The 60,311-nt window shown below is 38.7% G+C and overlaps 1 protein-coding gene across 1 annotated transcript; it reads right to left on the bottom strand.

Annotated features, from left to right (window-relative positions):
• Positions 1–16,297: 16,297 nt before the first annotated feature.
• On the bottom strand, positions 16,298–53,222 carry LOC113434544 (thyrotropin-releasing hormone receptor-like). The gene is made up of 4 exons (XM_026697784.2): positions 52,960–53,222; positions 49,825–50,687; positions 21,305–22,547; positions 16,298–20,452 (listed from the first exon to the last, which is right to left on the bottom strand). Exons 2-3 carry the CDS (start codon positions 50,632–50,634, stop codon positions 22,152–22,154), a joined length of 1,206 nt encoding a protein of 401 aa, XP_026553569.1. The 5' UTR covers positions 50,635–50,687; positions 52,960–53,222; the 3' UTR covers positions 16,298–20,452; positions 21,305–22,151.
• Between the last annotated feature and the right edge of the window lie 7,089 nt (positions 53,223–60,311).

The raw sequence follows: 60,311 nt of genomic DNA, 5'->3' as shown, positions 1-60,311 counted from the left end.
AGGTGGTAATCCATCCTTGTTGTCCTTGATCTCTCAGTGCCTTTTGATATCATTGTCCATAGCTTCTGAACAACCAAAGATCCACATACAAATACCCGCGAGAACCTCAGAAAACAAATATTGCACCTCTACGGGGAGGAAACCCACCATCTGACCAGGACTTATGAAAAACTTGAAGTCCAAAGAGCTTCCATTTTATGTGACCTTGCATTCTTATGCAACTGCCGAGATCAAAATTTAATTCCCACAAGCTTCCAATTGAAATTCCACACCAACACAGCAGCCACCAAACGCATCCTAAAAAGAACTGAATTGGCCCTAATTAGAAATGAACTTCACACAAAAAGGTTTCTCCTAGACCAAATCAACAAAGATCTCCTCGCACTCCACCTCAGACTCAGCAACAAGATTCACTCCCTACTTTGGGACAAATCCAAACAACTCGCTGTCTGGTGAGCCGAAACACAGACCACCCTCAAGACAGACACACACACCAACAAACTCAGGAAACTACAACAACGCCAGAAACCAACTCCTCCCCCCACACAGCCACACATGAAACAAACAGTGCACAACATCTCAGACAAGATCCTCACTGAAGCTGAAACCAAGGTCCTTTCAAAAGGATTCAACTTTGCTGTCGCTCCCAAACACATCCCCACAGAAACCATCATATGCGGAGTTGAAACCAGCCTGACCAAAACCAACCCTGATGATGCTAACAAAATCAGACTCGAAATCACCAACATCCTCTGCACTAGCAAACCACCTAAAAGCAACTTATCCAAAGAAGAACAAACTGCACTACTTAACCTGAAAGAAGACACCAGCATAATAATCCTACCAGCAGACAAGGGCAACGCGACAGTGGTTATGAACACATCTGACTACCAAACCAAGTTAACCAACCTACTCCAAGACCCCACATACAAACCCCTAAAGACAGACCCCACCACCTACCTAGAAAAAACTACCAAATCCAAAATAAAAGCCTCCCCCATCAGTGAAGAAATCCAGCAAAGAATCGTACCCAGAGAGAAATCATCCAGATGCCCTAAGCTTTATGGTCTCCCCAAGATACACAAAGAAGGAACCCCACTCAGACCAATAGTCAGCTCCATAGGCTCACCTCTACAAAACCTGGCCAAATTTCTCGCAAACAACTACAACCCTATGCAGAATCCATCAACTCACACGTAAGAAACTCATTCCAGTTCATCGAGATCATAAAGAAACAAAACTTACAACCCAGCGACCTACTAGTAAGCTTTGATGTCATATCCCTCTTCACCCAAGTGCCAATAAAAGAAGCCTTGACAGCCATCCAAAACAAATACAACCCCCAAGCACATCCTAGATCTGACCAACCACTGCCTATCCAATACATACTTCACCTACAATGGACAAAAATACAAACAAATAGAAGGAGCACCCATGGGATCACCCCTCTCACCTGTCATCGCAAACCTCTACATGGAACACTTTGAAACACAAGCTCTAGAAAAATACGACCACAAACCCAAACTCTGGCTCAGATACGTAGATGACACCTTCATAATCTGGCCACACGGGAAAGAAAAACTGAACAACTTCCTCACACACCTCAACAGCCTACACCCCAAAATACAATTCACCATGGAAACAGAAGCCAACAATCAACTTCCCTTCCTAGATGTCTTGGTATACAAAAGATCCAATGGCTCCCTAGGACACACCATCTACCAGAAGAAAACACATACAAACCGCTATCTACATGCACTCTCACACCACCACCCAGCACAGATCAATTCCGTGGCGAGACACTCATCTCCAGAACAAAATGCTTAGCCGATGAACAACACCAAAAAACCGAACTACACTCTCACCAACGTACTTACAGCCAATGGATTCCAAAGAAAGAAGATTACCCACCTAATCCAAAAAGAAACCCCAACCAAAATCCAAGACAGAGAACAAGAAAACGGCAAAGCCCTCCTCCCATATATAAAAGGCACTACAGACAAAATCAGCAAGATCCTCCAAAAACACAACATTAAAACAGCATTCTGCACAAACAGAAAAATATCCACCATCCTAAGAAACCCCAAAGACAAAATCGAATTAGAAAACCAAGGAGTATACGAAATCCCTGCACTGCCTGCCCTACCACATACATTGGACAAACTAACAGAAGAATAAGTGCACGCATTGAAGAACATAAGAACTCAATCAAAAAAGAAGAAACGACCTCTTCCCTGGTCCAACACCTCAAAGCCACAGGACATGAAATTGACTTTAAAAATACCAAAACCGAACACTTCAACAGCAGAATAATCAGAGAAGCCATAGAGATAGAAAAACGCCCACACAGCATGAACAAACGAGATGACACCTCCCGCCTTCCAGCCATTTGGAAACCCGCCCTCATGAACAGACGAGTACCTAACATGAAGAATGACACCAGACCCACATCCATGAGAGCCACACAAGATGCCACCACCACACTTCCATGTAGAAAACAGACTCACACCCACTCAGAAAATGAGACACGACCATGGACCAGAAGCTGCACTGCAGCTGCATCACTACCCACTTCAAACCCCTCCGAGCCATACATGAAGCAAACAGACACCCACTATGAAGATGCAGCATGACCATGAACTCGAAGCCAAACAGCAAGATCACAACTCACCAACTCAAATCCCCAGCAACTAAGACTAACCAGAGCACAACCAAGCCCCCACCTGAACAGAACACGCCTCCAACCAATCAGAACACGGCCAACCCCCAACCAATCAGAACACAGCCAAACCCCTACCAATGAGAACACACCCCACCCAATCAGAATACAGCCAAGCCCCACCCAATCAAGTCCCACCCCCACTAGCAGTTAAAAGGAAGAAGCAGCTGCAATCTCACATCACTCTGAGAAGCACAGAGCCGGAGACAGAAGCCTGAAGATGATGAATGAGACTTCATCGAAATGTTGCCTAGATTTTGTTGCTGTTTAGCAACTGTTTTTAGTTACCACTGGAAAGACCAGTGCTTTTACTATTCTGATTTTTGCAATCATTGAGATGTTCTTCTCTTTTATGTTCCTGTTTATACTGGTCATTCCTTCCCTATATTCCCTTATATTCCCTTGAGAGGAGCCTAAGAAAAATAATATAATTCCACCATCATTGCTTTACCAGAAATGCTAAGTTCACTAACCACGGAGGCTATCCTTATCATCGCCTTTTTTCATATATTGTATTTGCTGGCCATGTGCAGTATATACCTGACCTAGTGATTTAACCCAGGTTTTTCTTCACTTTCATTCTGAGCATTTCTACTTTTTCTTTATTTTAGTCCAACAAGTGATGTTACTAGCTCAATACTCGTGGTTTGCTACAAAACTATGTGGTCAGGCTTAGTGGGGAGGAAAATAAAGGGGAAAATTGTGCCTCTGCCTACTAGCATCCAACGGTATTCATCTGGCTAGCATTCTGTCAGTGTGTGAGAGAATTCAGGACTGTTTGGAAACTGAAATGTGGAAACTGAAACAGTATTTGCTGTGAGCAAGAAGGAGACAGCAAGGAGCCTGGACGTGGCTTAGTTCAACTGTTCTGTACTAAAGCTGGTTGCTGCTGTGAAACTGAAACTCCTCTCCTCTGCTTGTGTTTTGCATTTGGAACAGATTTCTTTTCAGGCGGGGAGGGGAATAGAATTCCTTAGTATCAGAGCGTGTTAATAATAATATACAAAATACTAATGCTCTGATGGTTATTTTGAAAAATCCTTTCTTAGTGAGCACCTAGAAGTCAAGAGGAACATACATGCCAAATTTCAAGTTTCTAGGCTTTATGGTTGTGGAGATTTTGTGATGATGTGTGAGTGGTATTTTGCTTTTATATCTATAAAAGATAAAGATTGGCTTGTGTAGGTAAACAAAGTTATAAGTTTGAGGTTGATCAAGATGATTTCACATAATTGGTTTGACTTAGACTATTTTTATGCTGTTTTTCAGGGGTGAGATTAACAGCAGAGACTCTTCAATAGATGGCAAAGGAGCATCGATGGCCATTGATTTTGAAAGTGTGCTTTCAATAGGAGTTGGGAGGCCTGGTGATGAGCAGAGCAAGTGACTCATCTTTGTTTTCCTACTAATCAAGGGGAGGAGATGGATGAGCAGCAAAAAGGCAGTCTGTGTCAAAACTCAATCTAAATGGAGGTATAGAGAAGGATTTGCTCTCAGTAGTATATCCATTGAGACTTTAGATTCCATTTCAGATCTGATGGAATCTCTTAGAAAGTGCTTAACCTGCATATATGCGCTCAGCCTGTCATGTACATGCTTATTTAAAGACCTTCTGTGGTAGCAGCTGAACATTCGAAGAACACACTTGAAACCAACTGCTTGGATGTGAGATGCCTGTGCCTAGCAATCTAATTTACAATATTAAGTGTTTGTTCATAGTGCCTTCTATATATTTTGGAAGGAAGGAGGCCTGTAACGGAGCAGTCCATCTTTACATCTAATACAGCCCCTATCTGTATTTTTGCTGGATGAGCAGACTGAAATGTGTAGAAAGCTGTATCAGCAGCTCTACAAAATAGAGGAATGTTCCTATGGCGAAGCCCCTGATGGATGCTGAATCTAAGAGCCAGCCTTGTACTTGATATATGCCTTGATATATATTGTACTTGGTAGTGCCAAGAATAAATTGCTATATGAGCTATAAGATAAGTGACATTTGTTGTGGGGTACTTTGTTCATTTGGAGAAGCGGGGATGCACATTCAAAGGAGTGTATAAGTGTGGTTCTCACAAAAGTTATAGCAGAAGAGATTCACTTGTTATTTTGCAATAGATACTCCATGAAGCATACAAGAGAAACTGCAGATATGTAGTAAGGAGATTCATGAATGGCAATTCAGTGGCTGGGTTCATATAGTATCTCATATCAAACAATGGTTGGTTTTAATCAATAAACTATGTTAATCATTGTGGACCAGTTTGCACATAATGCTAATATATAAACCATGGTTTATAAGCCCCAAAAGATTACTGCATACAGAACTGAAATCAAATACATATTTAGTGCATTGTGCAGTCCTGACATGCAATAATGCAATGAGATCAAGAGTTGGGAGGATTAAATGCTTAGACAGTTCTTAGACAATGAAATTGCTTTCATTGAGTTGTGCACCGTAGTAGTTCTAAATAGGCACAGAGATCTGGATTCTGTAAGCATAGCTGAGAGGTGTTTATTCTTCCAAGAAAAATCCCACCTATTATCAATATTTTTACAAGTAGAAAAGAAGCAATTTGATTGATGTCAGAAATCCCTAAGGACTTGAAAAAGAGCTACAGAAAATGCCACAGAAAAAGGACATTAAGTTAAAAATGGATATAACCAAACATAAAATGGGTCTAATAGAAAAAGAAGAATTAGCACAAAAAATTAGAGGTGCTAAACAGAACTACTTTGAAGATGCAGATAAACCATGATGCAAATAAACCATGTAGATGGTTACCATATAAATTGAGAAAGGAGAAAGAATCAAGGAAAATATTGCAATTAATAGATGACCAAGGCCAAGTTTGCTATGGTAGTAAAGAGAAGAAGGAAATCATTCGTGACTATTATGGGAAACTATACACACAAGAGAATATTGATGAGGAAAGAGTTAAACAGTATTTACAGAATGCTAATTTACCCCAGATACTAAAGAGATTAAAACAATGTTAGAAAGCAATATAATGATGATGGAGTTAACTGAAGCACTCAAGAAGCAAAATAATGGAAAGGCACCAGGCCCAGATGGACTTCCGGCAGAATTTTACAAAACATTACAAGAATCATTGAACTTTCCATTGCTAGAAGTTATGAATGAAGTTATGTTAAAAAAGAGGATACCTAAATCGTGATCAGAAGCTTATATCACACTTGTTCCAAAAGAGGAGACCGATCCATTACAAATCAAGAACTATAGACCTATTTCCCTACTAAACGCAGATTATAAAATCTTTGCTTCAATATTGGCAGAAAGACTTAAAAAATATTTAAATAATTTTATCCATCCTGATCAAAATGGATTTCTGCCAAAAAGACAAATTAAAGACAATATGAGAGTAATCTTGGACACTTTGGAGTACTACGAGGCACATCCTGAAAAACAAATGGCTCTGATATTTCTTGATGCACAGAAGGCATTTGATAATGTGAATTGGAGATTCATGTTATTACTGCTAGAACAGATGGGCTTTGCTAGAAAATTTATTCAAGCAATAGAAGCTATATATCATAAGCAGACAACAAAGGTAATGATAGAGGGAGAACTGACAGATTCTATTGATATAAGAAAAGGAACAAGGCAAGGGTGCCCACTATCAACTCTGTTGTTTGTGTTAACTTTGGAACTGCTAAATAGAAATATTAGAGATGAAAAGAATATAAAAGGGATGAAAATTAAAAAAGAAGAATTTAAGTTGCAAGCATTTGCAGATGATCTGGTTTTTATCTTAGAAGACCCACTAGAAACAGCATCAAAACTGATAGAAAAGATAGAGACATATGGAAAGGTGGCTGGTTTGAAAATAAATAAAGATAAGACAAAGATCTTGACAAAGAATATGCTATCAAGACAAAAGGAAGAACCGGCAGACCTATGGAAAATTCAGGTCATGAATAAGATCAAGTACTTGGGGATATACTTGACAGCAAGATGCAGTACACTTAAAAGAGAATAATTATATCAAACTTAAGCAGCAGATAGTGCTAGATTTGGCGAAATGGGAAAATTTACAACTGTCATTAATAGGGAGAATATCAACAATCAAGATGAATATATTACCCAGAATTTTATATTTGTTTCAAACAATTCCAATTAGGCTTGGAAAAGACTACTTTGAAGATTTAAATAAAATTGTGTTGAAATATATATGGCAAGGTAAGAAAGCGAGAATAAAGTTAAAACTTTTGCAAGATGCTAGAATAAGAGGAGGATTTGGTTTGCTTAATTGGGAGTTGTATTACCAAGCTACAAATTTGATGTGGGTTAAGGAATGGATAACATTAAGAAATACTAGATTGTTGACATTAGAAGGACATGATCTGTTGTTGGGGTGGCATGCTTTTTTATGGTATAAACGAACTAAAACACAGGGGTATTTTAGAAGACATTATATATGGGAGTCTCTGTGGTTAAACTGGGAGAAGATTAAAAGACAATGTTATTTGAAAATTCCAGTCTGGCTATCGACTATTGAAGCATTTTCTTATCCTATAATATACAAAAAGTGATAAACAGTTAGATATGGTGAAATATTGAATGAAAAGGGTGAACTTAAATCTATACAAAAACTAGAGGAACAAGGTATAAAGATGAATTGGTTTTCATATGCGCAAATACATTCAAGGTATGATAAAGATTTTAAAACAGAAGGTTTCTGTTATGTCCTGAGAACTCTAGGAGTTCTCACTCAGGTCCATTCACTTTGAGTGGGTGTTCTCCCCCTTTCCTCATTGGCTGGTTCCCCCCAGCAGCCGGCTATAAAAGCAGGCTGCGGGGTCCAACCAGTTGCTGATTGCTGCGAGCCAGTTCCAGGCGTGGCAAGCACGATCAGCCCTTTATTGTATAATAAAGTATCGTTGCACTCATGCTCTGGTTCAGCCTCTCCTTTCCCAAACTTAACACTGGCGACGAGGATGGGATGGCTACCAGAAGCACCATGCAACCGCTGAGTCACTAGCCGCCGATCTGCAGCCAGAGAGAGCGATCGGTCGGCGATAGAGAGCAACGCTGATCCGCATGCCAGAGAGAGCGGTCAGCAAACAAAAAGAGCAAACAAAAGAGCAACGCTGATCCGCTGACAGAGAAAGCGGCCAGCAAGCGATAAGTAGCGACGCTGATCCGCAGCCAGAGAGAGCGGTCAGAATCGATAGTTAGAAGCGTCTGTAGCCGCTTGTTAGCCAAGCTACAGGGAAAGTGAAGCGCTGCGAGCCGCAGCCGCTCAGTATTAGGCGCGAAATTCAAACGGCTGCCATTTGAATTTCAACCCTAAGGGCACAGCACAGCGCTGTAGCCAAGTCACTGACACCCACACAGGCGCGAATCCAAATGCCGCCAACGGCTAACAGCCAAACGTGGTTAACCCAGAGAGAAAGAGAGGACTGCGAAAAGCCTCTCCGGAGCTGAAATCACTTGCCTGCCACAGGCACTAAAACATTGTCTGCTGCCCCAGAGAGATTTTTTCCACAGGAAGTTCTACCGGTCCCAGCACCATGAATTCCAATCCAGTCTTCCCAGCATTCAAACCAGATGAGGAGAAGTGGGAATCATATAAGAACCGCTTTAATCATTATATCGATGCAATTGGCCTGGCGGATGCTGGAGAACATCGGAAAAAATCGTATTTCCTGATCTACTGTGGAGCCACCGTTTTCGATACTGCCACGGCCCTCGTGGCCCCTCGTGAGTTGAAAAACGTTCCGTGGTCTGAGTTACTTGAAATCCTCACTAACCACTATTCTCCCAGGCCCTCACAGATTGCCAGGAGATTCACCTTCCGTATGAGGAAGCAAGCGGACAAGGAGACCATCAATCAGTATATGGCCGCCCTCAGAACAGCAGCACTGCATTGTGGGTTTGGAACCTACCTGGAGGACATGCTCCTCGATCAATTAGTCTGCGGGGTCAAGGACCTCCACCTGCAAAGGTGCCTTCTCGCAAAACGAGACCTCAACCTCGCACAAGCAGTCGAGGAGGCCTTGGCAGCTGAGCTGGCAGCACACTCAGCCACCGAAATCCATGGCCCTAGTGCCAAGCTGACATCGCTTCCAGTCCACTCCGAGGAGGTGGTAGCAGAGGAAACCATCAGTGATGAAAACGACGTCCACCGCCTCTCCAACAACAGACGACCGCAGGTAGGAGCCAAACAAGAAAACATCGGTCCACCCAAGCACATCACCCTGTGCCTAGCCTGCGGGGGATCTCATCAGAGGGCCACCTGCAAGTTTAAAGGAGCTACCTGCAATAACGGTCATAAAAGGGGACACATCGCGAGAGTCTGCCAAGCCCCTCAAAGCTCAGCACAAAGGCACCCCCCCTCGCACTCGGGACCACAGAGGCAAGTATTGAACTGTCGCACGCACCACCATGCCAAGCACACTTGCCACACTGTTAGTAAAATTTCTTTATCTGTTTCCTTAGAAGGTAAACCGTGCCGTATGGAGGTTGACACTGGGTCAGCGCTCTCAATTATCTCGTGGAACACCCTCAAGAGGCTCCAACCTAGCCTGTCCACTAGCCGGCTCCAGAGATGCCAGTTCAGCCTGAAGGACTACCAGGGGAAGACCATTCCTGTAATCGGCAGAGGCAAGTTCCTTGTCAGTTTTAAAGCTTTTAAAGGTCACCTACCTCTAGTGGTAGTTAACGGCAATCTCCCCACCTTATTGGGGCTCGATTGGTTTCCCCATCTCGGCCTAGGGCTAACAGGAGTCCATGCTGTCTCAACCTCAGACACTGACTCCTTATTCGCTGATTACGCAGATGTGTTCAGCGAAGAGCTGGGGTGTTATAACGGTACCCCATCTCATTCTCAGTTGACCCCCAGGCGGTCCCAATCAGGCTAAAACCGCGTAGGGTCCCATTCGCTATTCGGCCAAAACTAGATGCGGAATTGGATAAACTGTTAAAACAAGGGGTCATTGAGCCAACAGATTTCGCCAAATGGGAGACGCCCATTGTCACACCCTCAAAAAGACGGTAGCCTGAGAATTTGCTCGGACTACAAGGCGACAATCAATAAGTTTCTACAAGTTAGCGCTTATCCTGTGCCTGTCATTCAGCATCTATTACACACATTCGAACCAGGCAGCATTTTTGCTAAATTAGACATGTCTCAAGCATATCAGCAGTTCCCTGTTGATAACCAAACAGCGGAACTCCAGACAATTGTCACTCACAGGGTGCCTTCCGATGCAAGCGTCTCCAATTTGGCGTAAGTGTTGCCCCAGGTATTTTTCAATCCCTCATGGAGCGGATTTTACAGGGCCTCCTGGTGTAGTACCCTACTTGACGACATCTTAGTCTCGGCCAGGGACAGACCCCAACTCTTCCAGAGAGTTCGAGCAGTGTTAGAGAGGTTCAGACAGCATGGCCTCAAGTTGAAAAAGAAAAATGTGCCATTGCCACTAGACAGGTGGACTTTCTGGGTTATAAAATTGACGCCTCTGGCATTCACCCCCTGGAGTCCAAGGTTAAGGCAGTCCACGAGGCACCCACTCCAACCTCCAAAACAGAACTTCAGGCGTTCTTGGGGCTATTGAACTTTTACGCATCCTTCTTGCCCCATAAAGCATCAGTAGCCGAACCCCTACACAGATTACTGGATAAAAAGTCACCATGGCACTGGGGGCACAAAGAAGACCATGCTTTTCACACCGTCAAATCACTACTCACGTCAGAGGCGGTACTTATTCAATTCGACCCTAACCTCCCTTTAGTGCTGGCAGCAGACGCATCCCCTTTTGGAATTGGGGCGGTACTAAGTCACAGGCTTCCCAATGGCGCCGAGGCCCCCATCGCCTTTTTCTCAAGGACGCTCTCTGCAACGGAGCACAATTACAGCCAGATCGATAAGGAAGCCCTAGCAGCTGTTGCAGCCGTGAAAAAATTTCACGAATTTCTCTTTGGCCATTTTTTCGAGCTGGTCACGGACCACAAGCCCCTCCTGGGCCTACTAGCCGGGGACAAACAGACCCCTCAAGTCCTCTCCCCTAGGATGACAAGGTGGACCCTCTTCCTAGCAGCCTACTCCTACAGACTTATACACCGCCCGGGTAAAACACTGTCCCACACTGACGCTCTCAGTCGCTGCCCCTTGCCGGCTCCGGCTGAAGACCCTGCTCCTGTCCACGCTATTTTCGAGATCACCCAGTTGGACCTACCCATCACTGCCCTTGACATTGCTGCTAAAACCAAGGCAGATCAAACGCTCGCCCAGGTGCTCGAGGGGGTGAGGAGGGGGTGGCCGGGTGGAAATGTTGAAAACAAATTCACACCTTTCAAGACTCGCATGCAGGAGTTATCAAGTTTGCAGGGCTGTCTACTATGGGGCATTCGAGTGGTCATCCCGGCCTCACTGCGTACCCGAGTTCTGGAGGCGTTGCACGAGGGACACCCTGGCATCGTGAGAATGAAGGCATTAGCACGCAGCTACGTGTGGTGGCCGGGTCTCGACGAGGACATTGTCAATTGGGTAAGTTCCTGCAGCATTTGCTAGGAATCCCGTCCTGCTCCCCGCATTGCCACCCCTACCAGATGGGAAAGCGCCAGCGCCCCTTGGTCCAGAATTCACATCGACCTGGCCGGCCCCTTGCATGGGAAGACATTCCTAGTGGTCGTGGACGCCTATTCCAAATGGATTGACGTAGCACAGCTATCCACGACCACCACACTAGCAATCACCAATGTGTTAACACGCCTGTTCGTAACGCACGGGCTACCCGACTCCATTGTCTCCGACAATGGCCCACAGTTCGCATCGACCGAGTTCAGCCGTTTCGCTGCCAACCTGGGTATCCGCCACATTTTCACAGCCCCATTTCATCCTGCCAGTAACGGATTGGCTGAAAGGGCCGTCAGGACCACTAAAGAAGCCCTGGCTAGGTTCAGCAAGGATGACTGGCACCACAAACTCTCGCGGTTCCTGATGAGCCAACACTCAACTCCTTGTTCAGTCACCAATAAGTCCCCAGCTGAGCTCCTGATGGGCAGGCGTCTGAGGACTGTATTGGACAGACTTCACCCACAATACTGCCTGACTCTCCCTCGCTTCCACATCGGGGTTAGACATTTTATCTTACAGGAGCCAGTTTTCGCGAGGAACTTCGCTGGAGACCCCCTGTGGATCCCGGGCGAGATCGTAGCTATCACCGGGCTGCGGTCGTATCGGGTCAGACTGGAGGATGGCCGCGTCTGGAGAAGGCACATAGACCAACTGCGTAGGCGCCTCAGCACCCTCGCCAGCAGGGACCCAGAGTCACAAGATGAAGGGAGGCCTCATCCTCAGCCCCACATCCACATCATGCCCGGCGACCAGTTCTCACCTACAACCGGTCCCGAAAGCCCGAACACGGACAGCAGCACCCAGACGGTTGACCAGCCCGATCCAGTCTATGGGAGCACATCCCCAGCGACCAACCCTACAAGCCCCGGGCATACCCGAACCGAGGGGCACACTGGTGACACTTTGCCGACTCTGCCTTCCCAGGCAGACCCCGAACGGACAGACAGCGTTCCAGAGCTGCGCCCGTTCGGCGCCAACATAAACCTCCTGCCTACCTCAAAGACTATGCGTGTTCGCATCTGGGGGGAAGGGGTGTTATGTCCTGAGAACTCTAGGAGTTCTCACTCAGGTCCATTCACTTTGAGTGGGCGTTCTCCCCCTTTCCTCATTGGCTGGTTCCCCCCAGCAGCCGGCTAACCAGTTGCTGATTGCTGCGAGCCAGTTCCAGGCGTGGCAAGCACGATCAGCCCTTTATTGTATAATAAAGTATCGTTGCACTCATGCTCTGGTTCAGCCTCTCCTTTCCCAAACTTAACAGTTTCTATGATAAACTGACTGATTTAGATAAGATTTTGACAGGTACTGATGAAAAGATGATTAAAAAATTGTATGGATATTTATTAGAAATTAAACTAGAAGAAGAACAAGTTAAAGAAACTATGATTGCTTGGGGGAAGAATTTTGGATATGGGATTGATCTAGAGAAATGGCAAAAATTGTGGTCTCAAAATTATAAAATGACAATGTCAACAGCACATAAAGAAAATTTGTATAAGATGTTTTACAGGTGGCATTTTCCCCTGACAAGAATAGCAAGAATGTTCAAGAACAAATCTGAAAAATCTTGGAAATGTCATCTGGCTCATATTACCATATGTGGTAGACTTGTGCGGATGCTAAAAAATACTGGACTAAAATCCACACGTGGTTGGAAAAAATGACAAAAAGACATATAGATTTGAAACCAGATATATTTTTATTGGGAATTTTACCTGTAATATATAATAAAGACTTGAAATACCTGATTGTAAATGTATTAACAGCGGCTAGGATTGTATTTGCTAAAAACTGGAAAAATGAGAAAATACCATCACAGGAGGAAATCATTAAGAAAATATTGGAATGTGCTGAAATGAGTAGATTGACATTTGCAAGTAGAGAACAAGATGATAAACAATTTTATAAAATTTGGGATCTATTCTATCAATGGTAAGACAATAAAATATAGTAATGAAATATGTAGACTTTTAGAAAATATTAAATATATAAAGATGTATTCTTTTCTTATTATATCTACAAAATGATTCTAGGATAGATCTGGGATGATAATATGAATTGTCATAAAACAAATTAAGTAAAATATTATCATTTTGTAAAACATGAATGAATAAAAGTATAGTCAAATGATTGATTAATAATGATATTAATGTATTTAATATTTGATTGAAAATACAAGATTATATACAATGTAATTATAATTGAAGACAATGAAATGGAAGCACAAAACAATTTGTAAACCAACCGGCACACTGTATGTACATATATGGAAGATGACTTGATGTTTTCATGTTTTGTTTGTTTATGTTTGTTTTAAAAACCAATAAAAAAATTTTTTAAAAAAGAAATCCCTGCAAATTACCAGAGAGCCATTAAAAGTTTTTAATGGATGCCCATCTACCAGATCAGGGGTGTCAAACTCAAGGCCTGTGGGCCAGATCTGCCCAGTGGGGTGCTTAAATCAGGCCCACAGTGCTGGCCTGGAAATAGCAAGGGACTGGCCCGCAGTGCTTCTGGCAGCCAGAATGGGGTGCGGAGGGGATGGCCTGGATGGCCTCCTGCAGCCAGCCAAAATGGCTGCAGCTCCCCCCCGCCTTGCCCAGGATGCTGCAGGAATGCTGCAGGGTATGGGGAGGAGGGGCTCGCGTGCCCCCCAATGCCCTGTTTTGGCCGGCAGGGTGCTGCAGGAGGCATCCGTCTGTCTCCTCCCACCAGCCTGCAGAGGAGAACTACAATGCTGATCTGGCCCTCAAAGAAATCCAGTTTTATACCCTTGTATTAGAGGACCTCTGAATGGTGAACAAGGATATAAAGATACTACAATTATCAAATAAAACCAACGTAAAGGAAGAAAATAATAACACAAGAAAAAGATGAGGCTCCAGATTTTTTAAAAGAAAACACCCTCTTCAATCATAAGGTCACACAGAAGGCTGATCCCAAGGTAAATTTAACATCCTAGTCCCAGTGGCATAAAAGACCACCACTTTCCTGAAGGCCAGTATTGTTGGACCATCTTGGGGGGAAGCTGCTCTATAAGACAAATACAAAACTCAGGTCTCCTACATGTGCTCTCGGAGACAATGGTTGAAAATAGACCAGAGGCAGCTATATGTTATATCAGCCAGCCATAAGGAGGTGGCCTGTGGTCCATGAGGTGGCTTCAGCTAAGTTTAGGGAGCCCCGGTGTTCTCCTCTCCTGTGGGCAGAGTTAGCCTGCAATACTGCATTCTAAACAATGTGCCACAGGGGCTTATATGATTATTTGGATGGTTTTTAATTTTGTACTATAAACGTTTTATTGAATTGTTTACCATAAGGTTGTATTGTTAATCATTTCAAATTTTGGGGCAGGTTGTGGCAGGTATGAATCAAATGTATAATTAATGTGATGCTATCATACCTCTCCTATCAATGAATGAATCATTAGATAACAGCAGAGAATTAGACTTCTATGATGCCACTTATTTTCCTTAATATTTTTAAGATTTTAAAAAAATAAACATTAACTTTCAAACAGCTTTTTAAAATATTACAGTGACTGTTGTAGTCCTCTGGGCAATAATGAATAATAACAGACATAATTAATTAATTATCAAGAGTTCTAGCTTTTTGTTTAATTCATTTAATTATATTTTATGCATTCATTTAAAAGAAGGTTGCTCTGAAAAGGTCATTAAAAGCAAATACTGGAAACTCTCCTATGCTTATATTAACCACATTAATTCCTTTTTTAATTCTGAAAGCACCCAGTATCTCAAATAGACCACTGTCCAAATATTTAAAACTTTGTAACCACAGATGGTCACTAGCTTCCAGCATCAGAGTACGAATCTCCAAAATGAAAAATTGTATTAGCCCCAAGCTTTTAGTACCCTTTGCCTATTTACATTTAAATAGCTATTTTTCCTTAGCTTTTCTCAAAAAAGTAATGTTGTGTATTTATCATCCTTAGATCTGTTTGGCAGATTTCCAACATGACTATTGCATACCTACTATAAATTTGATGTTCAAAGTGGATTTAGCATCCCATCAGGTGGATGTCCAGTTCACATTAACAGAGCTATGCATAAATAATGTTTGAGTATAACCAGTCTATTCCAGCTTCTCTAAGGAAATAAAGCTATTCCAGAAATTAGCTTTCCCATGGCTTTACATTAAAACAGTAAGGAATGCAGTAAAGTTAATATGAGCCTTTTCTTTGCAGTCAGTAAAGTCAGAGACATCTGCAGCGAGGGAGATGGGGAGTTTTAAAAAGCCCCCCCTCCTTCCTTCTCTTTCTTTCTTTCTTTCTTTCTTTCTTTCTTTCTTTCTTTCTTTCTTTCTTTCTTTCTTTCTTTCTTTCTTTCTTTCTTTCTTTCTTTCTTCTCTCTCTCTCTATTTCTTCTCTTTCTCTCTCTCTCCTTTCTTTTTCTCTTTTGGTGCATCTCAGCAGCAGCATGAGCAAGAACATAGTGAGGGTCACAGGGTGGCAAGAGCCATAAAAGCATAGATGGGGGGGAGGGGGGGAAGATGGATGAGGGCAGTTGCCAAGGGCCCAAACTTTTATCACATGACCACAAGGGTGCTGCAATGGCCATAAGTCTGGGTATATTCTTGAACACCATCATGACTTCGAATGGTCACTGAACAAATCATCATAAATTGATGGGGGTTTTGTATTATTTTATCTCTTGCAAATTTATTCACTGGTTAGTACTTCTTCGTAAAGTGTTCCTAGCCAATCAAGAGTCAGATGTGGAATTGTTTTTGTTTTCAGTAAGTATAATGTTTCTCAACAGGCAACCACAAACATGACTTTCACATAAATCTCCTCATAGTTGTGGAAATGATGCAAATGTCCACAATACTTCTCTCTTTTACCCAAAATGTATTGTATTTCTGTTACAATTACACAACCGTGTCTTTAGATGGACAAAGCTGCAAACAAAATGTTCTTATACATGAAGCTACCTGTCTAGTAGATTCAGTATTTTAGCCTGTCGCCTCCATCAATTTTAAAAGTTGAGGAAATGTTTTTTAATAAATGTGTTTTGCAAGAAAACACATTAGTCCAGCATAGCTATTTTCACTCTGAAATTGGTAAAATTAAGCAATATACCTGTTAAGGCATACAGTATCTGCATAATTGTCTCTGATTGCTAAGCAAGGCAGTTCTTAAGTAAATTGTGCCCCATTCTATGACCTTTTTTAACCATGGAGATTACATGGCCCCAGGACACTGCAACTGTCTTAAATTAATGCCAGTTGTCAAGCAGATGTATTTTGTTTACATGACTGTGGGGATGCAGTGACAGTGGTAATCAAAGGATTGATTGTAAATCATTGTGATCAAGAGCCATTGTAACTTCAAAGTCACTAAACAAATCACTATAAGTCAAACACTACCTATATTTGGTTTTTTAGAGGAATAAAATGGAGTAGCAGTTGAACGGCAAGCTGCAGAAATGTCTTTTCTGCTTTTGGAAGACAGCTATTTTATAGACATATCATTTTAATGTGCCCAGCAGTTCTCAGGCATTCTAGTCATCTCAGTTAATTCCACTGTACTTGAACATGTTTTGCACTGGCTGTTGAATTGTACTATTTTGCCTATTCATAAATTCCAAATCAGAGATAACATGGACTGGGCCAAAATCAATCCAGCACTTTGCCTGGTGCTACTGGTCCTGGTCATAACCCCTGCGGCTTCAACAAGTGTTTTAGCCATGCATTTCCCTCCCATATTCAATAACTGGTGAAGTATCCAATTAAAAGATAACTTCAAATCAATGAACATAAATTTCATAATAACATGAAGTGACATGCCCAAGTTGTTACTGTGGTTATTTAAAAATTTATTTTGCTTTAGTGGCTACCAAGAACTATTAAGAAAAATTACACAATCTATAATTTTGTTTTCCTTAGTGATATAAATTACATAGGTGCTGGGCCAAAAAAATTCATACAGCTATAAATAGAACATCACATTTCAAACATGCACAATGGTTAGGTAAGAATTGCCAGATGCAAGCCATATTTATACTACTCAATGTGAAAGTATGAGAATGACTCAAAACAGGAAAAGGGTATCTAGTTGCCTTCAGCTAAATCAGCATGTCTCGGATTGATACTGTTAACCCAAAAGTTTCGAAGTCTTCATTAGTCTCCTTTTTAAAAAGGCTTATTTATTTATATTCTATCTTTATTTTTCTAAATAATTCAAAACAACAAACATCACAAATACTCCGTCCTCCTCCCATTTTTCACAAAACAACCCCACAACCTGTGAAGTAACAAGACAATGATTTGCCCAAAGTCACCCAGTTGGCTTTCATGCCTAAAGCAAGACTAGAACTCAGTGTCTTGGTTTCTAGTCTAGTGCCTTAATTGTTGGACCAAATTAGTTCTCATAATAAGCAGATGCAGACAAACACAGTGTGATTTTTCTGTGAGTAGCTCAATTGAAATCTGTTTGATTTAGTCAGCTCTGATTTAATTCCCATTGGTTTTTAAAACAATCAGTTATCAAATCTAATATTTTCAATGTGCTCTGTTACATAATGATTTTCTACTTTTGGGGGGGAGCGGGGATGAATGACTTATAATTTAGTGCAGCTTGGCTTAAAGACTTACTTCTTCTCCACGTGATTTCCTTCCTTTTCTTCAGCTTGTCAATAGAGTGCAAGAAATCTCCATAAATGGGCACAAATGTGCAAATCAGTTCAAAATCCCAGATGGCTGTACATATAAAAAGAATTGCAGGCAATTGCTTTTTCCCCCCCTTGCTTCTCAATAGAACTCTAGACTACTTCAGAGATAGTTTTAGGACTTGGATTCTCAAGATTGTGTCAATGGTGTCAATGTGCTTCCAGATAATTTTCTGACGTCTGTCTGTCTGTTTACATTAAGAAATGGGTAGCTGGCATATTGTAAAGCATCAAGCTAAAGTACCACCTTTATTTCCTGAATACTCTGGACTCCCAAACCATGAAATACGATGAACAGGTGAAGCCCATTTCACTGATCCAGAAGGCAGAGCTGTAAAGGTTCACATCAGTTGCAGTCATTGAAGTAAGGAGTAAATACTGCTCAGCCTGTTCACCTCTTACCCCAGCATGCCAAGATTGTTACTCTATATGAGCTATTTACAGAATGAAGGTCAGGGCAATGCCCTTTATCCACTACTAGAAAATGCTAGTGGAGAAGAAGAAAGCAGCAGGAGCCACATCACAAGCAATGAGAAGGAAGCCAAATTATGCTCTTTCTTGGGAAAAATGGGAAAGGATTCCAGCTGCAAATCATAACAAAAGCAAAAAAGCACCTACTAGAAAGAAATGAGACTCTCACTAGGTGACTTTCTCTAGGGGAAAGAATTTCCATCATCTTTCATGGTAGGGAATGACCCCTTGAAGAACAGAAGTAGGACTTGGGAGTGGAAGAAGATGGATTCTACTAACTGTAAAACACATTGTTATTGTAAATAAATTTTATAATACTCTGTTGTAAATAATAGACTATAGGTTAGTGTGAAAGCTTCTTTCTGTACTTTTTTCCCAAATAACCCAATGTTGACCCACTGGTTGTGACAGGAATTATTACTATTGTATTTTTATTGCACTTTTGTCATATATAACTCAAGGTACCAAACATGTCCACCTCCTATTTTCTCTACAATAATAGACCTATATAATAATACAGAGACAGAGAGACAGAAAGAGAGACAGAGATAGGGACTAAAGTCACCCAGTTTTTCATGTTTAAAGCAGAACTCACAATCTTCTGGTTTCTAAACCAATACCTTAACCAAACTGCCATTGTTATTGTTGTTGCTAGACATATGCAAGTGTGTGGACCCAGAAAGAAATTACTATTAGTGCTCCTTTCCAGATTGCTGAAATGAGAAGGTATTTCAATATCTTAATAAGTTTAACTGATAAAAACTTGTAGGTATTCAGCAGAAATCATTACTTTCAAGCAAATTTCAGACCCCATTTGTAATTGGTCTGTTTGACATACATAGCACATCACTATTTCTGGTTCAGAACTGTAGAGAATTTATGTAAAATAGTTGCCATCATACGCATCCAGCTTGCAAAGAGAAGATGAATAATGTTACAGGAATATGGTGCAATTAGTATTCAGCTGAGATACAATAAATACTTTTTAAAAATCACGATAGCATCACTAAATGTAGAGGTCATGCAAAACTATCTGTCCAATTACCACCACTAAGTCAAAATCTTAAAGCACTTTTAATGTGCTTTACAGGAATGTATTATTATTATTGTTCTTCATATCACTATCAGACAAAAAGAAGTACTGGCAGATAAATCACTGAAGATCATTAGAGCTAGTAATGGTAAAATTACAGGTCACAGTAACAGAGTTGTTACAGACTGTTTTTTCAGATATCTTCAGTTTTCAAATACAATAAAGTCTACTGCCACTAATTGCTTGGAAATATAGAAAATAGTTAGAGATGGATAGTGCGATGAACTTATTATAGCTAAGGATCTTCAAGTCACAAGAAAACCTTTAGTCATATTACAACCAGTCCTTCACCATCCACAAGGTAAAGTAGAGACATTAAAACTACATTTTGAAATTTACCACAGGAACATTATTGTTTATGTTTAAGTTCTAGAGTGACTCCCATCGATGCCAAATTGTAGCTTAGAACTAATGATAGGTTAATGGTCTTCGAAACAAACATGAACCTTCACTGGTCTGATTTCCAAGATACCTGTGCATCAGATGTAAAATAGGCCACAATTCCATTGATACACATCAGACAATGCAGACTTTCCTAGAACTACATATTAAATTAGATATTCAGAAGGGATGTTCAGCCAAACAGGAACAGCATCTGATACCCCAAACCTATATTATTAAACTACTGGTATACAGCTATTTGGATCTGAAGTGAAAAAGGTGTCTATGATCCAGTATTTATTTGCTATTCTTTAGCTGAGTGAGGCCAGGAAAATAGATGTTTGAGTTGCAGTGACCTTGAGGGCCCTATCAGCATCTCTTTTGCTGAAGTACACTTTTTCCCGTCACTTTGGATCCAGATAACTTCACATCACAAATTAATAGAAACACTGTGAAGAAGAATGGGCCATAGTTGGAATTCCAGAAATGTAGCAGTTCTTGCATTCTGGAAGAGAAAAAAAATCACAAACAAGGTCAAGCAAAATCAATTTATCAAAATCTAAACTGGAACTGAGTTTGTACCACCAAAGGAGTATGACATTTATTGCTGAATGTTTATACTGTTTATACTGTTAGAGGTACATCTATGGAAATGAAAATATTAATCTTCTTTATTATGCTCTTGAGGATTTCTGTAGTTTATATGAAGGGGAAAATATAGTAGAATGTGATTATAGTTAATGATTAAGAAAAGGAATAGAACAGAAGCAAGAATTATTTTAGGAATTCTACCAAGAAAATCAAATTAAGGTTTCTGCTATAATTGAACAAAGTTAATGTTGTTCAACTAACCTTCTTAGGCTCTTTTGTAAAGAAAAACAGAGCCACAGTTAATTTGAAAGCTCTGAAATGTCTAAATAGTGCTGCTCATCCAATGAATATTTAAATATATGTTAGCTTGTGGGGAGGGGGAATAACACAGGTATAACCAGATCAACACATGGGACAATATTTCAGTTATTTCCAGCACCTTGTAATATATTATTCGTGTTATATATGCAGTGGCTGGGCTTTTCTATTAGAGTATTTCCTAATCTGGATTCTCAGAGTTTTGGACATCAAGTTTTCAGATTTCCCAACCTGCTTACACTTCACTTTTACCTATTAAAATTAATAATATACTTTAAAATGCCTCCTCACATTCATAATAAACTAGACAGTAAACAATTAGCTAAGTGGTAAAACACATATTGACATGCAAAATATTGTAGATCCAATTCTCAATATTTCCTGGGATAATCTCTATCCTGAAGAATTGGAGAACAAGTGTCAATGCAGAAGTATCAAATTAGATTACCTTAATTCCATTGAATGAAAAGGCAGCATCTTTCCACTGATTCTGTTTTAACAGCAAGGAAGCCTGTCCCCCTATCTCTAGAGCATGTCCTGTAAAAGCAGCCGTAGTAGCCAACAGACATCATGGAAAGTCCTAGAAAGGCTCCATATGCCGAATTTCACTTGAGCCAGCAAGATACTGTACATAATTTAATGTTTAAACTAGTGCATGAAACTTAGAGAGTCATTTCAGAAGATTTAGACTTATTCATGGAAATTTTCTTTGTCTCCATTTCTTCTGCAAGAATATCTGTCACTTTCATTAGTGAGATATTTCCCTACTTCAACCAGATTTTAGAATAGACAAGGGACATTTGAAGCTCATAGATCCAATCTAGTCCAATTATTTCCATAAGGCCCCAAAGAAAGATAGAGAGGTTTCTTTGTCTAGCCTTTCATCCCATAAATGCCTCTCTTCCTGATCCAGGAGAAAAGTTTTAAATGAAGGAGCTTCTCATTCCAGATCTTCTTTTTCTAAAAGCATGGAGAACAGTAAGTTTGCGTTGGTGGGAATACAATGGACAGAGTGTATCCAGTGGATTGCACACGTGACTATTCTGAGAAAGTATTGTTCAGACAAGGCTACTTGACACCAAGTGAGAGATTTCATTGTACCACAACAAATTTTAGCCACAACTAATATGTGACACAGGTGAGCTCAGGTTAGCATTAAAATACAGATAATGTAGATAACTTTATGAAAATATTACACCCAAACGCAGAAAAAAAGAATATTAGATCTTTAGCATGCTGATCAGATAATTCCTAAAATGATCCACATTGATGGTTTCTGCAACCAAAGACAGTGATTATGTGCCATGTTTACTTGGAAAGATTAACTTTTTCCTGACTATTGGAGGGCAGCCATTGAGATCTTCTTGTTCTGTTACATTGTGATCCGAACTGTCATGAGAATAGTCTTTCATTGTGCTGTAGAAGACAGGGGTGTTAAACTGTGTAGCAATTTCAGTTCTCTTCTGCTCGCATTTGCATAACTTTCGGAAGGCAGCTCTAAATTTTTGGGACATCAAGTTATAAATGACTGGATTGATAGCACTGTTCAGGTAAATACAGAGTCTGCAGAAGAGAACAAACCAGCTGTTCAGGTAAGGAGGGTCCATGAAAGAGTTGACTACCACTAAGGTACGGTACGGCATCCACAGAAGGGCAAAGAGAATCACCACCACAGCCAGCATCTTGGTCACCTTTGAGTTATAAAGAGACAAAGAAAGCGACTTTACTTCTTTGCTAGCAGTTTCAGGATTCTAATTATAGTGGAGGGGAAAAACACACCCACAAAAATGCACACATGGATATAACATTAACAAAGTAGCTACAATATTTAAACAAGACTAGAAATTGTGACTGAATAAATATTTGACTACCATTCTGGAGATCAGAGCTCTATCATTTAAAAAAGAGAGAAAATTCTTTTCTTCCAAACTATCATAGCTGTTCTTTAGAAGGAGTAACATTAGATTTACCCACCAGACCTAATGAAAATGGCATGTGCAGCAGCAGGTGTGAAGCCTTCTATTTCACCTGCTGAATAAGGGAATATATGTTCAATCAATCAATCAATCAATTCTTTTTGGGCCAAGTGTGATTGGACAACAAGAAATTTGTCTTTGCTGAATATGCACTCAGTGTACATTAAAGAAAACATACATTTGTCAAGAATCATAAGGTACAACACTTAATGATATTCATAGGGTACAAATAAGCAATCAAATCATACTAGGAAACAATATAAATTGTAAGGATACAAGCAACAAAGTTACAGTCATACAGTCATAAGTAGGAAGAGATAGGTGATAGGAACAACAAGAAGATTAATAGTAATGCAGACTTAGTAAATAGCTTGACAGTATTGAGGAAATTATTTGTTTAGCAAAGTGATGGCATTCGGGGAAAAAACTGCTCTTGTGTCTAGTTGTTCTGGTGTGCAGTGCTCTGTAGTGTTGTTCTGAGGGAAGGAGTTGAAACAATTTATGTCCAGGATGTGAGGGATCTGTAAATATTTTCACAGCCCTCTTTTTGGCTCATGCAGTATACAGGTCCTCAATGGAAGGCAGATTGGTATTAATTGTCTTTTCTGCAGTTCTAATTATCCTTTGAAGTCTTGCATAGATGGGCACTAACATTTTCCTCCAATAATTTAGAGATTGATTTACTGGGTATGGCAATGGGGAAAGCCGATCAATGGGATGGGCATTAAATTTTAGCAAAAACTGGCATGGGAGAATGGTTTGCCTGTCAAACTATTCCAAGCAATAAGGGAATTGTGCTCAGATTGCTCTTGAGATTATTATTAAACATCTGTTGCTTCAGTTCCAGTGAGGCCTTCTTGAAGATCAGTGTGGTTAAATATTGAACTGATTTTATATTTGAAACTATGCTATGCTAATATGTAATTATGCTGCAAGGTCAGGAAAGCTAGGAAGCTATTAATAAAGACTAATTTGTCCAAAATTGAGGTAGCTGAGTTACAAGACTCGATAGAGCTTATTCCAGTTTCCAAGTACAATAAAGTATTGGAAAGACACCAAGAGACTCACAACAAAATTCTTTAAAATGTAGAGTGTATTACTGCTAAAAAGATTGATTCATAGGGATTATGAATCTGCACTGTGTTTAGCAGATGGCTAATTACATTTCACCTAAAGATATTCATTGCAGCCAGTGTATAATTGCTACCATTAAAATTTCAAAATGGAATTTGCAAATCTGTGGGCTCTGAGAGAAATTATTCTTAGTGTTTCTTTTCACATTGTCAGCCACTGAAATGAAATGCTCAGATATTTCAATATCTTAATATGTTTACTAGAAAACCCATTAATGGATAACTTGTTGAGTGATGGTAGGTGATTATTTTTTTGAGAAAACTTCTTCTTTCCTTTCCTCTTAATTAATTATTAATCATTTCTCTTTATAATAAAAGGAAAAGGCTTTGGGTTCGATCAGAGGGTCTTTTGTATTATAGGCAGGGTAACTGTATAAATGGGGGGGGGGGTGGGGAAACCAAAAGAAGTTGTTGAGTAAATTGGGTTGGCATTAAAATCAGGGATAAAACTCAAGAAATTGTGCCTTCCCAACACTGTTTGGTACTTTATGGAAGATCTTAAGGAGAATTGGAGTAATTTCTACAGAGATTACTCCAGGCTTGCATGTGGCTCTGTAACCTCAATTTTTAACAAATATCACTAGCGGCCTTTGGATGGGAATTCAAACAGGAACAGATTAGCAGTGTCACAAACAAATCTGCACAAAACATTACTGAATAATATCATGAGCAAGGAAAGAAGGCAGAGATCAGTGGAGACCCATTAACATTGATGACTAACATCAACATCTCATAGGCATTTGCAGGAGGGCAAAGGTCAAATTTGCTTAGTGACATTAATTCCAGACATTCATATATTTCTGTGTGATGATGTAATATAAGTATAAAATAAAATGATGCAATTAGAATTTGAATCATGATTCACAACACATCCACTTTGGTATCAGTTTGGTTAGAAATAGATGCATACATCCCTCCCTCGTGTGATTGGTCAGAACTCATTGGCAAAGAGAATAAGCACTTTCTGGAACTGCCTAATGATAGAAAGGATGTTAGATTGGACATTATTTCTGTGGTCTTGTGTTCACTACTTCCACATATATGAAGCAGTGATGAAGATTGCACACAAATATGTTTTAGAGTAGATAAAATGCTTCTTTATCTACTCTAAAACATACTTGGGTGCAATCTTCATCACTACTTCATATGAGGTAGAAGGTGATGAACACAAGACTACAGGAATTTCCTCCCAGTCAGGGAAAAAGAACAATTGGCACATCAGAAGAAGCAGTACAAAGGCCTTTCTGATCACAACTTTCACCTGAGCATTGAATAGGAGTTGTGAGCCCTGGGGAAAAAAACCCAGATTGCACACCACCCTTAAAAGGAGAAATGCAAATTCAGAAATGGAACATCCCCAAATCTAGATAGCCCAAATACTTAAAAATCATTTGGTTTTGGTAGGATTGAGTAAGATATGTTTACTCCCATCCAAACTTGCACAACTCCCAGGCATTGGGAAAGAACTTCAATGGGCTCTCTTGTCTGGCTCAGAATAAAAATATATACTTGGATATCATTAGCTTACTGATGATACTGAACACCAAACTGGCAGATATCCTCACCCAGTGGTTTGATGTAGATGCTGAAAAGGAGGGGAGAGAGAGAGTAGAACCCTAAAGCAACCCAGAAAGGAGAGTCTGTGCAATGACATATCCCCCCAATCTTGATTGGAATGAGTTACAGAGAAAGGAAGAGAACCACTATAGAACAGTGCCTCTAAACTCCATGCTACAGAGCTGGTTCAGAAGCTATGGACAATGATATCAAAAGGCACTGAGAGATCAAGGACGACAAGGATGGATTACCAGCTCTGTCCCAGTTCTGATAAAGGTCATCTGCAACCAAGGACAGCACAACCAAAACTGCCTCAGTGCTATATCCTGGCCTGCAACCTAACTGAAATGGGGCTAGATAATCCTTCAGGATTCTCATGTATTGTGGACTTCTCAACAACCTTTCCCAGGGACAGAAAACTGTAGACTGGTCAATAGCGATTGAAAATTGTTCAAGCCAAGGAGGGCCTATTGAAGAAGAGACACACCACTACCACTTTTTAGGCAGGAAGTAGCTCCCTGTCCTTCAATGAGCCTGAAACCAATACACCAATAAAACAAAATATAAACTGATATATTTTTATTGAGATATACTACAGCTAGTGAAAGTTAAAGCCATTGCTTAAAGTAAAATCAGATCAAATCAGACTTGCTTCTCTCTGAATATCATAATATAAAAGAGGTATATTTAAACAGTACTAATAACTCAATTGTGCAGATTAAATGTAAACCTTGACTATGTATCAGAATGGTCAATCAAATGGCAACTTCAAATCTCAACAAATAAATGCTCTGTCTTACATATTGGCAGAAAGAAAATAAGAAAATAAAATACAAGCTAAATAGTCAAGATCTTGTTGAGGATCCAAACTTTGTCAAGGACCTTGGAGTACTCATCTCAAATGATCTAAGTGCTAGAGCCCACTGTAACTAGATAGCCAAAAAGGCATTAAGAGTTGTTAATCTAATCCTACGTAGCTTCTTCTCTGGTAATATCACACTGTTAACTAGAGCATATAAAACATTTGCTAGACCTATACAGCTCATCAGTCTGGAACCCATACCATGTATCTGATATTAACACAATTGAAAAAGTCAAGAAATATTTCACAAGAAGAGTTCTCTGCTCCTCTACTCATTGCAGAATACCTTATGCCACCAGATTCGAAATTCTAGACTTAGAAAATCTAGAACTACACCGCCTTCAGTCCGATCTAAATATAGTATATAAAATCATATATTGCAATGTCCTACCTGCAATTGAATACTTCAGCTTCAATCATAACAATACAAGAGCACACAATAGATACAAACTCAAGGTTAACTGCACCAAACTTGACTGCAGAAAATACAACTTCAGGAACAAAGTGGTCAATGTTCAGAATACTCTCGCTGACTCTGTGGTTTCTTCCCCAAACCCCAAAAACTTTAACCTTAGGCTGTCTACTATTGACCTTGCCCCCTTCCTAAGAGGCCTGTAGGGGGCATGCATAAATGCACCAAAGTGCCTACCGTCCCTGTCCTTTTTTTTTTTTTCTTATAAGAATCTATCTCATGTATTCAAAACTATATTTATTCTTATACCTGTATCTTGTAAGCGATCGACAAATTAAATAAATGTAAATGTAAGTCCTGATAATAGAATTTCTTATTATTTCTTCTTCTTAGTTTTATAGTTTCAAAATGTATCTAAGAAATTCTATAGTTTTTCTTTATCAAATTGGGTTTGCTATAAACCAAGCTACGTTTCATGGTTTTAATTGGCCATCCTAATAAAGTGGAATTACAGTGTTTTATCATCACCTCTCAGACTTCAAAGTAGGTTTTCACTATGATTTATTGTCTATCAGACCTTTCAGTGAAATAAAGGTGCCTGCCAACTGCATGTTTCAGTTGATTAGAGAGGCCAATAAGTTTGTTTTATGCAACTCTTCCAAGCAACCCTCTCTAATCCAGAGTTGGCTCAGATCCAGGTTCTAACAGGTCTTACCATCCAGTTCTTTTGATCCCTTGTTCATGGAAACTTTAAAATGTCAAATTGAGTTCAAATGAAGTCTAAGCTATTCCAGTAGTCTTAGATTTCATTTCAACCACATCTTGCCCAGCCCTACTTGTGTCGCATATTTGACATTTACAAGTGACTAGTGGTGCTTCAGTCATACAGCTGAGTGAAAGAATGGGCAACCAGTCCACTGGAATCAGCAAGGCCAACGATTTTTGAACCTTTGTCTTGGGATGATGAGTGGGGGGATTTTAAAAAACCACCCAGATGCCCTAAACCTTCAAGAGGCTTAAGGTTGTTATTCCACTCCTTAGCTCCTTCATCCCAATTGTTGCTATTTTCCAGAACTTCAACCTCAGAAGTCAGAAGTTTAGTCTGACCCTCTCTACTGATAATATTATATGATTAGGCATCAATCTTGCAATCCTCAGACAGAATGTAAAGGCTACATTATAATAAAGTTAATTCTATATTAATAAATTATCACTGATAATGTTTAATAGTTTTGATACATTTTCAACTACTGGGATACATTAAACATATTGCATATTATGTTGCCACCCGCTCATTTCACTGAAGCCATTCAGAAGTATTTATAATAAATAAATGCATAAAATACAGGCTCACGCTTCAGCTAGAAAGAATCCTGAGTAGTATATTATATAAACTATGATATTTCTGCTTCGTACATTTTGGCAGACAAAAGCAGGGGTGGGATTAAACATTTTTAACAACTGGTTCTGTGGGCATGGCTTAGGTGGTGGACATGGCTTGGTGGTCATGTTATTGGCTGGGTATGGCCAACTCAATATCACTCACATCGAGGCACGCATCTCCTCGCCTAGCCTCTCATGACTGTGGTGATGCTGCAACAGTCGTAAGTGTGAAAAATGGTCATAAGTCACTTTTTTCAGTGCCATTGTAACTTTGAATGGTCACTCCACACAAGCAAAGTACCAACAAAGGAGGGGGAAAAAACTCCTGAGACAGGAAGTCTAGTCCTGCCAAGAATGCAATAAGGGTTAACTGAGAGGCAGTTTCTGTAAGCAACACCAGAATGTTTCCTTTCTGCCTTCCTTACAGGATTAGGCCAGTGATTTCTTCTAACAACCGGTTCTCCGAACTGCTTAGAATGTTAACAACCAGTTCTAGCGAATAGGTACAAACTGGTAGAATCCCACCCCTAGATAAAAGCAAGAACAAAATCTTATTCAATTCTCCTTTTTATTTTCGGAATCTCCTTGAATGAAATCTAAAGGTGTTCTATCTGTAGGGCATTCCAAATAATGAGACCTGAGTAGCCTAAGACTATAGACTGCCCTTATGAAGCCATGATTCAAATAGAGAATTTTGGTCTGTGTAGTATTAATTCCTCAATGCTGCAAGTCTGATATGCAGATTCCAAGACTTTGGCTTACTTTATTTTAGCAATGACTTTTTTTTAGAATTCACAGTGAAAATGGAAATCTCCATGATAGAAATGAAATGGCCTAGTCTCTGCATTGAACTAGTGCTTTGATAATAATAGATTATCTTGCTCCAGATTTTCAAGAAAACTATCTGAATATCCTGAATAGGTATCAGTACTGTTTAGCTCCTTCCATCTGCCTTAAACCGCTTAAGAAAAGAAGCTGAACTTAAATTAAGAACAGCATCTTGATTGCTCTTTGTGTATTTAGCTGGAAATCATTTTCACTGTGTTAATCAAATGTAATGCTTAATGTGTTTTCTTTTTAACTCCCTCAGTGATTTTTTTTCTGCCAAATATATTCACAGAGAGAGAGAGAGAGAGAGATTTTGCACTTAATTTGTCTGTCTGATGCACTGCCAGTATTTTTTGAACAAACTGAGGGCATCATTTTGAGTTAAACACATACAGTGGGGTACCATCACTGATTCATCTACTAGATTTTGTAGAGATAGCAATGACTAGGAATTTTTTAGTACCATGAAATTCATATTTTTAAAGGTGGGGGGATCCAGTTACTCTGAATAATATTTTACTTCCCAGACATAATGCTCCATCATTCTCAGAATACTAATGAAGTATTGATACGCATATTTTCAAATATTGCCCTGTATATTTTTAAAATAATTGCAGTAGAAACTTATGTTAGCAAACCAGGTCTGAATTCAAGTCTGGAAAGGTTTGAACTTAACCATTAAAAGATGTGTTTATTTCTGTAATTGCTGTCAAAATTTTCAACAAGATCACAATAAATCACTCACTAGGCTGATTTTGTGGGAAGCCAAGAATGAGGTGTAGAATAGACTGATAATCACAGTTTGCAAATTGTTTACAAAATGATCCTGTCTGTTCTGGGTATCTGTCTTCCTGCCTTGCTAGTTTCCTCCTTGACATTATATAGAATGAAACAAACTGTAAAATCCATAAAGTAATAATTTAGAAGTATACAAACTTCTGTACAATACTATAATAAAAAACCCTTTTTATGAGACAATGGAAAGGACTATAAAAAACTGCATTTGCCAACAGTAAAAGTTGACACCTGTGTTCTTTTCATTTCCAACCATTGTAGTAGGAAATAAATGTCAGGAAAACCTGTATCGCTGAGGATATATTGGATCCTCCCATCTTTTCATTTCGAGAAAAGGTCCCAGAATTTCATTTAGAATGACCCTCCAAATGACCTTGGATGAGGTTAATACTTGAAAATCCTGGAATTCCAACATTTTTGGGGCATCTAGCAGAGGAAGGCAATGATAGGTTAGGGGAAGGGACAATAATTTTGTATCATTTTCTTAAGGAGGATATCATTTAAAAACAGAACTCTATTTCCATTACATTCTTCGTATGTTACACAAGTACCGGTAATTCCATTTTTTTCTAAAGATAAAGTTAATCTATCATGCTTTCTTTCTGCCAGACCCATTCTAGATCTTGTCAATTGTTGAATTCCTATACAAATACAAATATAGTCTTTAATAAATCGTTTGAGGAACTTGCCTAACAAAGCTAACAATTGTGTAATTTCCTAGTCCTTTTTTCTGTTTTTCCAAGAGAGAAAAAATATTTGCACTTTTCCATTTTGTTTGGACTTTGCCAATTTTCCTGGAATTCTCAAATATTATAGTTAGCGGTTTGCAATCAACTCTTCTAGTTTACTCAATGCCCTAGGATAGCATTTATCTGGCCCTGGAGAGTTGAATTCACTTAAATTAATCTGAAAAAGTTTTTTTTTACTGTTTGGGACATTTTTTTTGCAAGCCTTATCTTATTCTGAGCTCTAGTTTTCCTCACAAACACTCCTAAAAATTCTGGAAATTGATTCTTGTTCATCTTTGATTATATACCTCTCTTTCCATTTCCTATATGGTCCCCTTTCAGGATTTTAAAGTGGTCTCTATGTATTCATACTTCAGATGTTTCCCATTCTTCCCCCTCCTAGGAATTGTTTGTGAGTAAGTCTTTGGTATCTCCTATTTGCAAAATTTTCCAACTTTTCTATTTCAGAGTATTGAGCTGTTGGATCTGAATTATCTTCTACTTCAGCTCACAAAACCCACTCTTTTGAAGTTCAGTACATTTCTCATTTTCTCTCTTTCCCCCTTTTTCATTAACATCAACAATTCAATGATAATGTAGCAAATTTCCCCCAAGATTCTGCTCATCTTCACTTCTTCAATCAATTCCTCTTGATCAATGAGGACTGGGTCCAGAATAGGAGATCCCCTTATTCCTTCTTCCACTTTCTAACAAATATAATTGTCTACCAGAGAGGACAACAATTTGTTGTACTTCCATTTGAATGCTCAAATATTATTTGAAGCATAGGACTAGCAAAAGTTAGACCTTTATGCATAGTAGAATACTGTCAATACATATCTACGCACACTTAAAATATTCAGATAATTCAACTGTGCTTACTGCCAGATAGAGAATAGCAGATTTAACTTTGAAAACAATATTTGTTTTAAATGGTGGGGAAACATTAAAAAAACTGACTTTCTTGCTTGCCAGAAGGGTGCTTGTTGAGCAAAATATAATGTTGCAAAGAACAGATATTAGACGAATGATGTTTTAAATGAAAATTGGAAGGAAATATTCTTTATCACTTTATATGTAACATTTTGGATACCTTTTTAAAAAAATCATTATAATAATTGCTTTTAATTATTCTATCTCTCTAGATACAAAAGTAGATATAATGTTGTTCAATCATTCAGTTATTTCCAGCTCTTCATACATTGAGGCTCCTCTTTGTCCCTCTGTTGTCTCTGGGTTACTTTTAATTTCTTCTTATTGTTGACTTTTTCTTATATCATGAGCAGCTAAGAATCTATCTATGATTGCAGTGGGATATAATTGTAATAAATACATCAATAACCCAATGGACATCATTTTTTATGTGTCAGTATTTGCTTCACTGACTTTTTGTAATGTCATACTTATGTCATCAACAATAGAATTTAGCCACCTTGGCTTCTGCAGGTCACTTTTTCAACTACCTATGATTTTTCTAAGCTGGATAGTATTTCCAATGATCCCTGCTGCTGCATTTTGTAACAATATTACCTAAGCTTTAATTTCTTTATTAATGCTTACAATTAACAATTCTGCTTTTTAAGACATCAAGTATCCAGTTTTAGCCTTATTCACTCTTCCTCTTTGTATAGAGAGAACAGCAAATCTATTCCCACTTTTGCCATCTATTTTAATACTTCGTGTTTCCCCCTTCTTTTTCTGACCTTGCTGTCAAGGAGAGGCAATGTTTCAGCATCCAACTCAGGTAGGTCATGCAACAGTATTAGAGAATCAATTCTACTCAGCTTTCACTGCTGCTTGTCCTTCAGGGGTGTCTGTAGGGAGGGGTGTGTGTTAAAAGATGGTTGCCACCACTATCATCTCATCTTCTTTTAATGATCCCATAATCCCTTGCGGGGTGTCTGGGCAACTAAATGGAGCTTGCAGAGTGTTTGATGGCCGGATGCCCTTCCCATCACCAAAGTAGTTCAGCAGGTTTGATCTACCTAGGATCAAACTCACAGCCTCCTGATTGTGAGGTGAGAACTCCACCTCTAGGCCATTGTACCACTCCATGGTAGCCACCACTATGTAACCTAATATTTCCCCTTTCTTTTTAAAAAAGCACACATATATGTAAAAAGGGAAAAGATTCTGTCTGATATCCTAATATTTTTACACCTCTGTTATACCCTCACCCCTCCAAAAGCACATCAAATGTATTTTCTAAAAAAAATCATGAATAATATCAAACGTAGCTTTGCCTTCAACCATACAAGATGACAAAGAATAACAGACTGCCCTGTATGGAGAAAGAAAAGTTGGGTATTGTATTGTAATCATCAACCAGGAATTGATTTTGAAACCCTTTATTTGTTTGTAAAGATTGAAAGTATTCCAATGGTGACGCTCTGAAATAGCTTCTTGAAAATTTCATTCTCCTCCAGATATTGAGTAATTTTCTTTTTGAGCATTTGGAAAGTATTAGACAACCCATGACATATTGGGTCATCCTTTCAGAAATATTTCCTGATCAGATTTCTCAATGGTTTCAACAATGACTGAACTTCTAAGGGATTGACTTCACTGGATGCATTGTTGGGATACTTTCAGAAATTTATCTGCCTTGAAAAAAAAGCTTATGTTGAATTAAATAGCATAGTCAAACATCAGTACAGGAAATGTTTTGTGACATTTTTTTATTACATTATAAACTGTTTTATAAAATTTGCCAAATTTTAATTCCATGGGCATCATGAGTGTCAGATTTTGGACATTTTCTGTACCTTAGCTCATTTGAGATACCTTGGTTCAAAAATTGCTGCCTTTTGACATCCCTTTTTGCCCAGTTACAGGTTAAGAAACAAGAATTTTAGTCGTATATTGATTCCTCTTTCTCTATTGAACTGATTGCAGCAATGGGTTTCATTTTTTGCTTATTGATAATTGACAACATTGCTTCTCATTTCTTTGACAATGCTAAGAAGTTGAATAGGGTTAGGGAAATGACACAGTAATCAAATGAAAACTGCAAGAGGAAGAAGCATCATATCATACTTTTAGAGTGAGCTGTTTGAACTGATTCTCTGAACTTTCAGTATATTCAGAAGTAAAACAAAATAAAGCCAGTTCAGCTTTTGAGAGGAAGGTACACAATACTTTCTAATAAGAATGAAAGCAGTTTCAAAAAGGGAGAATTTCCAACTAATGTCTGCCAGATACATATATTGGAACAATTATTCTCAGAGATTCTGTTGCTCAGCTTTGAGGTCTGGGAATTGCAGCCAAATATATCTGCAGGATAGCAGGCTGCCAATAGCTGAAATATACACTGTTTTGTCTGGTACCATCTCATCCAGGAGTGTTGGCAGAACATCATCAAAAATGTCATGTTGCAGTCAAAGCTCTCCCTCTTTTAACAATGGGAGAAGATTTGATCAAACCACAGTGGCCATTACCTTGCTTGTTTATCTTCCTGTCTTTTAAAAAATGTCCCAAATTTCATAGATGAAAGAATATCTAAGTAACAATGACATTGATTGCTCAAAAAAGGGGATCAGAAAATGGGGAGACAGAGTTTCTAAACTGAAATTGGCAATTTTCAAAAGAGGATTCAAATAATGCTTCAAGCAGTTAATCTTACATGAAATGACAGCAATGTCTGCCACAGGTTTTCTTGGATTCTCATTGAAAATTACAGTCGTCTTTTTAAATCGCTGTAAAATGACAGATCTATATTTTAAGGCTTAGTAGAGGACAATCCCCTATTAGAACCATCTCCCTTTGCATAATGGTTTGTTCCAAGTGTAGTCCAAAGCAGATAGCAAATATAAGATGTGTGGAGTTCAGCTTTCAAAATTCCCCAGCCATCATTGGATTGAGAAACACTGGTCTAAAATTCAAGACTTGTTCAAAGAAAGGAGAGATACCCATCTACAGACTTATGACCACAACTGAATCAAAATTTCTGTTGTTAAGCGAGATAAATGTTAAATGAATTGTGCCTCATTTTACAACCTTTCTTGCCACAGTTGTTAAGTAATTCACTGCAGTTGTTCAGTTAGTAACACATTTTGTTAAGTGAATTTGCCTTCCACATGGACTTTGCTTGTCAGAAGTTTGCAAAAAGCGGTGACCTCAGGACACTGCACTGCCAAGCATCTGAATTTTGATCATGTGACCATGGGGATGCTGAAATGGCCATGTGAAAAGCAGTCATAAGTCACTTTTTTCAGTGGCTTCAAACTGTAACTTCAAACTGTCGCTAATCAAATGGTTGTAAGTCCAGGACTGTACATTTGCTGGCCAGCAGATTGAGAAACTACTCAAGCCATTCGGTCCAATTCTTCTTCACTAAAAGGAAGGATAGATCTTTCCTTGAAATAAAAAGAGTACCACCTATTTTTGATCATTTGTCCTTTAGCATAGATAGGATATTCTGGGCAAGAAATGTCTCACTCCTGTTAAGCATATTCCATACTAATTCCCCCCTGCACCCCCCCCCCACCCCTGAGACCGAGATGTCTATTTAAATGTGGAAATGAAAAATTGGAAGGAGGTCTGAGTCCAAAACATGGATTTCAGAATAAAGGATGGATTTTGGCAGTACTAGAAACAACATGCAAATCTTCATGCATTATATGAAAGGCTTGGAGTCACTAGCACAGGTACTTTATATTCATTTCTGATATAGCCTTATGCTATCATCAGTCATTGTTAGGAACTGCTTCATGTTTTCATTGTACCAGTTACTGAGCTGCAGAACAATCTTCTGCCCTCTTTCATGTGTCTTTTGGATGATATATTGTTAATTAAACTCTGTCCTTTAATGAGAGAGAGATTGTTTTCTTCCATCTCGTCATTCATGTCTTCAGACTTTCCCCTCACAGTGAGCCTCAAAGCAGCATCCAGAAGCAGGAATAAGAAATCAGTTTCTAAAATGGAAGGAAATATTCCCTAAAGTCTGTTTGCACAGTATTCCAAGCAAGCTTTGTCTGGCTTTAGGAAAAATGAGAAAATATTTGTCTTCACTAACCTTCATGAACATTAATATAGTCATTCTGGTATATCCTTGAAATATAAGCAAATCTCTCATTGTTGGAATAAGAAGCCATTGTTTTGCTTTATAATGCAGAATAAAGAGTGTAAGGATTGAAGGAAAGAGATTGAACAACTGGCTTGAGAAATGGAGGGAGACTGAGTCTCCACATATGAAGATTGGGCTCTGAAGGATGGATTGAGCTGAAAATTGCCTAAGCAACTACTATATGTCAACTTCCTACCCCCATACTAAGAATTTAAAAAGCTTAATTATATTCTCATCTTAAAAATGGAAGATTCCACAGAGAACAATAAACAATGTGAAATATTTAATGCAAATATTTCATATATTTTTAACTGTTGGGCTAAAAATATAAATCAAAGATAGTGATGGTTCACACAGTTAATAAATATTTTAGTCCTCTGACTCAGTCCTTGGTTTTAAAGAAGAAATCTTACTTGTGTACCTCAAAGATTACTGTATTGCACACAGGAAGTTAGTTCATTGGATTTCTTTTTTTTTGTTAGTTGTATGAAGCTGTAATTTTCCTTATATATTTCAAAGAAAAGTACACAATAGACCTTTATAAAATGATGCTTTTACTAGTAGAAGAAAAGATAGTTAATTAACAGGGCTAAAATTACTGGAAACCTTCTCTGTGTTTTTACCCAAACAGAACTTTGATTTGATTTGATTTCTATAGCCATTCATCTCAACAAATGACTCTAGGCGGCATACATCATCAAACATAGAAACAATAAAAAATAAATTAAAAGAACATGATTTACTTTCCACAAGTTTACCAAAGCCATTAGTAATGCACGGGTGAGTTATGAAAGTGGAAAATTAAGATCCAATCAAGATATTAAGAAAAAGTGGGAGGCCTCCCTCTACTGGATAAAAATGCCACTGATTTCACTCTTATGCATAAGTTCTACTAAATAAAAATAGGATTTTTTTTTCATGAATAAAATTAGTCTCTACCAATTTTTCTTAGTATATTTTTATATAATACAATTATAACAGCATCACATTCTTTCTATATAGAAATTTCAATAATAATAATAATAATAATAATAATAATAATAATAATAATAAAAAAAGTGTGGATCATCGACATTGCCATACTGGTGACAGCATAATCGACAAGAAACAGCTTGAAAAAGTCACCAGATATCAGGACTTGAGAATCGAACTACCAAGACTCTGAAATAAACCAGTGTAGGTGGTTCCAGTGGTACTCAGCACACTGGGTGCTGTGCCTAAAGACCTAGGCAAGCACTTAAAAATAATTGGTGCTGACAAGATCACCAATGGTCAGCTGCAGAAGGCCACCTTACTGGGATCTGCTCGCAAAATCTGCCAATACATCAAGCAGTCCTAAACACTTGGGAAGTGTTTGACCAGTGATTTGTGATACGAAACCCAGCAGAGTTATCTTGTTTGCTGTGTATACTGTCATTTTTGTGTAGAATAATAATAATAATAATAATAATAATAATAATAATAATAATAATAATAATAATAATAATGATGATGATGATGTCTACATCAGGCATGTGTGATATAGTCCACAAAAAAGAATGTTGTAATGTTTTAATTCTTCTACTAAGCTGTGTCTTTTGATTTCTCTGTCTTGTTTGTGCTGCTAGAAACATATCAACAACCACTGCAAGAGGCAAATATTTTTTGTAAGATATGCATTTACCTAGATAAAAAGGGGGCATGATTATTTTGGTCTTTCATATCTTGTTTTTATATATCTTTTTCCCCTTCTGATTGTTTTTGGAGTTGAATTATTATGGTAACTTTAACTATATAAAAGTTTACTGATCTGATGTATGTATGTTGTATATATAATTACACACACACACACACACACACACACACACACAATACACATTGACATATTTTTTACTCTTGTCTCCTTTCTACATTACTCATAGCAGTAATGCATTACTCATTGGTTTGATTAAGAGATACTGTAGTTGGACAGATTAAACCTTATCAAGCAATTAACTCTAATCTATTTCCACAAATTAGATATCAACATTTGCCAATCTCAAATTTATGTGACACGGCTTCTCTGAAATCCAGAAACCTAATTCTAGAGGCTCCACATCCCAGAGAAGTCTATGGGAATGGTGATTTACATTGATATCATTTCTACCTGTAGATGTTGCATTTAATGCCCAACCTAATTGCATACCTTTTAAGACAGGACCATCAGCATAGCTTCACTAACCCCTAACTGAAAAAAAACATGTAGAGAGAGAGAGCCACTATCAATTATAGTTTTCTTTACAGATCCTTTGGACTCATTGTAGAAAAATGACATATAAAACATTGAATTTGGTGTTTTATTTTAAACTTTCTAAATCCTAAATGTTTTCCATTTGGCTGATCAGGAAACATAACAATAAAGCTATTTCTTTTGAGAAAGATTTGAGGACCTCCTACAAGGAATATATCTACTGTACAATGCATTCATAATCAGAAAGACGTTTGAAGAATACAACCGGTAACTGCCTTCTATATTTCTTTGATTATGCTTCTGTGCAGGTATATATGAATCTTTACAATCATTCTGAATTAGAGGAATTAATAAAACTTCATGTAAAAGTAAGAGCTATTTTATAAGAAGTGGCAGTGTAACACTCTCCATACCTGGATATAATAGTTAGCAATTACAGAGTAACACCACTTCTTTTTGATAACAGCCTTCTTTTTCCTTTCTTGTTTTGTGGGGAAAGCAGTTTTCCTCTTTAATCTTGGACAGGGAGAAAATCAATTTACTCTCTAAACAGAGCTAGGTGTTTATAAGGCAGTCTGTTGGGGAAAATCTTTATTGGAAAGGTGGGAGGTATACATAATGTACGTGACTGGGTTATCATTTCCTTCAATTGCTCTGGGTTTGTATAGGGGGAAAAGCACAATCCTAGTAGGAAAGCATTTTGTATAAGGTGCAAATGGGAAAGAAAGGGAGAAACAGTAGGGGAGAAGTCAGAAAGCTGGGGTGGCACACAAAGGAAGGACTGGGTGACACAGAAACGAGAAAGTCAGTAATGTGCATTGTTGTAAACCCACATCTAATTTCCCATTCTGGGATGCCGGCTTGGCATGACAGCAAATGATGATCACTGATTTGCCCTTTGCTGCTGCTGATCAGGAGTGCCAGGAGGGCTTGTAAAGCAGGTCATAGTCTCTTATAGTCATAGTATCCCTTCATCATTAGAACACAACTCTTATAGTATCTCTTCATCATTAGAAGAATTCAGGAAAACCAAGATTCATGCTTGCTAACATGCGTTCTACATTTATTAGAAAAATATTAGAAGCAGTTTGGCATGGTAGTTACAGAGATAGGCAGATCACAGAAGAAAGTAATATCTGGAGTCTTACCACTCTGCAGTTTTTCTTAAGAAAAGCATATACGTAGATATTCCTGTTCATAATTTCTCAGTGACTTGATGAATAGTAAAAATCTGGTTGGTATGCTTCCTCCTGCACTGCACTTCATAAATCTTTCTCGTTATCACCTCTTGCATTGTTTCAGACAAAATTCTGCCTAATAAGTTCTCAAGAACACTAAACAAATTCCCTCTGTAATTGTTACAGTCATTCTTGTTACCTTTTCCTAAGATAAGGCAACAATAAGAGCATTTTTTAATCATTAGGCAAGGATCCATTCCTCACACAAATTACATATCTACCCTACAACCAAACCACGTTAGCAGTTGAACATGTATTCAATTACACCATCTATATCTATGGCCTCATCATCTACCGTATTCTCAGAACAATTCTATCCATTTTTTCTTGGTCACTAATATTTATAGCATCAGGGGTGCAAGTTGTTCTGCAGCATGTATTCTATCTCCTAGATTCTGGAATCCAGGCAACAATACACTGGCTAGCAAGTTGTCTCTACATAACAAATCCTAACTTGAATAGCATTTAATAACTGGAACTTTTGGGGATAAAACTGAACATTGGTTGTGTTTGTGGCATAGTATCAAAAATGTCCCCACACCGCCTAGTCCCATTAGTAGGAAAAGCTGTGTATGGTATGGATATGATTAAGGCTGGTAACTATGTCTATTCCTTCTCTATATTACTGTATACCTCCATATCATTGCTGAAAATTTCCAGAATATTTTCTTTTACAAAAGAGTTTGTTAGACTGCTTATAATTTCATTGGAAAATTGTTTATGTGGTGGGTTTTGAGCTCACATTTTACTGCAAGGCTGTAAAGCACATTGGAGCATTTTATACTTAGTTGTTTTTCTTGCTACATCACTTCAGCATCCTGTAGCCTCTCTACTTATTCATCTTCATGCTCTACAAAATCCCCAGTGGGGGAATTCTTTCCAACATTTGGATTTAATTGGAAGATGTGGGAATCCAGGAGGGTTTCACAATATTGGCAGGATGGCTCTCTGAAAGATGAAAGGCAAGACCAATCGCAATTCCCTACACCTTGTTAGCCTGCCTGATAAGATCATGCAAACAACCTATGTGCAATCTTATGGAAATTTCACTTTTTTATTTCATTTTTGGAATGTTTTTTTCAATAAAATTAATGTAAATAATTTTTACTACAGGAAAATATCAGGAAACTTTCATCCATTGCATTTTCCATTTTGCATGTGATGCACAGTTTGCCATTAAATTGTTACAGGTGGTGATGAAGATTCAAATAGTAACAGCTCTTGGAAGTTTTAAGAGCTGGACCCCTTCTCTGTTTATTGAACAAAAGTAGATTATCTGAAGACCTCAGCCTGGAGTACCCTTAACATTCATCACTAATTGTAATTTTCCTACTCCAATCAACTCAAGGAGCCTGGTTCACAAGGAAGTGTATATAAAATTATCTCAGAAATTATTTATAATCACATGAATCAGACATATATCACACCACATACAATGGACCCTTATTAAATAGGGTTAGAATCACAACCTTCAATGTACAATGATTAATAGAACATCAGAGTTCTGGATCACGGGAATTGTTGGTTCCTTTGGAACCTGGACAGGCAACATTTTAGAACTAGCAATAGATTTGTTTTACTATAATGTTTTCATAGCAGGAGGATACAGAGAACTGAATATAATTATAGTCATAACTGTAAGTGTAATGCATTCTATTTTTTGCTTATCTCCAGTAAGATGGGAGTCATATCTCAGATATTTGTTTATCACTTTGGCAATGTCATCAGAGCAGGGGACAGGCTCCCAGGGTTGCAAAAAAGAGAGTTGATACCTCCCATGGCTGAACATTCATTCTCCTTTGTTTGATTCTTACTCTCCTTCTGTGATGACCAAACGTTCTACCATCATCCCAGTGCCAAAGAAGCCCTCCATCAAGGAACTGAATGACTACAGACCAGTTGTTCTAACATCTGTAGTTATGAAAATCTTTGAAAGGCTTGTGCTGTCCCACCTGAAAACCATCATGGATCTGCTGTTAGATCCCATGCAGTTTGCATACCGAGCAAATAGATCGACAGATGATGCTGTTAACATGGCTCTACATTACATCCTACAACACCTTGAATCTCCAAATACCTACGCAAGGGTCCTCTTTGTAGACTTGAGTTCAGCATTCAATACCATCATTCCAGACACTCTTCTAAGTAAATTAAACCAACTAACAGTACCTGAACATATTTGTAAGTGGATCATAAGCTTCCTAACAGACAGGAAGCAGCAGGTGAAGCTAGGTGGAATCACATCCGATACCTGTACAATCAGTACAGGGCCCCCCCAAGGCTGTGTGCTATCTCCACTTCTCTTCTCCCTATATACCAATGACTGCATCTCAAACGATCCATCTGTTAAAATACTGAAGTTTGCTGATGACACAACAGTGATTAGTCTCATTCGAGACAATGATGAATCTGCATACAGACAGGAGGTTATACAACTTGTCTCGTGTTGTAACCGGAACAATCTGGAACTGAACACACTCAAAACAGTAGAAATGGTGGTAGACTTTAGAAGAAACCCTCCTATACTACCACCTCTTACAATACTAGACAACACAGTATCAACAGTAGAGACCTTCAAATTTCTAGGTTCTACTATATCACATGACCTAAAATGGATACCTAACATCAAAAACATCATCAAAAAAGCACAACAAAGAATGTTCTTTCTGCACCAACTCAGAAAGCTCAAACTGCCCAAAGAGCTGCTGATACAGTTCTACAGAGGATTATTGAGTCTATCATCTGCACCTCTATAACTGTCTGGTTTGGTTCTGCAACCCAACACGACAGACACAGACTTCAGAGGATAATTAGGACTGCAGAAAAAACAATTACTACCCACCTGCCTTCAATAGAGGACCTATATACTGCATGAGTCAAAAAGAGGGTTGTGAAAATATTTACAGACCCCCTCACATCCCGGACATAATCTGTTTCAACTCCTTCCCTCAAAACGACGCTATAGAGCACTGCACACCAGAACAACTAGACACAAGAACTGTTTTTTCCTGAATGCCATCACTCTGCTAAACAAATAATCCCCTCAACACTGTTCAACTATTTACAAAGTGTACACTACTATTACTGTTAATCTTCTCACCACTCCTTATCACCCATCCCCTCCCACTTGACTGTTTCCTAGTATGATTTGATTGTTGATTGCACCCTATGACTATCATTAAGTGTTGTATGTTGTGATTCTTGATTCTTAACGAATGTACCTTTTCTTTACGTATACTGAGAGTATTTACACCAAGACAAATTCCTTGTGTGTCCAATCACACTTGGCCAATAAAGTATTCTATTCTATTCTCTCTTCCTGGTCTCCACATTTGCTGGGTGAGTGATAAATAATTCTTTTCATGAATGTATATATATACTGCATATATATTTCCACTACTGGTTCTCCAGAACTGGTCAGAACCTGCTGAATACCACCTCTGCCCAGGCTCCTCCGATTCACTTCCATCTCCTTCCCTCCTTTGAGATTTCTTCCACCTGCATATAATTTGGAAGAAAATTGCAAGTTGTCCTTCTACACTCTTGATTTTCATCTTGGCTTGTCTCCCAGCATTTTGGTGCAGTTAAGTTCTAAGGGCTTTCTTTTTCCTGAATTGCTTATTTTTAACTGATGCTGCCAAGAATTATATGGATATAGTTGGGTGGCCTTGTAAACACTTGAAATAAATAAAATAAAATAATACTTTGTTCTTCTAGGTGCCATATTAACCATTATACACCATTTGTTGTAAGCTGTTCAGAATTATTTGACAGTGAGATAGATAGCATATAAATTTAATAAATAAAAATAAATAAATATTCAATAATAACATGGCTAAGAAGTTAATGCTTTCAAACTAGTAACAAGGAAGAAATACTCAGTTGTCCAAAGCCTCAGAACAGAGACTTAGCATCTCAAGGTCCAAAACAGGGGCCATCAAAACAAGAAACAGAGTGTAAACCCTTGCTCACTGATTGTTTTCAAACAGCCCAGAAAAAGAGACCTCCTGACAGTTTATTAGGGGTTTTAAACCTATTCTCAGATATCAGCAACAGCTAAGCAAAGCAAAGCAAAGCAATATCCCTTTACTTACTAACTCTCAATACTACTTCATTACCTCATTATCTCAAAAAATCAATTTCTTTAAAATAATTAATTTTTATCAAATGATTAATTGGTTTATTATTTTTATTCATTAGTATGACTGAGTGTTTAGTGCATATAGTGTAATTACTGAATATCTGATTAGTAAAATCAGTGATTTAGTGAATTTAATTGACCAGTGTGTTTAGTAATTACTGTAATAAATTAGGCTGTTTGTTTCTTAGAAAAATTATTTGATTAGAGTGATTTGAATAACCAATTGATTGATTGATTGATTTTTAGTAATAAGTACCTTACTTTTGATTTGTTCTGTAACATATCAATTAACATTTATTAATTACCAACATTCATTAAGTAACTGTCTACCTATCACATTAACTAGCTATTGTAATTGATTACTGTACTATTGCCATTGACCATGCCAGCCAAAAACTCCAAACCAAAACAAAAGAAAAATATCTCTACCAATGACCTCTCAGACTCCTGCATATGTTTCAGATGTCTTGAAACCATCAATGAAAGTGAAATTTACATCAAATGCCGCCTTTGCGATAATCTAGCCCACCCTGCCTGCTTAAACGCAAACAAAAGCCTAGCTGATATGGTTAAAAATTCAGATACATTCTTTTATCCATCATGTTCTCCTAAGCTAAACAAACTGAGTACCCTACCTGACAGAGTTGAAAGCATAGAATCACTCATTCACTCAATAGAAGAACACTTAGCAACACATTTTGAAACAACTATACAAGCAAGCCTAATCTCTCTTGAAAAAAAAATACAGCACAGATAATTGAGTACCTATCAGCTCAAAATCAAATCCCACAACAACCACAACCACTACCTCAACTACAATCACAACTACAACCAAAAATAACCACCAAACCATAGCCACAAACAATTACTATCCCTTTAAATAATTCCACAAATAATATCTCCTTACTCATCAGAGACACTATGGAACGTGAACAGAAACATCCAAATGCCATCTTATTTGGTCTCGAAGACACCAACAAATCAGACGACATCATCAAAGTTTGTGGCAACCTAAGCAACTCAAATACAACAAACATCTCTCCTGAAGATATCATTGAAATAACCAGAGATGGCCCTGAGTCCAAATACAATGATGGCTCTGTGGCCCCAAGATTTTGTAGAGTTGTATGCAAATATGAGTCCAGCAAACATATATTCATTCATACAATAAATGCCATTGCAAAAACCAATCCCAACCACAAAAATTTCACTCAAGACCAGACTTATCTATACTGCAAAGAATTCCCTCCTGCGGACTCTGCGCAGAACTCAAAAACCATCTAGACAATGGAGAAAAGGACCTATACATTGACTACAGAGGTGATTACATCAAAAGAAAGTCACACAACCCACAAATTCGCATCCAACCCCAACCCATCCAATCCAACATCACTCAAAACTAGGCATGCACGCCCCTAACTACCTCTATTCCAATCACAACTGGCCTTAAATGCAAACTACTCAATGCAAGAAGCCTTGTAAATAAAATACCTGAATTTCTCCTCTTACTAAATATGGCTAAATTTGACATCATATTTCTCTGTGAAACACGGCTCAATGCATCTCTCCCTGACCCCATTACCACAGTAAGAGACTATCATGTTTACCGATCAGATTGTGAAATCTGTAGAGGAGGTGGTGCTGCTTTCTTCTATAAAAAGTCCCTAAAAAACATCCAAGTTACTCAGGAACTTGCTATTCCTGAGATCATCATCTGTGAACTATCCTTAAATATCACATTTCGGTTTTTACTATGTTACAGAGTCCCTGATTATGACATCGAACATGCAAACAAGCTAAATTCACTACTAACATGGGCAGCATCCTGCCAACATGCTTTTATCTTTCTTGGTGACTTCAATCTACCTCATATTAACTGGAACCTTAACGAATGTACAACTGAACCCATACACACAACCTTCTACAATGCTGTTACAAATCTGAGTCTGGAACAATTAGTAACCAACAATACTAGACTAAACAACTACCTTGATCTCATCTTCTGTAAGAGTTTGAATTCAATTTACGGAATACAAATTAAAGAACCCTTTCCCAACAGTGACCACAGCATGATTGACTTTTGTCTCAACATACATCCACACAAAAATCAACACAACAATGTGATCCCCAAGTATAACTTCAAAAAAGGCAACTATGATCTTATAGACAACAACCTCTCATCCCTTGATTGGCAATTTCTATTCTCTGGATGCAATACTGTAGAAGTCCATTACAACATATTTTTACTTGAAGTCAAAAGAGTCATCAAACTATATGTACCATTAACAACTCCCAAAACCAGAAAAAACAAATTACCCATGACAATAAGAAAGCTTCAATCCAAAAAGAGATCACTTTGGCAGAAAAACAAATCTGGTCACGTTGCCAACTTCAAAAGCTGATTCAAAAATTTATGCCACCAGATAAAGACTGAATTGCACCAATTACCACATTAAACAAGAAGAAAACCTTCTATGCACCAATTCCACCCACGCTTTCTACACTTTTGTAAACAAGAAACTAAAAGACTCAAGGTCCACCCCACCATGAAAGGACCTAATGGTAAAGACTGCAGCAATGACACTATTAAAGCCAACCTCTTTAACACATTCTTTGACTTAGTATTTGTAAACAGCAATGGATCATGCCCAGTATTTCCTAGTTGAACCACAGACAACTACAATGATCTAATACATTTCGATTTTAAAGAAGACAATGTTGAAAAACCACTACACAATCTAAAACCATCTCTATCTATTGGATTGGATGGAATATGTGCCTACTTCTTAAAAAAGCTATCCACTACCATAGCTGAACCTCTAAGCATAAACTTTGAAAAATCTTTCAGGACCAGCTCCTTGCCTAACCTATGGTCACAAGCCACAGTCATCCCCATCTTCAAAAAGGGAGACCCCAGCCTAGTTGAAAATTACAGACCAATCTCTTTATGCTGCGTCACCTGTAAAGTCATGGAATCAATTATTAACCAATTCATCATCCTCCACTTAGAAACAAACAACTTACTCTCTAATAAACAATTTGGTTTCAGGAAAAAACTATCATGTAATCTGCAACTCTTACACTGCAAAAACATATGGACTACACAACTCAATCAGGGCAAAGCAATAGACACAATCTACATAGACTTCTGTAAAGCCTTTGATTCAGTGGTACATGATACACTACTCCTAAAACTAAAATCTTACGGTATCTCTGGACACCTGCATAACTGGATAGAAGCATTCCTGTCAAACAGACAACAAATGGTCAAAATTGGGAGCGTCTATCAACTTCTGTACCTGTCAACAGTGGTGAAAGTTGAGAAAGTCCAGAAATATTTCACAAGAAGAGTTCTCCACTCTTCTACTCATTGCAGAATACCTTATGCCACCAGACTCGAAATTCTAGACCTAGAAAACCTTGAATTATTCTGTCTTTGGTCCAATCTAAGTATGGTATATAAAATCATACATTGCAATGTCCTACCTGTCAATGAATACTTCAGCTTCAACCATAACAACACAAGAACAAACAATATATACAAATTCAAGGTTAACCGCACCAAACTTGATTGCAGGAAATACGACTTCAGCAACAGAGTGGTCAATGTCTGGAATATACCACCTGACTCTGTGGTTTCTTCCCCAAACCCCAAAAACTTTAACCTTAGACTGTCTACTATTGACCTCACCTTTCCTAAGATGTCTGTAGGGGGCGTGCATAAGTGCACCAATGTGCCTACCGTCCCTGTCCTATTGTTTCTTTTATTTTTATTTTTTATTTTTCTTATATATAGCCATGTATTCATAACTATGTTTTTACTTATGCCTATTATTTTGTAAGCAATTGACAAAAATAAATAAATAAACAAACAAACAAACAAATAAATAAATAAAATGTATCAGGACTTTTTTCCCTTTTGCTAAACCAGGCATGGGCATGGTCAGTGTATGATGCATCCGGCCAGAGGCCAGGAGTTTGACAGCCCGGGTCCAGAACAACAACAGCCAATGAATAAATAGGAAAAAGGTAGCATTTAGCAGCTGAAACTGAAATTCAATTCTATACTTAGTAACTCATGCCTACAACTAACTTGGCACAGCTTAGGGACTACCCTCTAGAGTATTTTCAAATAATTTTACTTTGGCTCCACTCTTCCAAATGCCAAGATTTTCCTATTAATAGGCCTTTGGAACTCTACTTTTTCTTTCCCAATTTGTAGATATAACCCAAGAAACAGAAAAATAAAAGATCTGTTCTTGTTCACATTCGAAAACTTGTAATGCAAAGTACATCATCCAAGATGCTTTGAACAATTTCTCACCCCACTCCATCCAATACGACAAATGGTTAGGATTGATGGGAATACTAATCGAGCACATCTAAAAGAGTCCAGTCTGGAGAAGCTGCTGTCATGCAGATACCCATCTCAATTTAAAACCACTCTTTCCAATTTGCCATTCTGCTATCCCCAGGAATTTCAAACTGATACTAGCTCTCTGATGTCAAAAACTTCTCTTAAATACACAAGCTTGATGAATATGTTAAGCCCATTTCTCTGTAATGGTTCATTCTTTTTAGTATGAGAGATATTAAATATCATATAGTATGTTACAGCAATACTCCTTGAATATGTTATGGAAAATACTAGTCCATGTGTTCTATCGGTTAATGGCAGAGTAAAGCTGGGAAAATCCATTTACAAATCTCTTTTCACTGGGTGACTCTGAATCTGTTATTCTTACTTTCAACCTGGCCTACCATGCAGATAGATTGGGAGGATTAAACTGGAGAAAAGAAAAGAATTATCCTTGCCTGCTTGAGTTTCTTGTATGATATAAAATTATTTGAAAAGACTAGAGGGATGATATAAATTAGATTACATCTACAAGAGATTCTAGAATGAAATGAAAGGTATAACTTAAATTATATAGTTAAATAGCTGCATAATGCTCATTCTGCCTGACAATTTTTACCTTCACTACAAATATCTAGGACCCCTAAATACTCCGTATTTTTTTCTTGTTTTTTCTTTCCCATCATGCCACCTCTTTCCTATTATTCCTCTGTCCTACTTATTTCTATAGCAGCACCCACAAATAATTTTTTATATTCTGACTATATCTTAATTAAATACTCCATAATTTTCTACCTTTCACCAAAGGCAAGCTCAATAGCTGAGCCAATGAACAGTTCCAAATTTCATCGTTGGTGACCCTCAATTAAAAAATCCAGATGATGGGAAAGACCTTTTTGGCTCAGACACTCCAGAAAGATTGGGAGACCAAAGGAGATAAGCAAAGAGCTTTTTCTGATAGAAGGGAGACTCTTGGTGTCAAACAAATACCTATTTGTTTAATGTTATACTCAGAACAAGTTCAGAAAACACTAGACACCAGTTGGGTCCTGAAATGGAAAGTGGCTTATAGATTACATGGGGTTTGCGCTACATTTCTATAGTGGAAGATATGTATTGATATGGATCAATACATTTGTATGGTAACATTTTCTTTAATATTGCTGTTGGTCAATATTCACAGCTAGGGCACAGCACAACACATTTCATAGCAGCTTTCCTTCTTCTCCTTTTCACTAGGCAGCAACATACTTCATCAAGGTGAAGCTACATTTAAGGAAATACAGGTAGTCCTCGACTTATAACAGTTCATTTAGTGACCATTTGAAGTTACAATGTCATAAATGAAATAAGTGACTTATGACCATTTTTCATACTTAACAACTTGTTGCAGCATCCCTGTGGTCATGTAATCAAAATTCAGGCACGTGGCAACTGACTCATATTTATGATGGTTGCAGAGCCCCTGGGTCATGTGATCACCTTTTGCAACCTTCTGACAAGCAAAGTCAATGGGGAAGGCAGATTCAGAACAACTGCGTGACTAACTTAAAAAGTGCAGTGCTTCATTTAACAATTATGGCAAGGTCACAAAATAGCACTAGCACTAGCAACAGCACTTAAACTTATATACCACTTTAGAGCACTTTACAGCCCCCTCTAAGCAGTTTACAGAATCAGCATATTGCCCCCACAGTTTGGGTCCTCATTTTACCCACCTTGGAAGGATGGAAGGCAGAGTCAACATTGAGCCTGGTGAGATTTGAACTGCTAAACTGCAGGCAGCTGGCAGTCAGCAGAAGTAGCCTGCAGTACTGCATTCTAACCACTGCACCACCGAGGGTCTCATGGGGCAAAACTCAAATGTCTCACTTAGCAACAGAAATTGTGGGCTCATTTGCGGTTGTAAGTCAAAGACTACCTGTATTAAACAGCACCAAATGATCAATTATTGGTACCTGGGGTGAATCACCTGAGCTTCCCAACCATTGAGAAAAATAGTGAGTGATACTAGACTTTTTTTATCTGACACCAGAGTTCTTACTGTAAGGCAGTTTAGGAATGTCCATAGCTCAGTAGCAGCAGAGGCTCCTTTACCATCATCATTACCACCCCATGAAAGATTCATATGAATTGTGTTGATTGCTCTGCCTGAAATCCTAGAGAGTGATGTTCATAAGAGCAGGGGAAGAGAACTGGACTAGTTGGGCAAAGGCTTCCTAATCTCCCTTGCATCTACACACCTAATTTGCATCCTGACCTAAAAATAGGCAAAAAGAAGAACCTGTTTCCTGGAGCTCAAAGCACCCTTGTTTCCCCGGCAAGAGAGCTTCATGGAGCTGGAGGTAGTGACAGAGCTGCTGCGTTTGCTCATCCGGCTTGCATGCTGAGGTGTTGCAGGCAGCGGGTTCATGAAGAGGATGCGGGCAATGAGACCGTACAGGATAGTGGCCAAGCCCAGGGGGATGACATAGAATATGGTGAAGTCTAAGAAGTAGATGGGCATATAGAGGTTCCTGGAGACACGGTAGCCACAGCTGACTTGAGTGCCATCAGCAAACATGGCTTTTGAGGTGTCCACCAAAAAGAACCACATGAGACAGTAGAGCGAAGTGCAGAGCCATAGGACAGCGATGATGCGTTTGGCCCGGGCTACGGTGCAAAGCAGCTGTGCCTTAATGGAGTGGCAGATGGCAATGTAGCGCTCCACCGTGAAGGCTGTGATGGAGCATGCTGAGATGTTGATGCCCAAGTACTGCAGGTAAGTAATGCAGAGACAACCAGCGTAGCCATACACCCAGGAAGCCACCACCTCAGAAATGTTGGGCAGCCCTGCTGCCAGTAGCACAATCAAGTCAGCGATAGCCAGGCTCACCAGGTAGCAGTTGGTGGGAGTCACCATGTGCTTGGTGCGAAGAACCACCAGGACTACCATAATATTGCCTGCAATGCCTACCCCACAGATCAGAAGGACCAGCAAGATAGTGACCACCTGCACCTCCAGCGGCAACTGAGGCATCTTGTTCAGAAGAGTCTGGTTGGTGCTGATATTGTCCATGAGGGCTTCAAAGAAGTCCCAAGATTGATTCTCCATTTGTGGCTCTCACGTGGATTGTTTCCAAGCCAAGAACTACTTCAACAGGTATCCTAAACCACAGGAAGAAAGAGAGTTCAGATTGTTAGATTACAGCCCACATAATCTGATTTTTAAGAATGTCACTGTTGAGCAGGGACTCAAACCCTGGATTCAACTCTTAGGCAAGTTATTATTTCACAATCCTACTACCTATCTTTCAGGATTGCTGAATGTATTATAAGATACTTTAGATCAGGGGTCCCCCAAACTTGGCAACTTTAAGACTTTAAGCTATGCTGGCTGAAGAATTCTGGGAGTTGAAGTCCGCACATCTTAAAGTTGCCAAGTTTGGAGACCTCTGCTTTAGATAAATATCTTTGACTCCATTTACATAATTTTTAATTTAACCTGGATACTGAATTAACCCTTTTTTTTCATTTGAACAATATATTGAACTATAAGTGAATTAAATGGTGTAAATGCATATGACACATGAAGACTTGGGCCATTTCTTCACTTCTAATTTACATTAGCCCCAGGACTGCTTGGTAACACCGATGTAGATCACACAGTGCTAGCCTTATCTTCTCCCATCTTCCACCAGGCTTCTGCTGTTTCTTCAAATTTTGGATTAAGTTTTCTTTTTTTAAATTGGCAACTATAGCCACAGTTATGGGCAAGAAAACCCCTAGCATTTCACCATACAGATACTAACAGATAATCAGAGTTGGAAGGGACCTTGTAGGTCATCTAGTCCAACCCCCCCACCCCTCTCCAGATGATCTGTGGCGGAGTATGACTATTTGCTTTTGGCATTTAATAATAAGATATGCTAGTAGGACATACCAACCATACCCCCGAATAGAGTTTGATTTGATCACTGACCAGAAAATCTTGACATGCAATCCATAAGTCTATTGAAACATAGATAGAAAGTCACAATTCAATTTATGGTAGCAATTATTTTAATGACACTGCGTGGTGTGGATGGCACATTTAACCTTTGCAGACACTGCAACTAGAGATTAGGCTCATCCAAGAGTTGGAATCAAAATATTGACTTAATATTTGCTACTGGATAAATGTAGCTTACCCATACACAAAACGACATATTCCACATGAAAGGGGTGACACTGAATTATCTCTTAATATCTACTGGTCATTAGGACTTTTCAAAACACCAATAATTTATTTAATCCAAGGGGAGTTTGATTGAATCAACCCACTGCAACAGGCATGCTTAGCATCGTGGTTCTCCCTTGTCTTAGATCAGAGCAATTGAACCAACTAAGCAATTACAATTTCTTGGGCCCTTCAGTGGTCTTCAGTGTGCATGTAAAGCAAGTGGTTGAGGCAGATCCTTGGTGTGGTGAAAAAACGCAGTCTCTGACACTTCATATTAACCACGGGGAATAACCACTGTTGCCTTCAAACCTTGACCGTGCCTGCTTTGTACAAGCCATCGGGGATACAGTTGCGTCTCCCAATCCAGGGTTCTCCAAATTGGTTGGGACTCTTGATAACGCCTTGACATTTCTCCCAAACAGGGTGATGATGGGTGGCTGGGGAATTCTTGGAACGGATGTCTAACCATCTCCCTGGGAGACTACAGCCTGCAGAAAAGGCTCACGAGGAAATGATAGCAGCCACATTACCAGCAGCCCCAGACTGCCCCAAACTATCCTTGCAACTGAACCCCGTCCTTCTGAGCCAGCCTTTCTGCTCTTCTGCAGGCAGCCTTGCCGAGCAGATTTAAAACAACTTGTCCCACCTTCAAGAGGCGCGTTTGGCCGAAGCCCTAAAGCGCCAAGGCATCGTTCGGGAGGTTTTCGGTCTGCTCGCCTCAGATGCTGAGGCACAAAAGGCGGTCGAGAGCCTTCCTTAACACAGTTAAGTAAAAGGACCATGAGGAGAAGCACAACGCCGGCTTTAGCGGGCAGGTGGATAATCTCCGACCGGCACCTGTTGGAGTGGACTGGAACCAGATCAGGTCCCCTCGGCTTCGAAGAAACAACGGACTGACCTCCTTCACCAGACCCTTAGAAGCTCAGGGCAACGCCTGCTCCTCAGCCCCCAATGGCTGCTGGTCTGGAATCGGGTCTTTGTCGCGGGGCTTTTCGCGTCCCCCTCCCCTCTGCCGCCGTTACCATCCTCCCTGCTTCTTTGATCTCTACAGAAATTCCCTTGTGGAAGGGAATTGATGCCGGCTGGGGAAGGCAAAGGAGGGAAGACCCGGAGAAGGATGCAGAGCCTCTCTCCCTTCCAGGGCTCGCGAACGGAGGTGGGGCGGGGAGATGAAACGGGACGGGGAGGAGAAGCGGAGAAAGACGCGGGATACTTTACCATCGCCAAGCCGAGCGGAACGCGGGAAGCGCCGAGCCGGCTTGTTCTCCACTCAGCCTCGTGGGACGCCTGCCAGCTGCCTTTCTCTCTCTTCGGGGATTTATTTCAGCGAGCCGGCGTTGCTGCGGGCTGTCTGTCTGTCCCGCCTCCGCTTACCGTCCGCGAGTAGGTAAGCGGCAACAGCGGGGTCCTAGCGCTCCCCCACCGCCTTGCGAAAGGGAAGGGGGCTCCGGAAGGGGGAGCGGGGGCAGCGATCACGCCAGCCGGAGATCCTCGGGACTCCCTGGGCGGCCTCCCACTCCCCTCACCCGCCCCACCTCCCGCTCCCTCGCCAGGACTTCGTGCTCCGGAGTACTCCGGAGTCCAGGGCTCCTGAGTGGGGTGTGGTGCGATGCTCTAAGTTTACGCTCCAGACAAATTAGCTTATAAAATGCCGCCGTTAAGTTCGTGATGGTTTTTTTTTTTTAATTAATTCGCCTTAAAGAAGTCACATGTCTCCTCTCCTCCTACAGTAAAAAAAATCTGTTAAGCCTTCCAGGTGCGACAAGACTCTGGTGGGATGACAGCTGGATGACACTAGAACGCAAAATGGCCTTTGGAACTAAATCATTTAATGTTTACATCCCCCCGCCCCCCACTCGACTAATCTGATTATTTTCGGGGCATCTCTCCTCTGGCAAGACTCTAACAACCACCTGCCAAGCAGATAGGCAAAACTGAGGGGCGAGGTACAGCTCCTTTCTCTTCCCCCTTGCTGTGGCTTCTTGCCAACAAAAGGATCACCTGTTGAATGTATACCTGTCTCCCAGCACACAGAGATGTAGCTGTTGTAATGCCCGGAATGACGATGCTCAGTTTCAGGCTGCACAGGAAAGCATGTAGCATGGTGGACTGGGTGTGATGGAGACGGATCTGATGGGAAACAAACTCCAGTTTCATCTGGGGAGAGGAGAAACGTGATAATTATTTCAGTGTTAAATGATTGTGTTCCTTTTTTGTATTATTAAACTGTTTAGGTACGACAGAGTGTTTGGAGCATCTTTATCAGAATATATGTATGTATGTATGTATGTATGTATGTATGTATGTATATGTATATATGTATATGTGTGTGTGTGTGTGTTATTCAGCTTTGTTCGGGTATTTTCCCATGTCATTATAGTTGTGCTTTTAAAGTTGTAGCAACGTTTCGGCAGAATCTCATCTGCCATCATCAGGCTTCTACAGCACATACATGTAAGTACCGGCGAAAACTTAAGAAAACATTATAGATATAGATATAGATAGATTAGATATAGATATAGATATAGATATAGATATAGATATAGATATAGATATAGATATGGTATTCAGCTTTGTTCGGGTATTTTCCCACGTCATTATAGTTGTGCTTTTAAAGTTGTAGCAACGCTTCGGCAGAATCTCATTTGCCATCATCAGGTTTCTGTATTGTGTTCCTCTGATGAACACTATACAGAAGCCTATAGTGTTCTGTATAGGAAAGCACTTTGGGGCATCCTGGTAGTGATGGGAGCCTCCTGTTAGCATCATTGATGCCTGTTAAATCAAAGGAGATGCAATGGAGTTAAGAGGAACCCACAAAGGAGATGCAAACAACTCTGGCTCTTCAGACATGAGAGAAGTCAGACCACCTAGTAGAAGAAATCAAAATCCAGAATCACATCCAGAAAAAAAAACAATGGAAACTCACTTTGATATTGTTCTGAAGAAAAATCTATTGATGTGCCTGAAACATTTAAAGCAAGTTTGGTTACCAAATGATGAGCTAGCCCAGGTCAGAAGGCATCCTCTTGTTCTTGGAGAAGAACATTGAGAATAGAATAGAATAGAATAGAATAGAATAGAATAGAATTCTTTATTGGCCAAGTGTGATTGGATACACAAGGAATTTGTCTTGGTGCAAATGCTCTTGGTATACATAAAAAGAAAAGATACATTCGTCAAGAATCATAAGGTACAACACTTAATGATAGTCATAGGGTACAATAAGCAATCAAATCATACTACGAAACAGTCAATAAAAATAAGGATACAAGCAACAAAGTGACAGTCATACAGTCATAAGTGGGAGGAGATGGGTGAAAGGAAGGATGGGAAGATTAATAGTGATAGTAATAATAATGCAGACTAAGTAAATAGATTGACAGTGTTGAGGGAATTATTTGTTTAGCAGAGTGACGGCATTGTGGGGGGGAAACTGTCCTTGTGTCTAGTTGTTCTGGTGTGCAGTGCTCTATAGTGTTGTTTTGAGGGTAGGAGTTGAAACAATTTATGTCCAGGATGTGAGGGGTCTATAAATATTTTCACATCCCTCTTTTTGACGCATGCAGTATACAGGTCTTCAATGGAAGGCAGGTTGGTAGTAATTGTTTTTTCTGCAGTCCTAATTACTCTCTGGAGTCTGTGTCTGTCTTGTTGGGTTGCAGCACCAAACCAGACAGTCATAGAGGTGCAGATGAAAGACTCAGTAATTCCTCTGTAGAACTGTATCAGCAGCTCCTTGGGCAGTTTGAGCTTTCTGAGTTGGTGCAGATAGAACATTCTTTCTGAGCTAGGCTGCAAGAGACTCTGTTTATTTGATAGAGTGAGGCACTTGTAACCAGAACAGAAATATGAGGTACATGAACCAAAGAAGCTTGAAAATGTCAAAAATAATTGAAGTATTCTGCATTGGATGCTTCAGGAAAAAGTTAACTTAGGTGGACCAGAATGGGTATTAAGATTGTTACTTAATACTTTGTTTGGGGCATAATAACATCATATAAAGGAATGGAGTGACAATGATATTCAGACATAGCAAAATATGTGTTCAGAAATCATGCCCAAATTAGTTCCACTCTTTTAGAATTAACAAGAACTGAAAGAAGCCATATAACATCAGAAAATGTGGTGAGAGCTAGTTAATAAAATTGCTGAAAATCAGATGGATATTCAACTGTCATTAGATTTAGTTGATTGTCACTAGATTTGATGGATATACAGTGATTTTAGATACATTTATGCAACTACCTCAGATGAAATAAGGGATGATATTGAGTAATTCTGTGGCAGTGCTAAATGATACATTGAGAATGGAACCATGATTATTAATGGATAATTGGGATGCAAAAAAATGGTGAAATTGAGGAGAATTTCAGGAAGATTTGTACTGGATAAATGCAACAAAGTAAGTGGAAAATAGGGTAACAGAGTTTTGCAAACAGAATTCTTTGATAATTGTCAACAACAATTTCAATATATAAATGCAAACTCCATACATGGATATTACTGGGTGGAAAAAAATCAGAATCCAGTTGAATACTGTATAAAGGGAGCAGGGGGAATAGGAGATGGGGAATGCAGTCCAAGAGAATTCATGCAAAATTTTAGTAACGTAAGAGTTGGTGTACAACACTAGCAAGATTTGACTTGGCAACAATAGAAGGAATAAACTCAGTATCCTTCATTTATGTGAAACAGAGCATTATAATTGTAGAAAGAGATAAGACACATTGTGATTACTGAATATTCAAAATTAGAAGAGAAAAAGATCTATTTGGTTTTGAGAACAGTCAAAGAAGATGAAAGGTCTTGGGCAATAAGAAGGAAACAAAATGATTGAACACACTTCCAGATGAACTTTTAAAAAGTACAAGGAAAGATCTCAGTGAAGAATGTCAAAAATAGAGAAAAATGAGACATGTTTCTGTTAAAGTAATCATATCTAGACTACAAAAATTACATGGAAGCAATGACTAAGCTTTCAGTATCTCATTTCTGTCCCCCTAGTGGTGATTTGGACTTTTTCAACCCATTTGCAGAATGGCAGCCGTATCTTTAAGATCTGAGAAGTTACAGGAAAATGCACAGCTAAGGTAGGAATATAGTGAAAGATGAAGGAAGATGAAAATGTTATATTGAAGCATTTACAAATAGGATATCAAAATGACAGAAATAATTGCAGAATATGTTCAGAAATCACCTTTGCTAAAAAGTGAGGTTCAACAGGCAATAGAGGGAATGGTGATTTCTGAACATATTCTGTAATTATTTCTTTCATTTTGAAATCCTATTTGTAAATGCTTCAATATAACATTTCCATCTTCCTTCATTTTTCACTGTATTCCAGTATATTGACAATTCCAGGTACAAATGAAATACTCTTTGAATTATTTAAAAATATGAAATAAGAGAAATTAAAGGGGTAATAGCTCATTGTCAAAAAGTATATGGCACAAAATATGGAAAATATGGGCTGCTACCACCTGGAGACAGGAAAAGGCCAGCATGTAGATCTGTACTGAAGTTGGGATATGTAAGAGCAATGCCAAAGGAACAATAGATTTCAGAGATGGGAGAGAGATGCCAGCAGCTAAAATAAGAGAAGTAATTGAAAGAGCAAGCGAAATATTTGAGAAATATTACATCAGTTTTTTTGAGGGCAATATAATCTTTGACTACATAACTCAGGTTCAAATGTGGAATACATTGGGGCTATCAGAGATGTCAAAACACTTGATTTCCATCTAAGGAATATTTACAATGAACAAACAGCTCAGAGAAAGTCTGGAGTTTAGAGAAAAAAGAAGGAAAAAGTATGTGACAAGAATATATGTTGTTCCCCTGCCCTTTTAACATACAGTACATGGAATGCATCACAGAAATAAATGAATTGGAAAAGATGACAGCTGAAATCAAAAGGAGAAATCAAAACACTAAGAATAGAATAGAATAGAATAGAATAGAATAGAATAGAATAGAATAGAATAGAATAGAATAGAATTGAATTCTTTATTGGCCAAGTGTGACTGGACACACAAGGAATTTGTCTAAGAATGTATGCAGTCTGTTTACTAAAAGCAAATAATATTTATTATGAAAAAATAGTAAGTAAAAAATCTGGGATAATCTTAGGAAGAAATACAAGGTCAGCAAACATTAGGAACTAATGGCAAAGAAGTGAAGGTGAGAGATAATTTTCTAGGGCTTAAAAAAGATCAGAATGGTACTGTTTTGGAGGAGATCTATGTTAGGAAAGGCTGCAGTGAAAAAGCCAGGCAACATCATGAGAAACAGATATTCAAATGTGTACTTAAAATTACAGTAGCAAAAGCTGTGATCTTATAGACTGTAATATCTTGTTACAACAGTAAACAATTACAATTCTATATTTAATTATCTAATGCAAACATTCTGCAAGTGTGTATATATAACCCTAACATACATGCATGCGTGCATGCATACATATAATTGCAATACTCTTTAAGAATCAATTAGCTTAAAAGGCAAATAAATATTATGTTTGGATATTAAATGAAGCTTTAAACCAAAAACTAAGGATTTGTCTAAAAGAAGCTTATGCTGTTCATTGTTGTTGAAACAAAAAATAACTGTAATTCAATTTAAACCCAACATTGCATAATCTGTATTAAAACAAATTAAAACTTAAAGTGTCACAGATTGAATAGTTTGCTGTTTTTTAACAAGGATGAAGCATATCACGTTCTTTAAAGGGCTGTTTTCTTTCCATGATTTAAAGCATTAATAAACTATAATGGATTTCATTTCTCCCAAAAAGTTTACTTGAATGTATCTATGCTTTTTACCAGCAATGATTTTATATTCATAAAATTAGACTGGAAAAGAGATTAATCCTAGGGGTATATCTGTCCTCTATCTTTTCTGTGTTTCCTCTAGCACAGTTTTTCTCAATCTTAGCCACTTTAAGATGTGAAGATTTAAATTCCTTTGCTAGCTGGGGAATTGAAATCCACACATATTAATGTTGTCAATATTGAAACACAATAATACCTCAAATAAACATCTGCTTTAACTAAAACATGAATATTCATAAAGGTGGTCTGCACAAACAGTAAACATTTGGATACAAGATAGGTAGCAAATGTTAGGACTAGGGTTGAAGTTAGTGTGAGGATGAGGATTAGGATCAGTGCCAGAGTTAGAGGTGAGGATTAGGGATAAGGTAAGGTTTAAAGTTAGTCTTAGTCTTAGGCTAGAGTTAGAGATAGGGTTAGGAATGAGGAAAATGAAACTAGGGTTAGGATTAGGTCTACTTGGAGTTCGGGTTGAAGTGTGATGTCACAGATAGATTGTTAGAAGTTCTCAAAGAGAAGGGAAGGTGAAAATTGTTTGTTCTGACTTCTTTGGGAAACCACAGTAAAATACATTGGAAAATCCCATTGCCAAAGAAAATGAAACTAGAACTAGGGTTTGAGTAAGGGTTAGATCTACTTGGGCTCCTGGCCAAAATCTGATGTTTGGGATAGATTGTTAGAGATTCTCAAAGGAAAGGAAAGGTGATACTTGTTTGTTCAGTCTTCTTTGTGAAACACTGTAAAACACATGGGAAAATCTGGTTGCCAAAGAATATAAAACTAGACCTAGATTTGATTAGGTTTAGGCTTATGTCTACTTGATGTCAGATTTGAAATGTGAAGTCAGGAACAGATTCCTAGAAGTTGTCTTTTTAAAGTAGGTAAAAATTGTTTCTTCAGATTTCTTTGTGAGCCATAGTAAAATACACAGGAAATTTGCATTGCCAAGGAAAATGGAATTAGGGTTAGGGTTAGAGTTTGGTTTGGGCTAGTGTTAGGGTTAGGTCTACTTGGAGTCCAGGTCAAAATGTGATGTCAGGGATAGATTGTTAGAGATTATATAAGGAAAGGAAAGGTGAAAAGTGTTTCTTCAGACTTCTTTGTAAACTAGAGTAAAATACATGGGAAAATCCTATCGCCAATAAAAATGAAACTAGGATTAGAGTTAGGGTTAGGGTTAGGTCCACTTGGAATGTGCATTGAATTGTGATGTCAGGGATGGATTCTTAGAGGCTCTCTATGGAAAGGGAGGGTGAAAATTTTTCATTTTGTGTGTGTGAAATACAGTAAAATACATGGGAAAATCCCATTGCCAAAGAAAATGAAACTAGAGCTAGGGTTAGGTTTAGGATAGGGTTAGGTCTCCTTAGGGTCTGGGCCAAAATGTGATGTCCGGGATATATTCTTGTATGGGAAGGGAAGATGACACTTATTTGTTTGGACCTCTTTGTAAATCATAGTAGAATATATGGGAAAATCTGATTGCTAATGAAAAGTAATCTAGGTTTAGAATTTTTATTTTCATTGGAGTCAGGGCTAAATACCTATATCAAGAAAATATTTTTATAGGTTCTATATAGAAAATGATTGTGGCATCTTTTCTTTTGGGCCTGTTGTGGACTAACCTGAAACTAATAGAAAATCCAATTTACAATGAAAAGGGTCTGGTTAATGTTATAATTAAATTTATTTCTCTTTGGATTCAGATCCAAAAACTGATGTCAGAGATGTGTTCGT

This window comes from Pseudonaja textilis, chromosome 3 (genome assembly GCF_049901715.1).
Source record: "Pseudonaja textilis isolate UNSWEBS1 chromosome 3, rPseTex1.2, whole genome shotgun sequence".
Classification (NCBI taxonomy): domain Eukaryota; kingdom Metazoa; phylum Chordata; class Lepidosauria; order Squamata; family Elapidae; genus Pseudonaja; species Pseudonaja textilis.
The sequence above is the reverse complement of the archived record's forward strand: the minus strand, read 5'-3'. Positions and strand labels throughout refer to the sequence as shown.

Excerpts from the sequence above, each read along its gene's own strand:
- LOC113434544 (XM_026697784.2), bottom strand. The coding sequence starts at position 50,634 with ATGGAGAATCAATCTTGGGACTTCTTTGAAGCCCTCATGGACAATATC. Across the intron at positions 22,548-49,824 it reads CTTTGAGCTCCAGGAAACAG|GTGACCAAGATGCTGGCTGT; the intron begins GTTCTTCTTTTT and ends TATAACTCAAAG.